A 72,089-nucleotide genomic window follows, 5' to 3' on the forward strand; every position below is an offset into this window, starting at 1 on the left:
CTCTGCCCCTACACAGATGGTAACGCGCCGCCGCAACCTTCGCTCTCTCTCTCCCACTACTCTCTCCTCTTCCATCCTATCATCTCTTCCCTCTGCTCAATCCTTCTCCCTCCAATCTCCTGATTCTGCCTCCTCAACCCTCCTCTCCTCCCTTTCTGCATCCTTTGACTCCCTGTGTCCCCTATCCTCCCGGCCGGCTCGGTCCTCCCCTCCAGCTCCGTGGCTTGATGACTCATTGCGAGCTCACAGAACAGAGCTCCGGGCAGCTGAGCGGAAATGGAAGAAAACTAAACTCCCTGCCGACCTGGCATCTTTTCACTCCCTCCTCTCTACATTTTCTTCATCTGTTTCTGCTGCTAAGGCCACTTTCTACCACTCTAAATTCCAAGCATCTGCCTCTAACCCTAGGAAGCTCTTTGCCACATTCTCCTCACTGCTGAATCCCCCCCCCCCCCCCCTCCTCCCTCTCTGTGGATGACTTTGTCAACCACTTTGAAAAGAAGGTTGACGACATCCGATCCTCGTTTGTTAAGTCTAATGACACTGCTGGTCCTGCTCACACTGCCCTACCCTATGCTTTGACTTCTTTCTCCCCTCTCTCTCCAGATAAAATCTTGCGACTAGTGACTGCAGGCCGCCCAACAACCTGCCCGCTTGACCCCATCCCCTCCTCTCTTCTCCAGACCATCTCCGGTGACCTTCTCCCCTACCTCACCTCGCTGATCAACTCATCCTTGACCGCTGGCCATGTCCCTTCCGTCTTCAAGAGAGCGAGAGTTGCACCCCTTCTCAAAAAACCAACACTCGATCCCACTGATGTCAACAACTACAGACCAGTATCCCTTCTTTCTTTTCTTTCCAAAACTATTGAGCGTGCCGTCTTTAGCCAACTCTCTTGCTATCTCTCTCAGAATGACCTTCTTGATCCAAACCAGTCAGGTTTCAGGACTGGTCATTCAACTGAGACTGCTCTTCTCTGTGTCACGGAGGCTCTCCGCACTGCTAAAGCTAACTCTCTCTCCTCTGCTCTTGTCCTTCTAGACCTGTCTGCTGCCTTTGATACAGTGAACCATCAGATCCTCCTCTCCACCCTCTCCGAGCTGGGCATCTCCGGCGCGGCTCACTCCTGGATTGCGTCCTACCTGACCGGTCGCTCCTACCAAGTGGCGTGGCGAGAAGCTGTCTCCGCACCACGTGCTCTCACCACTGGTGTCCCCCAGGGCTCAGTTCTAGGCCCTCTCCTTTTCTCCCTATACACCAAGTCACTTGGCTCTGTCATATCCTCACATGGCCTCTCCTATCATTGCTACGCTGACGATACACAACTAATCTTCTCCTTTCCTTCTGATAACCAGGTGGCGAATCGCATCTCTGCATGTCTGGCCGACATATCAGTATGGATGACGGATCACCACCTCAAGCTGAACCCTGGCAAGACTTTGCTGCTCTTCCTCCCGGGGAAGGACTGCCCGTTCCATGATCTCGCCATCACGGTTGACAACTCCGTTGTGTCCTCCTCCCAGAGTGCGAAGAGCCTTGGCGTGACCCTGGACAACACCCTGTCGTTCTCCGCTAACATCAAGGCGGTGACCCGATCCTGCAGGTTCATGCTCTACAACATTCAGAGAGTACGACCCTGCCTTACACAGGAAGCGGCACAGGTCCTAATCCAGGCACTTGTCATCTCCCGTCTGGATTACTGCAACTCGCTGTTGGCTGGGCTCCCTGCCTGTGCCATTAAACCCCTACAACTCATCCAGAATGCCGCAGCCCGTCTGGTGTTCAACCTTCCCAAGTTCTCTCACGTCACCCCCCTCCTCCGCACACTCCACTGGCTTCCAGTTGAAGCTCGCATCCGTTACAAGACCATGGTGCTTGCCTATGGAGCAGTGAGGGGAACGGCACCTCCGTACCTTCAGGCTCTGATCAGTCCCTACACCCAAACGAGGGCATTGCGTTCATCCACCTCTGGCCTGCTGGCTCCCCTTCCTCTGCGGAAGCATAGTTCCCGCTCAGCCCAGTCAAAACTGTTCGCTGCTCTGGCACCCCAATGGTGGAACAAGCTCCCTCACGACGCCAGGACAGCGGAGTCACTCACCACCTTCCGGAGACATTTGAAACCCCACCTCTTTAAGGAACACCTGGGATAGGATAAAGTAATCCTTCTACCCCCCCCCCCCCCCCCACCCCCCCAAAAAAAAAAAAAAAAAAAAAAAAAAGTATAATTGTAAAGTGGTTATCCCGCTGGCTATAGGGTGAATGAACCAATTTGTAGTCGCTCTGGATAAGAGCGTCTGCTAAATGACGTAAATGTGCCCTTGAGCAAGGCACTTAACCCTAATTGCTCCTGTAAGTCGCTCTGGATAAGAGCGTCTGCTAAATGACTAAAATGTAAATGTAATGTAATTTTATAAATCACTGCTAGGAAAATCCCCCCCATAGTATGCGCTCCAGCAGGTATATCTCACTGGTCATCCCCAAAGCCAACACCTCCTTTGGCCGCCATTCCTTCCAGTTCTCTGCTGCTAATGACTGAAACGAACTGCAAAAGTCTCTGAAGCTGGAGACACTTATCTCCCTCACTAACTTTAAGCATCAGTTGTCAGAGCAGCTTACCGATCACTGCACCTGTACACAGCCCATCTGTAATTAGCCCACCCAACTACCTCATCCCCATATTGTTATTTATTTTGCTCATTTGCACCCCAGTATCTATATTTACACATCATCTTCTGCACATCTATCATTCCAGTGTTAATACTAAATTGTAATTATTTTGCACTATGCGCTATTTATTGCCTTACCTCCATAACTTACTACATTTGCACACACTGTATATAGATTTTCTATTGTGTTATTGACTGTACGTTTTGTTTTACCCCATATGTAACTCTGTGTTGTTGTTTTCATCGCACTGCTTTGCTTTATCTTGGCCAAGTCGCAGTTGTAAATGAGTACTTGTTCTCAACTGGCTTACCTGGTTAAATAAAGGTTAAATAAAAAATATAAATAAAATTCACAGTGATTTCAAAGTCTAATAAGAGTAGTAGCCTTATACATAAACGGGGCTGTCAACAACAAGCCAGAAGTTCACATTTAAAAAACTGCCTCTGAAAAGGCCAACATTGGGAATAATATTTATAATATGCCATTTAGCAGACACTTTTATCCAAAGCGACTTACAGTCACGTATGCATACATTTTAACGTATGGGTGGTCCCGGGGATCGAACCCACTACCCTGGCGTTACAAGCGCCGTGCTCTACCAATTGAATTACAGAGGACCACAAAAACTATTTAGCATAAATAAGATAAATAATTATCCTATAAGTAAAAAAATTTAACCAAACTTTAATGAGACTTTTAATGACATAAATATAGGCTAAATGCCAGTGATGTTCGACAAATATAATGTAGGATAATTGATATTAACATCTAAACGCTTTATTCTGTTGACAGACTCAAGGCACAGTTCATTCAGATCAAATGGTCACACGAGTGGAGAGAAAGACCAGTGCCTGTTGTGCACAGCACACATCATCACCCACCTTGCAATCTGAGTGGAGGCAGTCAGCATTCACAATCCCATATTGCTCGTTGCATCTGTAGATCTCCCTTCTTTCAACATTTGTCACATGAAACCACTCACATGTGCAGTGCCAGTGTGCTTTTTAGAAAGGCGCGTTCCCTCAAATTGCATTTTGGAACATTCGAGCATAGCCTTCTATGTGTGCAGTGCTGCGCTTATGATGTGCAGAAATAATAGTTTGTTAACATTTTAAGCTAAACGTTCTGATCTGTTGCATCAGCCTCATTGCTTGAATTTTTGTTGTTGATGTAGCCTCCCGAGTGGCGCAGTGGTCTAAGGCTGGGAGACTAGTCATGGGAGACTAGTCATGATCGAGACAAAGATGAACGGAGCAAAGTACAGTAGCTGTGCCACTAGAGATCCTTGTTCGAATCCAGGCTCTGTCGTAGCCGGCCGCGACCAGGAGACCCATGGGGCGGCGCACTATTGGTCTTGGGTAGGGGAGGGAATGGCCGGCAGGGATGTAGCTCAGTTGGTAGAGCATGGCGTTTGCAATGCCAGGGTTGTGGGTTTGATTCCCACGGGGGGCCAGTATGAAAAATAATAATAATAACGTATGCACTAACTGTAAGTCGCTCTGGATAAGAGTGTCTGCTAAATTACTAAAATGTAGGCCTAGTTGTATGAATTTTTGATCTATCGTCCCAGAACTGTCCCAGAGTCTGTTTGAACCATTTCAGACATGTTTTTGTATAATCATGGGATGCCCTGGCTACAGTGCCTTCGGAAAGTATTCAGACCCCTTGACTTTCTCCACATTTTGTTACGTTACAGCCTTATTCTAAAATTGATTCAATTGTTTTTTCCCCCTCACCAATCTACACAAAATACCCCATAATGATAAAGCAAAAACAGGTGTTTAGAAATGTTTGGTAATTTATAAAAAAACAAAAACCGGAAATATCACATTTACATAAGTATTCAGACCCTTTACTCAGTACTTTGTTGAAGCACCTTTGGCAACGATTACAGCATTGAGTCTTCTTGGGTATGACGCTACAAGCTTGGCACACCTGTATTTGGGGAGTTTCTCCCATTCTTCTATGCAGATAGAGCCCAATGGGCTCCCGAGTGGTGCAGCGGTCTAAGGCACTGCATCTCAGTGCTTGAGGCGTCACTACAGACCCCCTGGTTCGATTCCAGGCTGTATCACAACCGGCCGTGATTGGGAGTCCCATAGGGTGGCGCACAATTGGCCCAGCGTCGTCCGGGTTTGGCCGGTGTAGGCCGTCATTGTAAATAAGAATTTGTTCTTAACTGACTTGCCTAGTTAAATAAAGGTAAAATAAAAATAAAAAAATATAAAAAAATACTCTCAAGCTATGTCAGGTTGGAAGGGGAGCGTCGCTGCACAGCTATTTTCAGGTCTCTCCAGAGATGTTCGATCGGGTTCAAGTCCGGGCTCTGGCTGGGCCACTCAAGGACATTCAGAGACTTGTCCCGAAGCCACCCCTGCATTGTCTTGGCTGCGTTGAACCTTCACCCCAGTCTGAGGTCCTGAGCGCTCTGGAGCAGGTTTTCATCAAGGATCTCTCTGTACTTTGCTCCGTTCATCTTTGCCTCGATCATGACTAGTCTCCCAGTCCCTGCCACTGAAAACCATCCCCACAACATGACGCTGCCACCACCATGCTTCACCGTAGGAATGGTGCCAGGTTTCCTCCAGACGTGACGCTTGGCATTCAGGCCAAAGAGTTCAATCTTGGTTTCATCAGACCAGAGAATCTTGTTTCTCATGGTCTGAGAGTCTTTAGGTGCCTTTTGGCAAACTCCAAGTGGGCTGTCATGTGCCTTTTTACTGAGGAGTGGCTTCCGTCTGGCCACTCTACAATAAAGGCCTGATTGGTGGAGTACTGCGGAGATGGTTGTCCTCCTGGAAGGTTCTCCCATCTCCACAGAGGAACTCTAGAGCTCTGTCAGAGTGACCATCGGGTTCTTTGTCACATCCCTGACCAAGGCCCGTCTCCCCTGATTGCTCAGTTTGGCCGGGCGGCCAGCTCTAGTAAGAGTCTTGGTGGTTCCAAACTTCTTCCATTTAAGAAGGATGTAGGCCACTGTGTTCTTGGGGACCTTCAACGCTGCAGACATTTTTTGGTACCCTTCCCCAGATCTGTGCCTCGACACAATCCTGTCTCGGAGCTCTATGGACAATTTGTTTGACCTCATGGCTTGGTTTTTGCTCTGACATGCACTGTCAACTTTGGGACCTTATATAGACAGGTGTGTGCCTTTCCAAATCATGTCCAATCAATTGAATTTACCACAGGTGGACTCCAATTAAGTTGTAGAAACATCTCAACGATGATCAATGGAAATAGGATGCACCTGAGCTCAATTTCGAGTTACATAGCAAAGGGTCTGAATACTTACATAAATAAGTTATTTCTGTTTTGTATTCTTAATAAATTTGCTAACATTTCTAAAAACCTGTTTTTGCTTTGTCATTAAGGGTTATTGTGTGTAGCTTGATGAGGGGAAAACAAATATTTATTCCATTTTAGAATAAGGCTGTAACATAACAAAATGTGGAAAAAGTCAAGGGGTCTGAATTCTTTCCGAATGCACTGTCTACCCTACTGGCTACTTTCACCACTAATTTCTGCTGATAATTTCCGACATTTGGTAGGCCAGCTTCTCTTCTGTCATAATTTGTTGACTTAGAAGAGTAGTGCTCAGCAGAAGAATGTCTTACGTCTATAGAATGAATGCATGAATCTAGTTAACACCGCTAACGTTGTCTGTTTCGTTTAGGGACCTGGAGAAAACGCAATAACTCAAAAAACAGTGGAAAGATTGGTCCTGTGTCATCAGACTGGTTTTAAGGAAATGAAAAGCTTAAAAAACGATTAAACACGTTTCTGATGAGACTTCAGTATTTTATGTGGTTGAAATACTGTCTGCTGCTTGCATAACGTTGTCAAATATAAGACATTACACACACTTTTGCATCTTCTCAAGAAATGCTGAAATAAATAAATCATATTTCTCCACTCAAGGCTAAATTAACATTTGTTGTATCATTTTACTGCAAGAAATGCATAATTCTGCAGGAGTTAATATTATATTATGCTACATGTGAGAGGTTATAGGCCTCCTGTCAGTGTCCATATTTCAATTCCTATTCCATTTAACCCATATTCTGTTTATTCAATGATACAGGGTCACTCGTGAATGGGATATCAAAGGTTCATGTAAACAGTTTATCCCGAATAAGACCTTAAGTGGGATATGAGCGAATTTCCGGAATACTGCGCGCATGTAAACGTGGTCAATGTTTGGTAGGACTGGGGCGGTCAGGATACAACGCGTGCTCCTCTCACTCACGTGACTCTGCTGCCTGCTGCAAGCGCTCTCTCTACACCAATGAGGGAGTTCGATTAATTCCACCCGGGCGCCTGTGGAAGTGTGTTTCGAATCGGCTGAAAGTTGATTGCATTCGATTTGGAACAGGGCTGCCTCCTGGGCGTGAGCCAGGGGCCCCGTTCAAAGCCCACCGCGAAGTCGGCTCAAAACAAAAGTGACGTAATTAAACACGTGTATTCGGCCTAATTACTAGGATTCAGTGTTTTCCCATGCAAAATGAATTCATTTTTTAAATAAAAACACTTTATATGCCTTCCCAATGAAAACTAGTTAGACATTTTATGGAAAATTTATGTATGTTTCTGGATGATGAACCATGCTGCCTTGTTGACAAAATGACCATGCGACTCAAAGATTCCTGTTCCAGTTGAAGCTCGCATCTGCTACAAGACCATGGTGCTTGCCTACGGAGCTGTGAGGGGAACGGCACCTCCGTACCTTCGGGCTCTGATCAGTCCCTACACCCAAACGAGGGCACTGCGTTCATCCACCTCTGGCCTGCTGGCTCCCCTACCTCTGCGGAAGCATAGTTCCCGCTCAGCCCAGTCAAAACTGTTCGCTGCTCTGGCACCCCAATGGTGGAACAAGCTCCCTCACGACGCCAGGACAGCGGAGTCACTCACCACCTTCCGGAGACATTTGAAACCCTACCTCTTTAAGGAATACCTGGGATAGGATAAAGTAATCCTTCTACACACGCTCAGCTCGTGCACAGGCAGCAGCAGGCCAGCCAAGCAGCACAACAACCTGGAGAGAGCTGGAGAAAGATGCCTAGCCCACACATCATTATTTTAGTTAAGTTGCTTGTTCAATAAGATAGCATATATACCTTGTTATTAGCTTGTACATATAACTGTTGATCAGTTAGGTAGCATGTTAACTAACTACCAATACATTGCTTAAAACTATAATTGTTCAGAATGTGTAGGTTTACTAGTTAATAAGAAAATAAATAAAATGTAATTGTTCAATAATGTGTAATGTGTTCAATAATTAAATGTGCTGTGTTTAAAAATAAAAATATCTGATCAAATAAAATGTGTTGTGTTTATATTACTTTTACAAATAAAAATATGTGATAATAGACAAACAAATCTAAACTAACAAACGTCAAATCATATTTGTCAACGAGATTGCCAGTAAATTTGAGTAACGTTATTGTGTATTCTACGTAATGACGCAGTTTTACGTTGTTGCGTAATGACGTCATCACGCAATGCCATCATAACATAATTTAGCAACTTTTAGCAACAAATCGACCTGCCTCTAGCAACTTCCCCTGAAAATGAGTTGGCAACACTGCTCCCGCCCCAGCACTCACTCAGGAACAGCCTGCATTACTGCTTGATAGTCAGCAGCAGCAGGTCACAGTGAAATTAATAGGCTAGATTGTTTATTTTTTTAAAGAGAAAAGCCATGGCGGCCACGGTGCAATTTAGAAGTAGCCCCAAAACCCGCAACCAGCGTGCAATACATTTTTAAACCTCGAGATCATTTTCAAAGTGGCCCAATTTTCTGGAAAACCGAGGACATGTCAATCCAGGTGTCAGGTGTGGGAAAAGTCCAATTTTAAGGGTATTCCTGAACACCATTTAGGGTCGTGCATAAAAGTGGGCATGCCATCAACATTAGTATGCCTAGTTCAAGGTGCAACTGGCCCCGTGCACTTTGAAGTGATCCAAATGGCAAATACATCTATACATTTTGAAACATATTAAACCAGAAAAAAATTTGAATATTTTATTTGGGACTTACTGAGTCTGCCTTTAAGCGTAAATCATAGTCCACAGACGTTAGGACACAATAGTCAGGTGTCCAGTCAGGTGTTCCATTGTGACATGACTCTGAGACCACCATCTGTGGGGGATGCACAGCCCGAACTTGCACCTCTCCACAATTCCCAACCAGCGAATCTCCAGTACCCATCCTCATACACCACACCCCCTCGTGCCTTATTGCTTAAATATCCACCTTTTGGACTATGATAAACCCTTTATAGTATTGTCATGCCATGTTTAACTTGGAGTAGGCAAAAGCACGAACAGATCTGGGAGGCAATTTTTGGGGTAGTAGTGTAGTTCATTTTAATTCCTATTCCATAGTGTTCAATAGTTAATTCAGTTACAGTTTTCCCCTCCCAACTCAGACCACTCCCAGACAGTCCTAGCAAAAATTATTATTTTTGTTTCTTTTTGACCATTTTAATTAAAAACAATCACAGTAATCTCCTTAATTGTTACCCAGAAATGATTTGATATTGAGATAAAAACGGTTTCATTGGACCTTTAACCTTAAGTCACTCTGGATAAGAAAGTCTAAAATGACTCAAATTTAAATGTCAAGTTTACTTGTCCACCCAAGTAGTAGCCCTATAGAAGCTTACAGTATTTATGTTTGTTCATTGCATAGTTGTTCACACGTGTGGATTTGTCCACAGCACATGTGAATGATCATGATCTTATGTGGGGTCAGGGTGGTCAATCCAAAGATCTTCCGTTTTTACACTGAAGTTATGAGTCTTCTCTGTCCACTATCCGGATGTTTTCAATGTATTGTTGTGGGAGGGGCTTCTATACATTTGGATGCTGATCGTTGTGGACAGGCGTGGGACACACGTCACTGGCAACCATTCAAACTAGTCTTGAGATCAACGTTGCAATGGAGATGTGATCGCTAGCGACAATGTCTGTCCTCGCTAAATTGTTGCCCTCAAACGTAACTAGAAGTTGTCTTCCATGTTTACAGTTTACATTTCCTAACAGATGCATTGGACAACATGCGCGAGATTACATGATTTTTTAGACTTGTAAAATTCGGTTGCTCATGATAGCGGATATTTGCGCTAAAGATGGTGCAACAAATGCATGAAGCAAGAAAGCTAACGGAAAAACTTTAGAGAGCGTTCGGACCAGGGACATTGAACTATGGAGAGCCCAATGTTTTCGAAGTACTCATGGCTTGATTTTCTTTTCTCGGTAGTCGGTGTGTGTACTTTCTTGTTTGACGTGGGATCCGACATTTGGGTCGCTACGGAGTTCTACTCGCGTGGGGATTTCTTCTGGTTCGGAGTGTTGATCGGCCTCATGGTCCTGTCTTCGGTCGTGGTCCAGATGTTTAGCTGGTTCTGGTTCAAATACGACCGGGAGCTGGAGGGTTTCGATGAGCAAACTGCCAAGAATGTCCTCTTGGGAGGCTGCATCAAACTTTCATTCCTGCTACATGTACTTCAGCTCGGATTTTTTTGCAGGTAGCTAACTTTTTATTTTGATCAGAGAAGTTAGTAAAATAAAGAAAAATAAATTGGTCATTTAGCAGAGGGGTTAAGTGCCTTGCTCAAGGACAGATTTTTCACCTAGTCGGCTTGGGGATTAGAACCAGCGACCTTTCAGTTACTGGTACAACGCTCTTAACCACTAAGCTACCTGCCGCCCCATAAACACTTGCATGCACGTGATTCTCATGTGGATGTTTGTCAACGACACCCTGTTTTATCACAGTGTACTAGACACTGTAGTCTAAAATATATCATCTAAACTGATTTAACATATTGGGAAATACATTGATTTATTCTATGGCTACAGTGTAGTTCATAATTTCTATGCACCATGAAACTGATGCGTGGGCATAACCTTTTTACAATTATTTGGTCATAATAATGTGGCCATATTATAATAATAACTATAATTTCCTCTGCAGGTTTTATGTAGCCTATGAAATGGATTTCCTAAGCCATCTTTCCAAATAAGAGAAATACATGTCAGGGAGTTCCCATTTGTCATGTTAATACTGAGGCTCACAGAGCAGCTCATGCACAGCTAATAACATTTGACTTGTGTAGAAACCATCAAGTGACCACCCTGTTTTGTCAGCTGTGTAGCCAAAGCCAGTGTGCTGTGTAGAAACCATCATGTGACCACCCTGTTTTGTCAGCTGTGTAGCCAAGGCCAGTGTGCTGTGTAGAAACCATCATGTGACCACCCTGTTTTGTCAGCTGTGTAGCCAAAGCCAGTGTGCTGTGTAGAAACCATCATGTGACCACCCTGTTTTGTCAGCTGTGTAGCCATAGCCAGTGTGCTGTGTAGAAACCATCATGTGACCACCCTGTTTTGTCAGCTGTGTAGCCAAGGCCAGTGTGCTGTGTAGAAACCATCATGTGACCACCCTGTTTTGTCAGCTGTGTAGCCAAGGCCAGTGTGCTGTGTAGAAACCATCATGTGACCACCCTGTTTTGTCAGCTGTGTAGCCAAGGCCAGTGTGCTGTGTAGAAACCATCATGTGACCACCCTGTTTTGTCAGCTGTGTAGCCATAGCCAGTGTGCTGTGTAGAAACCATCATGTGACCACCCTGTTTTGTCAGCTGTGTAGCCAAGGCCAGTGTGCTGTGTAGAAACCATCATGTGACCACCCTGTTTTGTCAGCTGTGTAGCCATAGCCAGTGTGCTGTGTAGAAACCATCATGTGACCACCCTGTTTTGTCAGCTGTGTAGCCAAGGCCAGTGTGCTGTGTAGAAACCATCATGTGACCACCCTGTTTTGTCAGCTGTGTAGCCATAGCCAGTGTGCTGTGTAGAAACCATCATGTGACCACCCTGTTTTGTCAGCTGTGTAGCCATAGCCAGTGTGCTGTGTAGAAACCATCATGTGACCACCCTGTTTTGTCAGCTGTGTAGCCAAGGCCAGTGTGCTGTGTAGAAACCATCACGTGACCACCCTGTTTTGTCAGCTGTGTAGCCATAGCCAGTGTGCTGTGTAGAAACCATCATGTGACCACCCTGTTTTGTCAGCTGTGTAGCCAAGGCCAGTGTGCTGTGTAGAAACCATCATGTGACCACCCTGTTTTGTCAGCTGTGTAGCCAAGGCCAGTGTGCTCTGTCTTGACAACCTCACTCCCTACCTACACAGATGATACGTTGCCAAGTGGAAGACATATTTTAGAATGAGGTAAATAGGCCTATGTCTACACCCTGTTCTCTGGCAATGACGGGTGTGTCTAATTGTTTATTGCTGCTTAGTAACACACAAGATGGGAATTAAAACTATTTAGGTCGTGGTATAAGGACCTTACAGTTTGGTCAACTTACTGCCCATCTACACAGATGATAAGTTAGCTAAGTGGAATACATTTTTGGAATGATGTCCATGTTCTATTGTCCTTGGCAGGTGTTTTCCTGTTGTTGATTGCTGCTCCTACTAACAGATAGTGTTTGTTCACAGACACATCTCAGCCATATGGCAGGGCTTCTGTGTGTGGTGGCGGAGGGAGCAGGGCTCGGGGTTCGCCGTGTACCTGACCCACGACCTGAGCATGCTGCGCCTCATCGAGACCTTCTGTGAGAGCGCACCGCAGCTCACCCTCATGACCCACATCATGCTGCACACCAACGAGGCCAGGACGGTACAGTGTGAGTTGCTGTCACCTCTACACCTGGGGGGGGGGTTCATCCCAAATGGCACCCTATTCCTTTTATAGTGCACTACTTTTGAGCAGGGCCCATAGGGTTCTGGTCTAAAGTAGTTGGACCAAATAGGGAATAGGGTACCATTTGGGACACTTCTCTGTTATTCTGGACACCAGACTGGAGTAGAATGCACCACTGATGCTGTACACCAAGGGTCCATAATTACATTCAGCAGCAGGCTGAGTTTTTTTCTTGAGCGGATGGTCGGGGCCGGGCCGGAACATATTTATGACTACATTTTACACTGCAAATGGACTGCAAGAAGCCCAAACAGATACAGGGAAATACGATCACATAGTATGGCATAATCACACACTATGCCTCTCAATGTGTGGGAATATTTGGGAACAGATTCCCTCAATAAAAATAACTTTAGATGAGTTCCTGGTGATTTTACGGTAATTTATGTCCAAAAGTATTTAAAAACACACAACAACAACAAAAAATTGCTCACAAAACTTGGGGGGGGGGGGGTTAAATAAAATCACCCATAGGCTGAATTTGGCCCTCAGGCCACCTATTGGGGAACCCTGCTATAGGTTATTGAGAAGTGTAAATACGTTCCTCATACCATCATTGTGGCCCTCAGTGAGTTTTTAGAATAGTTTACACAAGGTGTTAGTTACACATTGAGGTTACACACCATTTTCTCTCTATATCTCATTTAAATTGAGGACAGGCTTAACTGAATGACAACAGAGACAGAATACAATATGGAATTTGATTGAATAGTTTGGGGTAGGCCTTGTCTCAGAGGAATGCTGCTCAGAGCCATACGCTGATGACAGGTTGCTCTATGCTGGGCGGAACGGGGATCCGATGACGGGCCTTCCGTTGGAGGTGGAAGGTCGTTTGAAGACCGTTGCTGCTAAACAGCAAGTGGGAGACACAAGGTTTGAATTGACATAAATACTCCCCAAGATTCAAGCCCATTGGTTGAAGGAAAGGAAAGTGATTACGGGTGAGCCCATAGGTTAATCAGCAAACGTGGTGGAATTGCCTTAGTGTGCCATGCTCATAGGCTGAAGTTAATAGATAAAGGCCATTCCGCACGCTTGCTAATAGTAAAGGGGGAGGAAAGACATGACACTATGCTGATGAGGTAACATTATTACACTTCCATATATAGTTGGAAGTCGGAAGTTTACATACACTTAGGTTGGAGTCATTAAAACTTGTTTTTCAACCACTCCACAAATTTATTGTTAACAAACTATAGTTTTGGCAAGTCGGTTAGGACATCTACTTTGTGCATGACACAAGTAATTCTTCCAACAATTGTTTACAGACAGATTATTTCACTTATAATTCACTGTATCACAATTCCAGTGGGTCAGAAGTTTACACTAAGTTGACTGTGCCTTTAAACAGCTTGGAAAATTCCAGAAAATAATGTAATGGCTTTAGAAGCTTCTGATAGGCTAATTGACATAATTTGAGTGAATTGGAGGTGTACCTGTGGATGTATTTCAAGGCCTACCTTCAAACTCAGTGCCTCTTTGCTTGACATCATGGGAAAATCAAAAGAAATCAGCCAAGACCTCATAAAATAAAATTGTAGACCTCCACAAGTCTGGTTCATCCTCGGGAGCAATTTCCAAAAGCCTGAAGGTACCACGTTCATCTGTACAAACAATAGTACGCAAGTATAAACACCATGGGACCATGCAGCCGTCATACCGCTCAGGAAGGAGATGCGTTCTGTCTCCTGAAGAGAAACGTACTTTGGTGTGAAAAGTGCTAATCAATCCCAGAACAACAGCAAAGGACCTTGTGAAGATGCTGGAGGAAACAGGTACAAAAGTATCTATATCCACAGTAAAACAACTCCTATATCGATATAACCTGAAAGGCCGCTCCAAAACCGCCATAAAAAAGCCAGACTACGGTTTGCAACTGCACATGGGGACAAAGATCGTACTTTTTGGAGAAATGTCCTCTGGTCTGATGAAGCAAAAATAGAACTGTTTGGCCATATTGACCATTGTTATGTTTGGAGGTAAAAGGGGGGCTTGCAAGCCGAAGAACACCATCCCAACCGTGAAGCACGGGGGTGGCAGCATCATGCTGTGGGGGTGCTTTGCTGCAGGAGGGACTGGTGCACTTCACAAAATAGATGGCATCATGAGGAAGGAAAATGATGTGGATATATTGAAGCAACATCTCAAGACATCAGTCAGGAAGTTAAAGCTTGGTCGCAAATGGGTCTTCCAAATGGACAATGACCCCAAGCATACTTCCAAAGTTGTGGCAAAATGGTTTAAGGACAACAAAGTCAAGGTATTGGAGTGGCCATCACAAAGCCCTGACCTCAATCCCATATAACATTTGTGGGAAGAACTGAAAAAGCGTGTGCGAGCAAGGAGGCCTACAAACCTGACTCAGTTACACCAGCTCTTTCAGGAGGAATGGGCCAAAATTCACCCAACTTATTGTGGGAAGCTTGTGGAAGGCTACCTGAAACGTTTGACCCAAGTTAAACAATTTAAAGGCAATGCTACTAAATACTAATTGAGTGTATGTAAACTTCTGACCCACTGGAAATGTGATGAAAGAATAAATAAATAATTATCTTTACTATTATTCTGACATTTCACATTCTTAAAATAAAGTGGTGATCCTAACTGACCTAATACAGGGATTTTTTTACTCTGATGAAATGTCAGGAATTGTGGAAAAACTGAGTTTAAATGTATTTGGGTAAGGTGTATGTAAACTTCCGACTTCAACTGTACCTGCTATGCTTATGAGGTAACGTTATAATCATTACCATAAATATATTATATGCTAATGAGTGACCATTAGAATGACTACCCTATAAATACCGGCTATACTGATGAAGTAACATTATAATGACTACCCTATAAATACCGGCTATACTGATGAGGTAACATTATAATGACTACCCTATAAATACCGGCTATACTGATGAGGTAACATTATAATGACTACCCTATAAATACCGGCTATACTGATGAAGTAACATTATAATGACTACCCTATAAATACCGGCTATACTGATGAAGTAACATTATAATGACTACCCTATAAATACCGGCTATACTGATGAGGTAACATTATAATGACTACCCTATAAATACCGGCTATACTGATGAGGTAACATTAGAGACGGAAAATAATGAACGATGTGGAAGGTGCGTTCTACGACGCGCTAGCGGAGTCTAACTGACTTTCCACGGTGTTGCATTATTTTCCAGAGAACGGAAATAGAGCCCTGAGTTGATTATCCCTTTTATGCCATGGCTATAATTTAACACATTTACCTCTAGAAATGTGTTAAAATGCCGGTAGAAATGTGTTCAACATCCACTGAAGTAGCTAGCAAGTTTACTAGATAGCTACAGTGGTTGCCGTGGTAACCAAACAAACAGACTTGCTAGTTTAGCTACCAAAACCATCAGTCCTAGCCATATACCTTTTTCAATTCGACTTTTGCTTTCACAAGCAGCAAAAAAAAAAAAAAAGGAAATATTAACTATAGCCATTGAATTCTACCGTGTAAATATACTGTGAGTTATAGGGAAATAATGCACGCTCTAGAATACCCTTCCCTTCAAACCAATCAGAAAGGAGTATTCAACAATGCCATGGTATAATTAAGCAGAAAGGTACGATGGGGTGTGGTATATGGCCAATATACCACGGCTAAGGGCTGTTCTTACACACGACGAAACGCAGAGGGCCTGGATACAGCCCTTAGTGGGGGTATATTGGTCATATACCACAAACCTCCAAGGTGCCTTATTGCTATTATAAACTTGTTACCAACGTAATTAGAGAAGTAAAAATAAATGTTGTGTCTTACCCGTGGTATGATATACCACGGCTGTCAGCCAATCAGCATTCAGGTCTCAAACCACCCAGTTTAAAATACCTTATAAATACTTGCTATGCTGATGAGTGAGCTAGGGAGCAATGTAAATTATGAGTTTACTAAATGAATGAAAAGTGACGATCCATTCAGACCAGCCTTACTGATTGAACTTTCGTGACTACATTAGTCTCAAATTTCAGGATATGTTTTGTTCTGTGTGCTTAACTATTCCAAGCACCACAAAGTCATATTTGGCATATCAATTCTTTTTTTCATTGTTGTGATAGTTTCACATCTCATTTGTAGGTGTGAGTGTCGTGGCGTCAACTACTTCTATAGCCTGGATGGTGGTGGACTACCACCGCTCCCTGCGTTCCTTCCTCCCAGACAAGGCCAAGCAGGGCTGGGGCTCCGCCTTGGTCTACTTCCTGTGGAACCTGCTTCTCATCGCCCCGCGCGTGGCATCAGTCGCCCTCTTCGCCACAGTCCTGCCCTCCTACGTGGCCGCCCACTTCCTGCTTATCTGGCCAGTGCTGGTGTTCTGGGTGTGGTGTCAGGAGACGGACTTCATGGACAGCGCCGGCGGAGAATGGCTCTACCGGGCCACCGTAGGTCTCATCTGGTACTTCAGCTGGTTCAACGTGGCGGAGGGAGGGACCAGAGGGAGGAGCATCATCTATCACTCCTTCATGGCCACGGACGGAGGGATCCTGCTGGTCACATGGTGGTTCTACAGAGACCCGGTCCTGACGCAGTCCTACGCCCCCATCCTGCTGGCCACTCTGCCCCTCACCTACCTGATGGGAGTCCTGTTTAAAACCCTCTACTACTGCTGTTTTCACCCCACGCTGTGGAGGCCCCCCGTCAGGGAGGCAGTGGTAGGAGAGGAGCTGCCTGATGGTCAGGAGGTGGTGTTCAGAACCGTCACCCCCGAGGCTAGTAGTCCCCAGTTCCATAACAAGAGGATGGCAAGCCATGCCACTCACTTCTACTCCGAGGAGCAAACCAGGAAGCTCAGTAAGACGAACGGGCGCGAGGCCAACACTGTTGTCTGACTGGATGTGCTTGAACTAGACTCTTATTTACATGCGATTTATGTTTTTCATGCTGTATTTTTGTATAAATAAAGCGCTGCACAACTCATTGTAAACCAGACTTTATGTTACAATTAGCATATTCTGGGAAACAGTGATAAGCTCAGAGGTTTCGTTGCAAATGGCACCTTATTCCCTATATAGTGCACAACTTTTGTCCAGGGCCCATAGGGATCTGATTTAAAGTAGTGCACTATCTAGGGAATAGGGTGCCATTTGGGTCGGAGGTTACATTGATCGAAATTACAGTTGTTAGGAAACAGCTGCTGGGTCGTTCCACTAAATGAGTCCCTTTTGTGTAGTGTAAGTTGGTGAAAAAAAACTTGATTTCACCTAATTGTAATATTCTTTCATAAATAAAGAAATGACTTATAGTGACTGCCTATTAAGTGCCAAATAAAGTAACAGGGTTGACCGTAACAGGGTTGACCGTAACATGTTTGACTATTTCATCTTAAATCAGCCATAAATCCCCTTGTGACAGGGGGAATGGAAGCTTCGTGTGTACAACAGGGAGGGGTAATTGATTGCAAACTTCACAGAACTATCTAAATTGTTAAAACATTTCTAGCCTGTCAACCCTGTTACCAATAGATAGACGTGTTATACTTGACCTGCTCCGTTTTCCACCACAAAACACCAGAAAATGGCCAAAAAGAGTAGAACTAGCTCACCTGCATTTACACTATGATTTGACTATTAGATGTTCAATGTTTATTTTGAAACAAATATTTAAAAAGGAATCATATTAAAATGAGAGTTTAGTTCACGTAACAGGATTGACCTTAAAATGAGGACAGGTTGTTGTTGTTTTTTACCTTAAAATGAATCACTAATAACATTAAATAAATAATAGCAACAAAATCACTAGGGCTTTACAATAATGGTAAAAACTTGGAGAAATGTTAAAATCTTCCTAGAAGTGACTTTATGTTTTGTTTTACCCCATATGTAACTCTGTTGTTGTTTTTATCGCACTGCTTTGCTTTGTCTTGGCCAGGTCGCAGTTGTAAATGAGAACTTGTTCTCAACTGGCTTACCTGGTTAAATAAAGGTGAAAAAATAAAAAATTAAAATAAAAAGGGTGCACAGAGGGACATGTCAAAATGCTTTGGCACTTTAGCAAGTGTTAATTCATATTAAAACACACAGTTAATAGAATTTTCGATTTGGTCAATATTAAATGGCACTTCATTTAATATAACAGGCTTGTAAATTTCAATATTGGTGCACAAATTTCTACTTAAAATATTAAAGGGACGCAAAAAGGGACTCATTTCGTGAAACGACCCTGTCACCATTCATGCCGCCAAAGGTAATTTATGATGCCTGTTGTACGATATCAACTATGTTTTACCACCGTTGAACATGCTGCGAGGAAGTGTTTGCATGTTTAGAAGAATAAATAATGGGACTATTTTATCCGTTTGTATTATTGTGTGAATTTGGGAGGTTGTTACCTATCTACAGTGTTCTGAAAGTTATTTGACGTTTATTTACATTTCTCACTTTCCTGTTGTTACTGTTCTGCTCTTTTTTAACTCCCTTGTCTGTAACTGTGCAGACAGTGCAACCAATAATTACGGTGACGTTCACTCATCCAACAGCTTCATTTGTATTTGTTTGTATCAAATCTATGTAAGCTTACACTGTACGTACACGTGGAGGGAACTTTTAATACAGTTACTCTTTAATCGCACTGTATGTCTGGGTCCCAAATGGTACCCTATTCCCTATAGGTGGCACCCTATTCCTTCTATAGTGTACTACTTTTGACCAGGGCCCAATGTTCTGGACAATGTTCTTGATGTATAGCCATACCTGTGGCTTTGTGAAGTAATGTTCCTAGAATGTTAAGGTTTTCGGTATGTAACATTGGACACTGCAGAATGGAACTCGATATTCCATAGTTTAACTGTCATCTCATTCATTCTTGCACATGATTGTTGTCACACAATGTGTTGTGTGAACCTTTTCCCCTGAAGGTCAACACTTCAACCTTTCTCTTACCTCATCATTTAAAGAGCGTGTAATGCTGGCCTATTAAAATCCCAGGGTTATGTCTTATCTTTGGTTTATATCTGTGGTTTCAATATTATTTTCTTAAAAGGTCCTCAAGTGTACTTCCAAGGCATCACATATTGACATCGTCAGTACGTGAGTATAATATCATCTCATATGAGTAATGCTCGCATACACTACATTGCCAAAAGTATGTGGACACATGTGCTCGTCGAACATCTCATTCCAAAATCATGGGCATTAATATGGAGTTGGTCCCCCCTTTGCTGCTATAACAGCCTCCACTCCTGTGGGAAGGCTTTTCACTAGAAGTTTGAACATTGCTGCGGGGACTTGCTTCCATTCAGCCACAAGAGCATTAGTGAGGTCGGGCACTGATGTTGGGCGATTAGGCCTGGCTCACAGTCAGCGTTCCAATTCATCCTAAAGGTGTTCGATGAGGTTGAGGTCAGGGCTCTGTGCAGGCCAGTCAAATTCTTCCACACCGATCTCGACAAACCATTTCTGTATGGAGCTCGCTTTGTGCACGGGGGCATTGTAATGCTGAAACAGGAAAGGGCCTTCCCCGAACTGTTGCCACACAGTTGGAAGCACAGAATCATCTAGAATGTCATTGTATGCTGTAGATTTCCCTTCACTGGAACTAAGGGGCCTAGCCCAAACCACGAAAAACAGCCCCAGACCATTATTCTTCCTCCACCAAACTTTACAGTTGGCACTATGCATTGGGGCACGTAGCGTTCTCCTGGCATCCGCCAAACCCAGATCCTTCCATCGGATTGCCCGATGGTGAAGCGTGATTCATCACTCTAGAGATCGCGTTTCCACTGATCCAGAGTCCAAAGGCGGCGACCTTTACACCACTCCAGCCGACGCTTGGCATTGCGCATGGTGATCTTAGGCTTGTGTGCGACTGCTCGGCCATGGAAACCCATTTCATGGAGCTCCTGACGAACAGTTGCTTCCAGAGGCAGTTTCCACTTCACAATAACAGCACTTACAGTTAACCGGGGGCAGCTCTAGCAGGGCAGAAATTTGACGAATTGACTTGTTGGAAAGGTGGCATCCTCTGACGCTACCACGTTGAAAGTCATTGAGCTCTTCAGTAAGGCCATTCTACTACCAATGTTTGTCTATGGAGATTGCATGGCTGGGTGCTCGATTTTATACACCTGTCAACAACGGGTGTGGCTGAAATAGCCAAATCCACTAATTTGAAGGGGTGTCCACATACTTTTTGTATATATAGTGTATCTCTGTCTTCAAACGTGACGTAAGTTGAAGTGCACTATTTTGTACATGAGGACCCATAGATGGGTTGGTTGTTTAGCAACAAAACTGACGCGTGCGCAACTATGGGGCAAAACAGACGGGGCTTAGATTAACAACATGTAAACTATATTTAGTCTCCAAATGTTTATTGAAAACGTAAATACATTTGCACAATGAGCACTTGTTGTCTCTCAAATACAACGTTACAGTTGTTGTTTAGATAGCTAGCGAATTTTTGCCATATTAGCATTGACATGACATCAGTCAAAACACTTCAAAGCAAGACATGGTATCAAGAACAAGATGAAACTAACTGAAATGAGTCACTTACAATTCCCCACATGGCAGTTTCTTATCATTGTTGGTAGCTATCTGGCCTTCCAGAATCACAACAACTCATGGACTTCTTCCCCATTTGAAGCGTGCCCATCGTTTTTTTGTGACGTTGTCAGATAACCCATCTATAGTGACTTCAATAACTTTGTTAATTTGCTTTAATCTTTAATAGTATTGTTTACTATCTGATCAGGTTGTCTACAACTTGAAATACTCTGTCGTATGCAAATGTACATTACTGGCCCAATTAAAACCAACGGGCAGAATGTAGCGCTGTGCTACACATTACTGCTGGATTTCTTTAAACGCTAATAACGGGAGACTACCATAGGGATATATAGAGATCATTACTTGGAAATAACGCGTTTTTGCATGGACATTACCATTGAGGGTTTCCACCATTTTAAGGTAGTTAACTGGGTGGGGATTCCTATGGGTTGGGAGCGATCAGCCAATGATCAGAGCACTCTGTTCTTCTTCAAATTGGTTTGCCTAGTTTGTAAATGGCTTTAAGCCTAGTTTGACCGTCATCAAGTGGCCAAAATTAATTAATGACACGATTTGGTTCAAGACTCCAGCACTGCAGGTGGCGGTAAGTCACCAATATTAACTTTACACTTTTTTTTTCAAACGAAGAAGAAAATGGACTATTTTAAGATGGAGATAGCCTCAATGGCTCTGCCCATAATGGCACAGATACAATGTTGCTATCTCTATACATCTCTATGGAGATTACATGCACCTGCATATAAAAGCGAACTTGCTTGATACCAAAAAACCCCACAAGAATAAACCAGCAGATGGCGGGCATGTTCACCAGGACGCAACGTTTTGTAAAGTTCAGATATAAATATGCTATGTGGAACAAACATGCTTCTCTGACAGGTAGCATAAGGAATCAAGTCTGCTCTATTCGTGGCATTTCTATCTGCAACGTTTCGACTACTGAATGTGGCCCAGTTGATCTCTCATTGTTACCGCGTCTAGTGATTGGTCCCGTTCCCCTTGCTCAGACGTTGCACGCATCAACCAATGGTTTGCGTGCCACGTCATCGACTGACAGATTGCTATAATGCTGCGTTCACGTGTTAGTCGGAACTAGGAAACTCTGAAATGTCCAACTTGCTAACTGGTTGTAGTTAAACACCTGCCTTGTTCAACCTGTTTGCATGTCAGAGTTTCCTTGTTCCAATTAGTAAGTGAACGCGACATAACTTTTAGCAGACGCTCTTATCCAGAGCGACTTGCAGTTAGTGAGTGCACATGGGAAACGAACCCACAACCCTGGCGTTGCAAGCGCCATGCTCTACCAACTGAGCTACAGGGGACTACTAACATATGATGTGGTTAGCTGATACTGTATGTAAAATACCTATCCAGGCGTTGTAAGATCTGGGCGCGTTCCTCTGCCCAGGCGTTGCCTGACGCCTGCCAGATCTTACAACGCCTGGATATGTATTTTACGTATTAGCTAACCACATCATATGTTATAGCAATCTGTCAGTTGATGAAACAGTCGATGACGTGGCACACATCCATTGGTTGATGCATGCAACGTCTGATCAGGGGAAGGTGACCATTATGATACCAGACAGCTGCTTCTAGGATATCTACTGTCGCCCCCAATTCAATATTGACCTATCAGGAGCATCAGAAACCGTAAGGCTGATGAATGTAAAAATACTTATTAGGGATATAACAATACAGAAGTAGTAGGCCTATATTTCATTCAAACGTTTCACCTTTATTTGCAAAATAATATAATATATGCCATTTGAAATTACTATTTGACTACATTTTCATTTGATAAAACATATACATTATATAACTCAATCACGATTGACTTGATTTACATATTTCAAATATGGACAGGATATTTTATCCCTGATCTTGATGAGAAATGACCATGGACAAAAGGTGATCCATTTTGGCATTCCCTTTATTTACAAAAAATATGCCTCTAAAATAGGAAAGAACACGATTCTAAAGTCAAGAAATAACTGAAAGATTATGTTGGCAACTGCATGTTATGGCAAATACTAGATTGATCAATAGAGAGGAACAAATAGACCTACAGCGAAACAACGCGACCAAGTAGATGAAGACTCGACTAAAGTGAGTTTATGCCGCGTTCAAAACAACTGGGAACACAGAAATAAAACGAACTCCGACTGGGAAAAATCTATTTGAACGGTCATCCAACTTGGAATTCCAACTCGGGAACTCTGGCCTCTTTCTAGAGTAGAGCTCCGACTTTTCCGACCTGAAGATCACTGACGTCATGATTTCGTATTTTTACGAGTTCCCAGTTGTTTTGAACACGGCATTAGAGACATTACTAAAGGCCTTTGCATACTGTACATCGGATTCAGTCTTTTACGATTATCATGTCACACTGTGTGATGTTACCTAATTAAAATCTTGATATCAACCTGTCCAGATTGTACTATATACAGTGGGGAGAACAAGTATTTGATACACTGCCGATTTTGCAGGTTTTCCTACTTACAAAGCATGTAGAGGTCTGTAATTCTTATCATAGGTACACTTCAACTGTGAGAGACGGAATCTAAAACAAAAATCCAGAAAATCACATTGTATGATTTTTAAGTAATTAATTTGCATTTTATTGCATGACATAAGTATTTGATCACCTACCAACCAGTAAGAATTCCGGCTCTCACAGACCTGTTAGTTTTTCTTTAAGAAGCCCTCCTGTTCTCCACTCATTACCTGTATTAACTGCACCTGTTTGAACTCGTTACCTGTATAAAAGACACCTGTCCACACACTCAATCAAACAGACTACAACCTCTCCACAATGGCCAAGACCAAAGAGCTGTGTGAGGACATCAGGGATAAAATTGTAGACCTGCACAAGGCTGGGATGGGCTACAGGACAATAGGCAAGCAGCTTGGTGAGAAGGCAACAACTGTTGGCGCAATTATTAGAAAATGGAAGAAGTTCAAGATGACGGTCAATCACCCTCAGTCTGGGGCTCCATACAAGATCTCACCTCGTGTGGCATCAATGATCATGAGGAAGGTGAGGGATCAGCCCAGAACTACACGGCAGGACCTGGTCAGTGACCTGAAGAGAGCTTGGACCACAGTCTCAAAGAAAACCATTAGTAACACACTACGCCGTCATGGATTAAAATCCTGCAGCGCACGCAAGGTCCCCCTGCTCATGCCAGCACATGTCCAGGCCCATCTGAAGTTTGCCAATGACCATCTGGATGATCCAGAGGAGGAATGGGAGAAGGTCATGTGGTCTGATGAGACAAAAATAGAGCTTTTTGGTCTAAACTCCACTCGCCGTGTTTGGAGGAAGAAGAAGGATGAGTACAACCCCAAGAACACCATCCCAACCGTGAAGCATGGAGGTGGAAACATCATTCTTTGGGGTCGCTGCGGTAAAACGTTTATTTTGATTGGGTGCATTATATTTAGATTTTGTGCATTTATCAAAATCCCATCAGGTAGCCTGATTTCAGATGTCATGTAAATAAGATTATTAGGGAAATCGTTCTTCTTGCACAGCATGTAAATGTTTAAATCAAACTATTATATTAATCTGACTCAGGCAAAATTGCTATGGGAGATGGGGGGACATGTTCACCCCAATATTCATAACAGATCGATTTGTCCCCCACAATAATTTATTTAAAATCAACAACAAAAAATTGGGTTGGAGGCCACCAGATAGCAAATTAACATGTCATAAGCAATGGCAAAATGTGTAGAATTGCAGGAAATTAGCTTTAATGGTCGACTTTGGGCACGAAAAACGGTCCAACTCCTCCTCTTTCTCCATTTTCAACAGAAATGGTGTGTGTATTTTAAATATTCCCACAGAGTATCTTTAAAAAATGCCTTTCGTGAACTAACCCCCCCCCCCTTCAACGAATCAGCAAGTTGGTCATTTCCGAGTTTCCTAGTTCCGACTAGCATGTGAACACTGCATATGAACTTGGGCTTACAAATTCTTGAAAACCTTAATTTAGGGTTAGGCATAAGGTTAGCAGTGTGGTTAAGGTTAGGTTTTAAATCGGATTTTAAGAAGATACATTGTAGAAATGGGCAGGGTTTAGCCATAATTATGACAGATTGGTGGAGGGCTGCAACCTGGTCTCAGAGCATTTTGTATTATTCTGTACATAAATCAGAGACACTACATTTAGTACAATATGTTACGTTTGTTTATTAATTTGTGGATGTCACCCATTTCGTATGATATGTTACGAATTACAATTCTTATTATATGTTGCGAATGAGCAAAACGTACAATGTGTTATAAATGTGCAAAACGTATGATATGTTATGATCTCTAGCAAGGTGCCTAACGTTAGCTAGCTGACTAACGTTAGCTAGGGGTTAGGGGTTAAGTTTAGGAGTTAGGTTAAAGTTAGGGTTAGGGTTAGGGGAAGGGTTAGCTAAAATGGTTAGGGGAAGGGTTAGCTAACATGGTTAGGGGAAGGGTTAGCTAACATGCTAAGTAGTTGCAAAGTAGCTAAAAAGTAGTAAGTAGTTGAAAAGTTACTAAAATGCTAAAGATGTCCGTGATGAGATTCGAACTCGCAATCTCTGGGTTGCTAGACGTTCGCGTTATACGCCCAAGTTGTTGTGCTTATGGATTGTTTCATTATGCAGTGTAGCCTACTATCTATAGCTATATACAGTATTTAGCTGCTATTTATAAATAATAATATGGCATTTAGCAGACGCTTTTATCCAAAGCGACTGACAGTCATGCGTGCATACATTTTTGTGTATGGGTGGTCCCGGGGATCGAACCCACTACCCTGGCATTACAAGCGCCGTGCTCTACCAGCTGAGCTACAGAGGAACACCAAACGTTTTATATCACCTAACAATGAGGGAGAAAGTAGTTGGCTTGAGGATAAATTTAGCCACTATTTTATTGTTGAACTCTGAAGTCCTCCTGCGACATTGTCCATTGCGCTTCGCACAATTTAAATGTAGTCTTGAATGATGCATGCCAAGATACTGTACACCAGAGATAAGGGACTGTTGATATTGCAACCACACAACTCAAACACTGGTTCACCAGTATGAAGAAAATTGCAAACCACTTTTTTTGTTTTGTTTGAGCCCTCAAGAACTGTTGTCCACTAAAGACGATGATAATCTGTTTGCATCTGCCAATTTATTGGCTGTCCTGTATCCAGACGACCTGTCCAAGAGCTTCCTATTGTGGTGGATATTTTAATCAATAATGAGGAGAGACCAGGTCAATCACCAATCAGAATATTAGCTTTATTAAAAACGTGTCGATAAGGAAGCTGGTCACAATACCCACACCGAAGTGAATAGAGTGAGAGCTCAACGAACAGGAACTGCTGACGTCTTATATAGTGGACCTAAAAATGCTTAGTCATGGCTGGTTCCACCCCTCCCCGGCAGATCAGGAGCTACCTTGTTTTCTTCTTGTGGCTATGTGTATCGGGGTCATGGCGCACAAACAAGTGATAAAGTTAGCTCAGTTACAGGCCCATATCGCTACACAGCTGTGCCATTGGGAGATAGTAGAAGACAGGATGAACTGAAAAACGGTGGTCACTCTGTCTTGACCGTGTGACCAGGTTACTCAGAAGCAACGAGAAATTTGAAACAATACAGGTCTATCTATTCCTCATGTTTATCTCTATCCCGTGTCCTTGACTACACGCCCAGACCAGCTGCAGGGAGCTAGAGGGAACCATCCTTGTGAAAAGCACAGCATTGGTAGTTAAGAAATGTCTCTACTATTTTCCTGATGTTCCTAACGACAATCAAGCTGTTTTTACCATCCCTGTAACTGTGGCTTCAGAGAGATCGTTTTCTGAACTAAAACTCATAAAGAACTACCTAAGAACAAAGCATGCCGCGTGCACACAGGTTATTGCCGTAAGGTACACTGCTCAAAAAAATAAAGGGAACACTAAAATAACACATCCTAGATCTGAATGAATGAAATAATCTTATTAAATACTTTTTTTCTTTACATAGTTGAATGTGCTGACAACAAAATCACACAAAAATGATCAATGGAAATCAAATGTATCAACCCATGGAGGTCTGGATTTGGAGTCACCCTCAAAATTAAAGTGGAAAACCACACTACAGGCTGATCCAACTTTGATGTAATGTCCTTAAAACAAGTCAAAATGAAGCGCAGTAGTGTGTGTGGCCTCCACGTGCCTGTATGACCTCCCTACAACACCTGGGCATGTTCCTGATGAGGTGGCGGATGGTCTCCTGAGGGATCTCCTCCCAGACCTGGACTAAAGCATCCGCCAACTCCTGGACAGTCTGTGGTGCAACGTGGCGTTGGTGGATGGAGCGAGACATGATGTCCCAGATGTGCTCAATTGGATTCAGGTCTGGGGAACGGGCGGTCCATAGCATCAATGCCTTCCTCTTGCAGGAACTGCTGACACACTCCAGCCACATGAGGTCTAGCATTGTCTTGCATTAGGAGGAACCCAGGGCCAACCGCACCAGCATATGGTCTCACAAGGGGTCTGAGGATCTCATCTCGGTACCTAATGGCAGTCAGGCTACCTCTGGCGAGCACATGGAGGGCTGTGCGGCCCCCCAAAGAAATGCCACCCCACACCATGACTGACCCACCGCCAAACCGGTCATGCTGGAGGATGTTGCAGGCAGCAGAACGTTCTCCACGGCGTCTCCAGACTCTGTCACGTCTGTCACTTGCTCAGTGTGAACCTGCTTTCATCTGTGAAGAGCACAGGGCGCCAGTGGCGAATTTGCCAATCTTGGTGTTCTCTGGCAAATGCCAAACGTCCTGCACGGTGTTGGGCTGTAAGCACAACCCCCACCTGTGGACGTCGGGCCCTCATACCACCCTCATGGAGTCTGTTTCTGACCGTTTGAGCAGACACATGCACATTTGTGGCCTGCTGGAGGTCATTTTGCAGGGCTCTGGCAGTGCTCCTCCTGCTCCTCCTTGCACAAAGGCGGAGGTAGCAGTCCTGCTGCTGGGTTGTTGCCCTCCTACGGCCTCCTCCACGTCTCCTGATGTACTGGCCTGTCTCCTGGTAGCGCCTCCATGCTCTGGACACTACGCTGACAGACACAGCAAACCTTCTTGCCACAGCTCGCATTGATGTGCCATCCTGGATGAGCTGCACTACCTGAGCCACTTGTGTGGGTTGTAGACTCCCTCTCATGCTACCACTAGAGTGAAAGCACCGCCATCATTCAAAAGTGACCAAAACATCAGCCAGGAAGCATAGGAACGGAGAAGTGGTCTGTGGTCACCACCTGCGAAACCAGTCCTTTATTGTGGGTGTCTTGCTAATTACCTATAATATCCACCTGTTGTCTATTCCATTTGTACAACAGCATGTGAAATGTATTGTCAATCAGTGTTGCTTCCTAAGTGGACAGTTTGATTTCACAGAAGTGTGATTGACTTGGAGTTACATTGTGTTGTTTAAGTGTTCCCTTTATTTTTTTGAGCAGTGTACATTTTATATAGTCTTCACAATACATGCGCTGCATCACAACAAAAATAATCACGCTAGACATTAGCAACTTCTTCTGTGGTTTACTACTGGTACCACCAGTGGTGTAAAGTACTTCAGTAAAAAATAATTTAAAGTACTACTTAAGTAGTTGTTTGGGGTATCTGTACTTTACTTTATTATTTATATTTTTTACAACTTTTACTTTTACTTCACGACATTCCTAAAGTAAATGATGTACTTTTTACTCCATACATTTTCCCTGACACCCAAAAGTACTGGTTACATTTTGAATGCTTAGCAGGACAGAAAATGGTCCAATTCACGCACGTATCAAGAGGACAGCCCTTGTCATCCCTACTGCCTCTGATCTGGCGGACCCACTAAACACTAATGCTTCGTTTGTAAAAGATGTCTGAGTGTTGGAGTGTGCCCCTGGCTATCCGTAAATAAATAAAAACACGAAAATTGTTAGTAATTAGTAATTACATTTACTTTTGATACTTAAGTATATTTAAAACCAAATACTTTTAGACTTTTACTCAAGTAGTATTTTACTGGGTGACTTTCACTTTTACTTGAGTCATTTTCTATTTAGGTATCTTTACTTTTACTCAAGTATGACAATTGAATACTTTTTCCACCACTGGGTACCGCATGGCAAAGCAATGCACAAGTTGGAAAAATCCAACGATGTGACACACTGCATGCAGTGTCAAGCACTGCAACCTAGTCCTGAGATGAGTCGCAACAGTGTGAATTGCCTCCCAATGAAATGAATGGACTTCTGCCAGAACAGCCAATTTATGCTTGATCTGAAAATGTGGTCGGAGGCTTCGTATGGAGAGTGTGACGCAATCGCTGAGGCTCCGGAGGCATGCAGCGGCCAAGTCAAGCTCTGTACGGAATCGCTGTGCGACTCTCAAATGTTGTAACAATGCTGAGGGCTCCGTATAGCTCCGCATTGACATGATTGGTTGACCGTAGATGGGGGCGGTAAGTCCTGTATAAACACACACTCACTTTTTGACAACTTCCTTCACAATAGCTCTGCTCCGCTAAGCGCAAGAAGTATGAAAGCCCTGACGTCTCAGAGGCTGTATCGCAGTAAATCGGGTGACAGATTGACCATGCAGAGCCTTTAAGATCCACTCATTGCACTGGCGCCATTGTAGCCTTGACCACAGCATTTGTTCACCGATATCCCCTTACTTTCAATCAGTTAAATTATTTTCCCAGGCCTGAGGCACTTTGATCAGTCACATTCCTGAAGCCCAAGTAACAAACCCTTAGCTTCCTAGTACATATGGAAATTCAAAAGGTTTATGAACAGTAGGGAGGCGATGTACCGGTATAGAGTCAATGTGCGGGGGGCACCGGTTAGTCGAGGTAACTGAGGTAATATGTACATGAGGGTAGAGTTTAAGTGACTATGCATAAATAATGAACAGAGTAGCAGCAGCGTAAAATAGTCCTGGTAGCCATGATTAGCTGTTCAGGAGTCTTATGGCTTGGGGGTAGAAGCTGTTAAGAAGCCTTTTGGACCTAGACTTGGCGCTCTGGTACCGCTTGCCATGCGGTAGCAGAGAGAACAGTCTATGACTAAGGTAGCTGGAGTCTTTGACAATTTGTGGGGCCTTCCTCTGACACTGCCTGGTATAGAGGTCCTGGATGGCAGGAATCTTGGCCCCAGTGATGTTCTGAACATTATTATACACTGAACAAAAATATAAATGCAACATGCAACAATTTCAAAGATTTTACTGAGTTACAGTTCATATAAGGAAATCAGTGTGACCACCATTGGCTCGTGCAGCGTGACACATCTCATTTACATTACATTTACGTCATTTAGCAAACGCTCTTATCCAGAGCGACTTACAAATTGGTGCATTCACCTTGGGATAACCACTTTACAATGTTTTTTTAAAATTTATTCATTTTTTGGGTGGGGTGGGGTAAGGGGGGGGGTAGAAGGATTACTTTATCCTATCCCAGGTATTCCTTATAGAGGTGGGGTTTCAAGTGTCTCCGGAAGGTGGTCAGTGACTCCACTGTCCTGGTGTCGTGAGGGAGCTTGTTCCATCATTGGGGTGCCAGAGCAGCGAACAGTTTTGACTGGGCTTAGCGGGAACTGTGCTTCAGCAGAGGTAGGGGGGCCAGCAGGCCAGAGGTGGATGAACGCAATGCCCTCGTTTGGGTGTAGGGACTGATCAGAGCCTGAAGGTACGGAGGTGCCGTTCCCCTCACAGCTCCGTAGGCAAGCACCATGGTCTTGTAGCAGATGTGAGCTTCAACTGGAAGCCAGTGGAGTGTGCGGAGGAGCGGGGTGACGTGAGAGAACTTGGGAAGGTTGAACACCAGACGGGCTGCGACATTCTGGATGAGTTGTAGGCAGGGAGGGAGCCCAGCCAACAGCGAGTTGCAGTAATCCATAGAGTTCATCAGGCTGTTGATTGTGGCCTGTGGAATGTTGTCCCACTCCTCTTCAATGGCTGTGTGAAGTTGCTGGAACACGCTGTCATACACATTTACATTTTAGTAGACGCTCTTATCCAGAGCGACTTACAGTTAGTGACATTTTTTTTATTTTTATACTGGCCCCCCGTGGGAATCGAACCCACAACCCTGGCATTGCAAACGCCATGCTCTATCAACTGAGCTACATCCCTGCCGGCCATTCCCGGTCAAGACCCTGGTGAGGATGACGAGCACGCAGATGAGCTTCCCTGAGACGGTAGTTTGTGCAGAAATCCTTCGGTTGTGTAAACCCACAGCTGTCCGAGTAGCTGGTCTCAGACGATTCCTCAGGTGAAGAAGCCGGATGTGGAGGTCCTGGGCTGGCGTGGTTACATGTGGTCTGCGGTTGTGAGGCCAGTTGAATGTACTGGTGGACATTCCTGCAGTCATCATGCCAATTGCACACTCCCTCAAAATGTGAGACACCTGTGTTACTTCCCGTGGCTATGATAAGATTAGCTGTAATATGGAACATTTATCTCTGCCCCTTCTCTGGAAGAAGAAAAAAAAAGGGAGGACCTTGCTTGGACCTTGCGGGACCTTGCTTGGACCTTGCGGGGCCCCGTGAAACTGCGCTACACCACTGGGGTAGGTTTATTGGTGTGGTTTCAGTCACAGATTAAGCCCAATCCTGGACTAAAAGGCATTTTCAATGGAGTGTGGAGAATGAAACAGAGCCTGACATCTCTGTCTGTGGCTGCCATTGTCCTGTTGGTTGAACACCACAGCTCCTCCTCCCTACTCTCACGGTGCTATTCAATCAAAACTGCCTTCCGGATTTCGTGGAGGAGTCAAAACAACCTCCCTCCTCCTATGCAAACAAAGTTTGCCTGAATTCCAAATTTCGTTTGGTTTCATGACTGTAAATATGGTTCTGAGAGCAGGAATTAAAACTTAGACTGCAGTGGAAGAATGCTGTTGTTGTGTTTTACATATCCTGTAAATCAGGTTAATGGGTTTGATTGAATGTGTTCTGTATCGTTCATACTTCAAAACAAATGTTTGATTGCTCTCTATCCTGGGAAAGATCTCTCTCCTCCTTCATTTCAGTGGTATCATTTCAGAATGATAACTGGTATCAATAAAGGAGACATAAATAAATAAATAAATCCAAGAGTTTTTACCACCAGCAATATTACAAGTCCTAGTGGCGACAGGCTGCTTATCTAGAAAGGCCCATAGTAGGGTGTTCCGCCTCTCATTATTTAACTGCAAGTTAGCCTACCCTAAAACTTGGGCTCGTCCGGGATTTGAACCCGGGACCTCTCGCACCCTAAGCGAGAATCATACCCCTAGACCAACGAGCCTGTCTGTCTAGAGAAAAAGAGGTTTTTGAAATGAATTTCAATGCCACGCATGTCATGAAAACTTCGGTTATTCACTGGTACTGCACTGGCATATGATGGCGCTGAGAAGTACTGTTGTTGAATTTTGGGCGTTTTGACAATGGCCACGCAAATCTGTAGGTCAGGACTCAACTACAGGGAGATCAGAGCTGGGGAATTAGCTCAAATGGGAGAGTGCTCGCTTAGCATGTGAGAGGTAGCGCTACAAAGTCATAATTATGTCTAAACTCCGCCTATTTCTAAAATGTTTATTCTTAAAATCTGATTTTAACCTTAACTACACTGCACAACTTATGCCCTGACCTTAAATTAAGACCAAAACGCAAATTTTAGTTGTCATTAATTTTTACGAGAGAGACCATTTTGACTTTATGGCTGTGGTAACTAGTGACAACCATGAGAGCTTGAGTCCTACCAATTATATATATCCTACCCCAACATACATTGCACTTGAGTTAAAATGGATGATAATGTGTGTTATGAGAATATGAGTATCTGTCTCGTTGGTCTAGGAGCATGATTCTCTTATAGGGTGCGAGAAGTCCCGGGTTCAAATCCCGGACGAGCCCACGGGGGGCCAGTATGAAAAACAAAAACAAAAAAACAACAACAAAAAATATATGCACTCACTAACTGTAAGTCGCTCTGGAAAAGAGCGTCTGCTAAATGACTAAAATGTAAATATTGCATTCTCAATGATTGAATGTGTTCTGTATCGTTCATAGTTCAAAACAAATGTTTGATTGCTCTCTATCCTGGGAAAGATCTCTCTCCTCCATCATTTCAGAATGATAACTGGTATCAATAAAGGAGACATAAATAAATCCAAGAGTTTTTACCACCAGCAATATTACAAGTCCTAGTGGCGACAGGCTGCTTATCTAGAAAGGCCCATAGAACAGGTGGGCATATAGTAGGGTTTTCCGCCTCTCATTATTTAACTGCAAGTTAGCCTACCCTAAAACTTGGGCTCGTCCGGGATTTGAACCCAGGACCTCTCGCACCCTAAGCGAGAATCATACCCCTAGACCAACGAGCCTGTCTGTCCAGATAAAAAGAGGTTTTTGAAATTAATTTCAATGCCACACATGTCATAAAAACTTCGGTTATTCACTGGTACTGCACTGGCATATGGCGGCGCTGAGAAGTACTGCTGTTGAATTTTGGGCGTTTTGACAATGGCCACGCAAATCTGTAGGTCAGGACTCAACTACAGGGAGATCAGAGCTGGGGAATTAGCTCAAATGGGAGAGTGCTTGCTTAGCATGTGAGAGGTAGCACTACAAAGTCATAATTATGTCTAAACTCCGCCTATTTCTAAAATGTTTATTATTAAAATCTGATTTTAACCCTAACCTTAACTACAGAGAATATGAGCATCTGTCTCGTTGGTCTAGGAGCATGATTCTCTCTTAGGGTGCGAGAGGTCCCGGGTTCAAATCCCGGACGAGCCCAAAAAACAACAACAAAAAATATATGCACTCACTAACTGTAAGTCGCTCTGGATAAGAGCGTCTGCTAAATGACTAAAATGTAAATATTGCAGTCTCTATACTGTACTCTAGTAGGCCTGCTCTATCTATGATTATTGTACCTTGTCACTGCCACAGTTGACAACGATGTACAAATTCCAACCAGCAATCATTTGACCAAAACCTCCCACCACCTGAACAGTTTCTTCACCCGGGCTGTGGCCCTCACCATCTGGCCCATTGAGACTAAAGGACTATGCACTCCATGCTGCACACGATGTTTGTGTACAAGCCATCTCTGAACTGTACACAAAATAACTGCACTATACTGCATTGCACTCTGTCCATCTCTCTGCATTTAGATATATTCATACTGATACTGTAAATGTGTACATCCACTGTGTTTCAACCGTATACCCACTGTGTATCAACCGTATACCCACTGTACATTTGTATATCTGCTAATTATCTTACAGCTCTATCCTCACTCTACCTAGTTTTATATAATGTATGTCAACTTTGTTTAAACTCTGTCTCTAAATGTTGTCTAGCAGCAACATATCCCCAAGTAACATTCTGATTATATTGTCTATCACTAGTAGCACCATATCAAATCAAATCAAATCAAATTGTATTTGTCACATGCGCCGAATACAACAGGTGTAGTAGACCTTACAGTGAAATGCTTACTTACAAGCCCTTAACCAACAATGCAGTTAAGAAAAAAATATCTAAAAAAATATCTAAAAAATACAATATAAAATAATACGAAATAAAAGTTACAAATAATTAATGAGCAGCAGTAAAAATAACAATAGCGAGGCTATATACAGGGGATACCGGTACCAAGTCAATGTGCGGGGGCACCGGTTAGTCGAGGTAATTGGGGTAATATGTACATGTAGGTAGAGTTATGAAAGTGACTATGCATAGATAATAAACAGAGAGTAGCAGCAGCGTAAAATAGGGGTGGGGGGGGTCAGTGCAAATAGTCCAGGTAACCATTTGATTAGAAGCCTCTTGGACCTAGACTTGGTGCTCCGGTATCGCTTGCCGTGCAGTAGCAGAGAGAACAGTCTATGACTAGCTGTACCGGAGTGGTACTATTAGCCCACCGCCTAGCACGCTAGCAGATAACTAACGTAACTAGCTAGTTTACATATGGCCGTGGACCGACAAACCAAACTCAGAAAGACCCGAGGATTTTGAAGATAAATACAGCAACTATTCTGCGCTCGCCTTTCCAATGAGTTTGTCATAGTGGTGACATTGGCGCTTCCTAGCGCGCTACTAGTTGACTAGTCTGATTATCGGTAACATTCTGAGTATGTTGTCTATCACTAGCAGCACCATATCACCAAGTAACATTCTGAGTATGTGTACACGTACTTGGCGAATAAAGGTGATTCTGATTTGCACAAGCCTAGTGATATTGATTCAGATTCAGAATAATTGACTAAAGTTGTGTGGATGGAAGATACACTGTCTCATCATTCACTTCAGGTGTACATTCCCCCCACCAAAAAAAGTGCCATACATGTTTAACCAAAGGAATTATCATATAATTGTATAAATAAATATAAAGCGGTTCATACTGTATTTGACACCAACACATTCCTCTACAGTAGGTGGCGTGATGAGCATTCCGAACTGAAACATAATCCAACCACGCGAAGAAGAAATCCCTCACATGCGCGTGCGTGCGTACAGAGCAGAAAGGCGTAATTGCGTCGACCGGAAACTTTTACGTCCTTTCTGAAGCGGACTGCCATCATGGTGAGTTCGCCATGAAGCTTGTGAATTATGAAAAACGGATTAAATATAATATTCCTTATTGTTAAGCACCCTCAACTGATGTGTAAATGCATAGCGTATCACTATGTTCGCTTTATTAGCGTTTAGGCTTTTGATGAAAATGGTTTCGATGGGTTTTGGACATAAAACATTTCGATGTTCCGCCTGCTACAACGTGGTGAAGAACAGGCCGATAATCAGACTAGTCAACTAGTAGCGCGCTAGGAAGCGCCAATGTCACCACTATGACAAACTCATTAGAGAGGCGAACGCTGAATAGTTGCTGTATTTATCTTCAAAATCCTCGGGTCTTTCTTATTTTGAGTTTGTCGGTCCACGGCCATATGTAAACTAACTAGTTACGTTAGTTATCTGCTAGCGTGCTAGGCGGTGGGCTACTAGTATCACTCCGGTACAGCTTGCTAGCGTCTAGACTTCTCGGTCTTGGTGTTTCCCACAAACTAATAGCCATGCCACAATTGTAAATCACATTTGTAAAACGTGTAGCTAGCTAACCAAGATAACCCATCTAAATTTTGACAGTTTCGGGAGCGTTATAAGAAAGTAGCTAGCTAGAAGACCACCATTAAAGTGTTTTGTCTCTTTGCTGGCTCTCTACCTACCTAGCAAGTTAACAACCCTCATTTGTTGCAGGTGTTCAAGCGCTACGTTGAGATCGGCCGCGTTGCCTACATCTCTTTCGGGCCCCACGCAGGCAGCTTGGTGGCCATCGTCGATGTCATCGACCAAAACAGAGTAAGCATAGCATTGATGATATCCTGACTGAGGTCTCCCAACTCTCTTCCTTTTAAGTTACTGGTTGTGCAGGCTTGCTCCAACCCTGCAGTAACATGTCAGATTCACATAATCAACTAGTCACAGTCTTCTTTCTGGCCTGGAATTGGTTGACTGGTGTTGCTGCAGGGCTGGAACATAAGCCTGGAGTTGGGAGAGCAGGCTCTAAACCAGCACCTGTATCACCTACTCTGCTAGCGTTTATATTTCTGTTAGTCTTTTATCCACCAACCCTTCTCCAGAGTCCTGCTTCAAAGTATTGTCCAATGAGCTAATCAAAAACTCACCTTTGTGTGAGTGGTAGAGCCAGGTTGTTGACGTAATGTAAACTACCACATAGAGCAGTTAATTTAATAATGGTTCAACTCAGCATAGACATGTTTGATTAAACTGGCTGTGGTGTTTGTCTCAGGCACTGGTGGATGGACCCTGCACAGGGGTGAAGAGACAGTCAATGCCTTTCAAGTGCATGCAGCTCACTGACTACGTCATCAAAGTCCCACACAGGTGAGTGAGAGGACCTCAGGGGTGTATTCACTAGGAATCAAGCAGAAGCAAACTGAATGAAACAGGGAAGTACTTACCTAACTTTGTCCAATATGAACTTATTTGCTTTGCAAAATGTTTTGCTACGGTTTGCACAAATGAATACATTCCAGTCCTCTATCAAGATATTGATTGGTTCAGTCAGTTGTATTACAGCTGGTCTGGTACAAAAACGTGCACACACAAACACTTCAATGAACTGTTTGGCTGTTGCTTTTGCATTTTCCTGTGGTGGATTTTGAGTCACAGACCTACTGCAGGAGCCTCACAGAACACACGGCTACCTCTGGCTCTTTGCTCATTTCCATCCTCTGGGCCATAACCCTTCCTGTGTTGCAGTGCTCGTCAGAAGTTTGTGAAACGCGCCTGGGAGAAGGCCCAAGTCACAGAGAAGTGGGCAGAAAGCAACTGGGCCAAGAAGATCGAAGCCAGGCAAAAGGTACGGAGTGTTTTAGATTGCTTTTAGCTGCTAGTCAAAAGGAAACTCCTGATGGGGTCCACGTGTTTCTGGACTAGGGCTTCTATCTCCTTAGTAACCCTGGGGCTGTGTTTTCTAAATGGATGGGGGAGGGGGGAGATTGGTCTGCTTGTGGGTAACAGTTGGTTCCTCGAGGGTTGTGGCTAAACATTTTGTGAAATGGGACACAGGATAGTTCAATAGGCTTTAGGTGAATCACTGCCCACATCAACATTTTTGGCTTGCTATGCTACTGCAATGTTCCTGCAACTCCAGGGTGGTGGTCACAATGAACCATACGGAAGCAAATGGGCCAAAACGGGGAAGGACCTACCTGAATCTGTCCACTAAGCAAATATTCTTCATTTCTGTTGCAAAAATGTTTTGCTTAAGCGCTGCTAATGCCTACGTCTCCGCTGTAACTGTTGTGTCTCTGCAGAGGGCACAGATGTCCGACTTTGACCGCTTCAAGGTGATGAAGGCCAAAAGGATGGTAAGTGGAGAAAACGTTCAGATTATTCATTATTATATTGAATATTTTGGGTTTCACATGAGATGTACATTGACAAGATGTTGTATTTGAACCCCAGGACAACACATTAAGGGTTTTAATGTATGTGACAATAAAACCTAAAGGGAAATAAATCTTATTTGCATAGTGGTAAGTGATAAAATACTTGTCCCCAATGATTGACTGGTCACTGATTTTGCTGTTTGTGTCCACAGAGGAACAAGGTCATCAAGCATGAGGTGAAAAGGCTGCAGAAAGAGGCAGCGAAGAAGGCGTGATCTATCATTAATAAATCCTCTGGTTGAAATGTTCTCCTTCCTCTGGTCTTTTACTACTGCTCATCACCTGTCAATCACAGCATAGGTCTAGCTAAGAGTAAAGACACACATTTCTAGATCACGTTTCGAAACTGCACCTTTCCAAAATGTAACCCGGGTGTCGCTATAGCGTTGCACACACTGCGACTAGGAACTTTAAAGCAGCGTGTCTTTTTAATTTCTAGGCCTTTCTCCTAATCTACACGTTGAATCGCTTCGGTTTGTCGCAAACCAGCAGGTGATTGCTAATTTACTGCAGCCATCCGCTGCCACTTGTCTTTGCAGTGTCTGTTTGAAGGTACATCTGGCTCATGTTTCAGACGGGTGAAATGTTGGAATATATATATTTTTTTAAACCATGAAAAGAGCAAGTGAACCACTGATATTATGATTGTATAATCTGCATTGCAGAGCAGCAGGCAGTTTGTGCTCCTGAAACCTCTGACGACTAGTACAGGTCACAATCACAGTAACTGGCTCGGGGTGACGTAAGCGCTGACTGATATATTTCTTTAGTGTAATGGCTCACTTGAATTAACACAAATAATTAACAAATCACTACTTTATTTTTTTCTTGGCATTATGGTCATGTACATGTTCAGTGTAACTAATTCAATTGAGCGTGTCAGTTTCAAATGGTAACTGGTGGAAACTGGCATCCTGTATCAGATAACTGAATGTGACGCAGCTGCTATGCTATTCTCTTTTAATGCAGTAGGTGGTGAAAGATTGAGAAACTGCCAAATAAGCTCAAATTTGCTTTTCTAAAGCCTTGTTCATGGCAGTTAAGTGACTCATCCTATTTGCTTACGTGATTCCAATCTTTTTTTGCTGCCATCTGAACAGCCAAAAAGCACATGGAATCCGATATTTCGCACACCTGTCGTTACTATGACAACTAGCGTAGCCATGTCAGTGAATGACTGCTTATGAATAAACACATCCGATTTTGTCACTTGTAATGTGCCGTTTGGACAATCGGTATTCAAAAACTGATTTGAAAAAGCTAAACTGATTTGCGCATTAAGGCCTGCTGTGGCAGCAAGGCTTAGTGATCAAAGCTGTTCACACATTCTAAGGCGGGGTAGACGCACCTCATCAAACATTTGATAAATATTTTACAGTTTAGTCATTTAGCAGACGCTCTTATCCAGAGCGACTTCCAATTAGTGAGTGCATACATTTTTCATACTGGCCCCCCCGTGGGAATCGAACCCACAACCCTGGCGTTGCAAGCGCCATGCTCTACCAACTGAGCTACAGGAGGGCCAATATAGATTTGTGTTTGCAATCTAGAATGAATGCACGAAGGGGATAGTATATTGTAAGTAGCACTACCCTGCTGTGTGTGGCTGACTCAGTTTATTTTGGCCTTCCTCCACCTTCAACAGGCATGTCTAGATGGAAAGGGAGAGAAGTGGTCTTGCTGGGTTTGTGTGGCGCTTCTCTCACTGTAGTCAGGGTGGGACCAAATAGAACAATCTGAGATACTGCCAGACTCAGGATAATAAGAGATGGGAGTGAGAACAACTCTGTTTCTATCTAACAGAAGATGAGATTGGGTACTTTATGACACTAGATGGAGGGATCCGTTGGCAGTGTCTCGCTACAATGTTACAAATCTGGGGTACACTTCACTCAATGTCTTCAAATGCCCAATTTTTTTTTTTTGTCAATTTATGGTGGAAAAACCAACTCACTTTGGATGTATTTGTTAGGGATAGGCATTTGAAAATACAAAAATGCCATTTCAGAATGATGGGGGGGACATGTCCCCAGTGAAAGTTGCACCCCTGGTAGTAGGTGCCAGGTGCACCGGTTTGAGTGTGTCAAGAACTGGAACGCTGCTGGGTTTTTCAAGCTCAACCATTTCCCATGTGTATCAAGAATGATCCACCACCCAAAGGATATCCAGCCAACTTGACACAACGTTGCGTTGGAGTCAAGTGGGCCAGCATCCCTGTGGAACACTTTCGACACCTTGTATAGTCCATGCCCTGACAAATTGAAGCTGTTCTGAGTGCAACTCAATATTAGGAAGGTGATCCTAATATTTTGTACCCTCAGTCAATAAAAAAGCAAGTGCCATTTAAGATTAATTTATTGAATCTGTAATATCAACTGGTTATATTATATTGTGGAACACAATCTTTAAAAAGGCAGTAACCTCAGCAGTGGAGCTTGCTTGTAGAAGCCTGTGGCTGTACAATGGCATAGCCTTGTTTTGTTAATTTAGCCTGTTCTTTGGTATTTTCTAAATGGATGAAAAATTCCACATTGAACACTGCATGGTGATGAATTACCGCCACCACACATTTATTTGGTGAGTAGGCATATGCTTAATAATTCTGATGAAAATATCCTCTTTGTCTTTATCAAACTAATGTTTTTGCGTATTTTCAGTGTGGAACCTGTCTATGTTTAGGGGGGGGGGGGGGGTTATAGCCTAGGCTAATCAATTCTAAATGGCACTAGCGGTTCGGAAAGTAGAGCCCTTTTGGTGTGCAGACAGATCGGGTTCAAACCACGGTTCACAGTCAGGACATTTAACTTAACTAGCTTTAGGACGCTGCTGAATGTCTCTCCCTGGCCAAGCAGGCCCCACTTACTGATATGTCAATGAAGGTAACAGTCAGTTATTAGCCCTGCCTGGCCTGGTTTAATTCAGCCTAACAGCCACTGGACACTAATAGGGCAGAGGAAGGGAAAGGGGGATACCTAGTCAGTTGTACAACCGAATGAATTTAACTGAAATGTGTCGTCCGCATTTAACCCAACCCCTCTGAATCATAAGAGGTGCCGGGGCTGCCTTAATCGATATCCACGTCATCGGCGCCCGGGGAACAGTGGGTTAACTGCCTTGCTCAGGGGCAGAACGAGATAGCTCGGGGATTCGATCCAGCAACCGTGTTAGGTATTATCATTGTCCCTTCTAGGTCAGGTCGTTATTGTAAAAGAGAATGTGTTCTCAATGACTTACCTGGTTAGATAAAGGCAACAAAAATTATTTAAAATGTGAAAGTCAGACCAACAGGGCATTACCATGGCAGACGGAGAGATGTGCCACCAATACCTATTTCCTGTAATTGAAGGTAGACTCAGCGAAATGTTGCCACGAGCAGCACCGGAGATATTGAGATGCAACACTTCGCTCACACACAGTATCTGCGCATGTTCACGGGTTCGCTTCACGCTGTGTACAACGTGGTAGCCACAGGACCAAAACAGTGGAGAAGTTGAGGCACGTGCGTCAACGCGCTTAATTCTTGCGGAAATTGACCCACTATGCTGTTTTACTTTCTGCATCTACGTCATATAGCTGAGTCTACCCTTTAAACAGAGATCTGACTGATTCACTGTAAGAGTTGAATAATTACTAGAGAGCTAATCAAGTATTCTCTAATCATGGTCCTGGAGAGGAACATAAAGTTATTGCAACAACACCTCGTTTTCACCAAAGGTCATTCGACAACATCTGTTATAGTCTTTAGAATAGAGAGAGCAGAAGAACGTGTTTGGGGGGAGGAGGAGGAGAACAGAACAAGGAGTGTCCCACTAAGACACTATAAAGACCAACCAACAGGGGAGGATCCTCTTTCCCATCATGGTTCTGACACTATAAAACAGGGGCGGATCCTCTTTTACCATCATGGTTCTGACACAGTGACGATGAGGAATGGGATGTTGGGAGTGAAGATGTTGAACGAATGACACTTCCTCCCTGCTCTTTCTCTCAATGCATGCGCTGTATTTTCTTTCTCCCGAGTGGCGCGGCGTTCTAAGGCACTGCATCTAGCGTCACTGCAGACCCCCTGGTTCGATTCCAGCCTGTATGGTGATTGGGAGTCCCATAGGGCGGCGCACAATTGGCCCAGCGTCGTCCGGGTTTGGCCGGTGTAGGTCGTCATTGTAAATAAGAATTAGTTCTTAACTGACTTGCCTAGTTAAATAAAACAAACGTTATTTCTCTGCACGCACTGGAATAAATCAACTCGTCAATGATGACCTTGTTTTGGGCTAGTAGTTTGGCATCCTGTGGTTATTAATAGCAGAGATGTGTGCTGGAGTATTTATTCTTAGCAGAGATAGGTCAAATATAAGTGTGTTGTAAAGTACTTAAGTAAAAATACTTTAAACTACCACTTTAGTAGTTTTTAGGGGGGAATCTGTACTTTAATTTATTGATATTTTTGATAACTTTTTACTCCATACATTTTCCCTGACACCCAAAGGTACTCCTTACATTTTGAATCCTTAGCAGGACAGGAAAATGGTTATCAAAAGAACATCCCTAAAGAACATCTAAACACACATACTTCGTTTGTAAATTGTCTGAGTGTTGGAGTGTGCCCCTGGCTATCAGTAAATACATTTAAAAAAGGAAATTGTGCCATCTGGTTTGCTTAATTTATTTTTGGCAGGGTAATATAAGAAATTTGAAATTATTTATACTTTTACTTTGGATACTTAAGTATATTTTAGCAATTACATTTACATTTGATACTTAAGTATATTTAAAACAAAATACTTTTACTCAAGTAGTGTATTACTGGCTGACTTTCACTTTTACTTTCTATTAAGGTATCTTTACTTTTACTCAAGTATGGCAATTGGGTACCTTTTCCACCACTGTTAACCTTTTCCACCACTGTTAACCTTTTCCACCACTGTTAACCTTTTCCACCACTGTTAACCTTTTCCACCACTGTTAACCTTTTCCACCACTGTTAACCTTTTCCACCACTGTTAACCTTTTCCACCACTGTTAACCTTTTCCACCACTGTTAACCTTTTCCACCACTGTTAACCTTTTCCACCACTGTTAACCTTTTCCACCACTGTTAACCTTTTCCACCACTGTTAACCTTTTCCACCACTGTTAACCTTTTCCACCACTGTTAACCTTTTCCACCACTGTTAACCTTTTCCACCACTGTTAACCTTTTCCACCACTGTTAACCTTTTCCACCACTGTTAACCTTTTCCACCACTGTTAACCTTTTCCACCACTGTTAACCTTTTCCACCACTGTTAACCTTTTCCACCACTGTTAACCTTTTCCACCACTGTTAACCTTTTCCACCACTGTTAACCTTTTCCACCACTGTTAACCTTTTCCACCACTGTTAACCTTTTCCACCACTGTTAACCTTTTCCACCACTGTTAACCTTTTCCACCACTGTTAACCTTTTCCACCACTGTTAACCTTTTCCACCACTGTTAACCTTTTCCACCACTGTTAACCTTTTCCACCACTGTTAACCTTTTCCACCACTGTTAACCTTTTCCACCACTGTTAAAAAACATAAATAAATATGGTGTGGTTAATGTGTTTTGATGTTTGCTCGTTTACGCACTTCTGACGTCAAAGATGAATAGGACCGGCGCGCTTCCATGCAGAGAGGTAGAGAGAGAGAATGGTCCGTTCCTTGGGACGTCCGTACCCCATTGAAATTGAAATGTTAAATGGTTAGGGTAAAAGGTAGGAGTTCTGGTTTAGGAAAGAGATATCCCAAGGTTCCCGGATAGTACTAACCGAAATAATTGTTGCCAAAAGAAAAGGGTAAACAATGAAGAACAAACACCATTGTAAATACAACCCATATTTATGTTTATTTATTTTCCCATTTGTACTTTAACTATTTACACATTGTTACAACACTGTATATAGACAGAATATGACATTTGAAATGTCTTTATTCTTTTGGAACTTCTGAGTAATGTTTACTGTTAATGTTTATTGTTTATTTCACTTTTGTTTATTATCTATTTCATTTGCTTTGGCAATGTTAACATACGTTTCCCATGATAATAAAGCCCTTTGAATTTAATTTAATTGCTGGCTATATGTGATTCACAAGGAGGCTTCGAAATAGCCGCAGTTATTTGCAGTGCTAAATCTAAACTAAACCTAGTGCCATTGGCAATGCTGAAGGCTGACTGGTGTTATCAGAGCACATTTTATAGACTTGTAGTCTATAGCAGACGGTCGCTCCTCAAGGCAGTCTGAGTTACCTAACGAATGAACGCAGCGGAGGGTCAGGAATACATTGCGACTCACCTTGAAATCTACGGTAAATAAGCAAGCAGTGCGGTAAGTAAACTAAATACAATGACCGTCCACTCACGGGTAGCGTTTATAGGCTATAGGATCTTATGTAGTCATTTGCATTTAGTGGTGACCTCATGTTTGTATGGGCCGACGAAGCCTAGACGCCTACACTGTAGGCTAATATAATGATACCTTACTTTTGTGTATCAACACGGCACTTGTCCACCTCGCCATTGAAAAGCCATGGCTTTCTTTGTGTGGGTAAAAAAATATATAGGTTCTCTATATAGTTTCGACAGCATGTCAGATTTTGGATGAGGAAGGGGTTGACACACAGGCTCTGTCCTGTGTTAACATGATCTGTTCCCGTAAATGTCCAGACCCCTTGGCAGAGTGGTACACGATAGTCTACAGGAACGCCAGCTACTGTCTCCAAAATATAGTCACATCTCAATTACTAAGTATTCCAAAAATAGTATGGTTCTGCAGTTGTTGATTGTAATAATAATGCTATAATGCAGTTATTAGGCTATATATTTGCTGACATTGTGGAGAGTGATTGAAGTGTCTATTGGAAATATAGACCTTGACCCTTGATAGTACAGAGTGTCAGTTCTGCTGACAGAGTAACTACTGGTACAGTTATACAGCACCCTGGCCTACTGTCTGCCCTACTGTCTGCCCTACTGCCTGTCTTCCCTACTGCCTGTCTGCCCTACTGCCTGCCTGTCCTACTGCCTGCCTGTCCTACTGCCTGTCTGCCCTACTGCCTGTCCTACTGCCTGTCTGCCCTACTGCCTGTCCTACTGTCTGTCTGCCCTACTGTCTGTCCTACTGCCTGCCTGCCGTACTGCCTACCAGCCCTACTGCTTGACCTACTGCCTGCCTGCCTGTCCTACTGCCTGCCTGTCCTACTGCCTTCCCTACTGCCTGCCTGTCCTACTGCCTGTCCTACTGCCTGTCCTACTGCCTCCCTGCCCTACTGCCTGCCTGCCTGCCTGCCTGCCCTACTACCTGCCTGACTGCCTGCCTGCCGTACTGCCTGCCTGCCCTACTGCCTGACCTATTGCCTGCCTGTCTGATTGGAATGTGTCCTCAAGTTGACATCCCAATAGTCTGAAATGGCTTCCTTCCTTCCTTTCCTTGCCTCCTCTGAGTGTGAAATCAAAATGGTGAAAACCCACTGGGAATACAGTGCATTAGGAAAGTATTCAGACCCCTTTTTCCACATTTTGTTACGTTACAGCCTTATTCTAAAATGGATTCAATAGTTTTTCCCCCTCATCAATCTACACACAATACCCCATAATGACAAAGCAAAAACAGGCGTTTAGAAATATTTGCAAATTTATTTAAAAAAACAACTTTACATAAGTATTCAGACCCTTTACTCAGTACTTTGTTGAAGCACCTTTGGCAGCGATTACAGCAGGGGTGTCAAACTCATTTTAGCTCAGGGGCCACATGGAGGAAAATCTATTCCCAAGTGGGCCGGACCGGAAAAATCATGGTATATATAACTTAAAAACAACAACTTCAGATTGTTTTCTTTGTTTTAATACGATCAACATACAACATAAAGCTGGAGCCTGAGGACAGTGTGTCCAAAATAGTACAAGCACAACATCACTATTAATCATAAAACACGTCAAGTTTATTTGAAAATTCTAAAGAAAAAGAACACACAAACACACAATGCCTCAGTGATTAACAGAACTGTTTCACAGATCACAGAACTATATCAGGGTGTCATTTCTCAGGCAGAAATGTAGATACAAATAATGAAATCCTGTTCCCCAAACAAGTGCAAGAACCACAGAGTCAAGAATGGGTTAAATATACAAATAAAATAAAATCAATTAAAAACAATAGCACATCAACATAAAAACATATAAACATAAAGCTGGAGCCTGAGGACAGTGTCCAAAAGCACAACATCACTATTAATCATAAAACACCTCAAGTTATTTGAAAGTTCTGAGGAGAAAGAACACACAAACACACAATGCCTCAGTGATTCACAGAAGTATATCACAGATCACAGAACTATATCAGGGTGTCATTTCTCAGGCGGAAATGTAGATAAAAATAATGAAATCCTGTTCCCCAAACAAGTGCAAGAACCACCGAGTCAAGAATAGGTTAAATATACAAATAAAATAAAATCAATTAAAAACAATAGCACATCAACATAAAAACATATAAACATAAATCTGAAAGCATTGCTCAAACTCCCGTAACAGTCCCGTTATTTTATCTTTGAACCGCTTCATGTCTGCCACATGTTGGGTCGCGCACACATTTTTCAGACAGGGGAAGTGAGCTGCATCACCACCGGCAAGTTGCGTCTCCCACAATGACAGCTTCAACTTGAAAGAACGTATGCTGTCATAATACTGCGTGACAACTTTGTTGCGCCCTTGCAGCTGTTTGTTCAAGTTATTCAGGAGGTCTGTAACATCCACCATAAATGCAAGGTCCTGCATCCATTCTGCGGAATGAAATTCTAACACTGGTTTGCCCTTTTCTTCCATGAACTGTTCAATTTCTTCTCGTAAATCAAAGAAACGCCTCAGCACAGCACCTCGGCTTAACCATCTTACCTCAGTGTGGTATGGCAGGCCATAGATGTGGTCTTTCTCTCTGAGAAGGCTGTCAAACTGACGGTGATTCAGGCTTCTGGATCGGATGAAATTAACAGTTTGGATGACCACCTTCATGACGTTATCCATCTTTAATGACTTGCAACACAAAGCCTCCTGGTGCAAAATACAGTGAAAAGTCAAAAAATCACGTCCTCCATTTGCAGATTGCACTTTCTCTCTGAACTTTGTCACAACGCCTGCTTTTTTCCCGATCATTGAGGGCGCACCATCTGTAGCCAGGCTGACAGCGCGGGACCAGTCCACTCCGACCCTGTCCAGCTCGCCGACGAGTGCGGTAAAAATATCAGCTGCTGTCGTTGTATCTGTCATCGGCACCAACTCCACGAACTCCTTGGTGACGGTCAATGTGTCATCAACTCCGCGGATGAAAATGGCCAGTTGTGCAACATCTGTAATGTCCGTGCTTTCATCAATTGCAACCGAAAACGCAATAAATGACTTTACTTTTTGCTTCAATTGGCTGTCCAAATCCACTGAAAGATCGGAAATCCTGTCTGCAACTGTGTTTCTTGTCAGGCTGATATTTGCAAAAGCCTGCCGCTTTTCAGGGCACACAATCTCCGCTGCCTTCATCATGCATGTTTTTACAAATTCACCCTCACTAAATGGTTTTGAAGCCACTGCGATTTCATTAGCAATGAGGTAGCTAGCTTTCACTGCAGCGTCACTGATGTCTCGGCTGTGAGTAAACACAGACTGCTGTTTCTTCAGACCCGCCAACAGTTCATTCACCTTCTCTCATCTCCGCTGTCCTTGAAAGTTGTCATATTTGTCGGCATGAAGACTCACATAGTGGCGACGAAGGTTATATTCTTTCAGCACTGCAACATGCTCTGAACACACCAAACATACAGCTTTCCCATTCAATTCCGTGAAGAAATAGGATTACCATTTTTCTTGGAACACTCTGCACTCTGCGTCCACTTTTCTCTTTTTTGACAGAGACATATTGGGGCAATGAGGGTGCCAAAGCACATAATGTTAAAAGTAGAAGCCGTAATAAATATCGCGGGCAAAACAAAGTAGCTCATTGGCTGCACGTGCTTGACCTACTTGCTCTGCCCCGGTATAAACAGTTTGCTTGCTTAACACAATTGCTATTGCGCCATCCAGTGGACGCAATTGGAAAGGCAGTTTATTTTATTGAAAAATTGCAGCACATTTTTATACTTTACAAAATTATTATTATTATTATTATTATTATTATTTTATTTTTTTCTAAATCATCTCGCGGGCCGGATTAAACCCGTTTGCGGGCCTGATCCGGCCCGCGGGCCGGACGTTTGACACCCCTGGATTACAGCCTCGAGTCTTCTTGGGTATGACGCTACAAGCTTGGCACGCCTGTATTTGGGGAGTTTCTCCCATTCTGCTCTGCAGATCCTCTCAAACTCTGTCAGGTTGGATGGCTGCACAGCTATTTTCAGGTCTCTCCAGAGATGTTTGATCGGGTTCAAGTCCGGGCTCTGGCTGGGCCACTCAAGGACATTCAGAGACTTGTCCCGAAGCCACTCCTGCGTTGTCTTGGCTGTGGGCTTAGGGTCGTTGTCCTGTTGGAAGGTGAACCTTCACCCCAGTCTAAGGTCCTGAGCGCTCTGGAGCAGGATCTCTCTGTACTTTGCTCCATTCATCTTTCCCTTGATCCTGACTAGTCTCCCAGTCGATGCCACTGAATAACATCCCCACAGCATGATGCTGCCACCACCATGCTTCACCGTAGGGATGGTGGCAGGTTTCCTCCAGACGTGACGTTTGGCATTCAGGCCAAAGAGTTCAATCTTGGTTTCATCAGACCAGAGAATCTTGTTTCTCATGGTCTGTGAGTCCTTTAGGTGCCTTTTGGCAAACTCCAAGCGGGCTGTCATGTGCCTTTTACTGAGGAGTGGCTTCCGTCTGGCCACTCTACCATAAAGGCCTGATTGGTGGAGTGCTGCAGAGATGGTTGTCCTTCTGGGTGGTTCTCAGAGGAACTCTGGAGCACTGTCAGAGTGACCATCAGGTTCTTGGTCACATCCCTGACCAAGGCCCTTCTCCCCCGATTGCTCAGTTTTGCCGGGCGGCCAGCTCTAGGAAGAGTCTTGGTGGTTCCAAACTTCTTCCATTTAAGAATGATGGAGGCCACTGTGTTCTTGGGGACCTTCAATGCTGCAGAAATGTTTTGGTACCCTTCCCCAGATCTGTACCTCGACACAATCCTGTCTCGGAGCTCTAGGGACAATTCCTTCAACCTCATGGCTTGGTTTTGCTCTGACATGCACTGTCAACTGTGGGACCTTATATAGACAGGTGTGTGCCTTTCCAAATCATGTCCAATCAATAGAATTTACCACAGGTGGACTCCAATCAAGTTGTAGAAACATCTCAAAGATGATCAATGGAAACAGGATGCACCTGAGCTCAATTTTGAGTCTCACAGCAAAGGGTCTGACTACTTATGTAAATAAATAAACATTTCTAAAAACCTGTTTTCACTTTGTCATTATGGGGTATTGTGTGTAGATTGATGAGGAAACATTTTTATTTAATCAATTTTAGAATAAGACTGTAACATAACAAAATGTGGAAAAAGTCAAGGTGTCTGAATACTTTCCGAATGCACTGTACGCACACACACACACACACACACACACACACACACACACACACACACACACACACACACACACACACACACACACACACACACACACACACACACACACACACACACACCTGTAGAGTGACCTGTATAGTCACCTCTTAGGAATGTTCTTGGAACCAGATTCCAGTAAGGAGCGTTAGGCCTACCTGTCAGATTCCAGTAAGGAGCGTTAGGCCTACCTGTCAGATTCCAGTAAGGAGCGTTAGGCCTACCTGTCAGATTCCAGTAAGGAGCGTTAGGCCTACCTGTCAGATTCCAGTAAGGAGCGTTAGGCCTACCTGTCAGATTCCAGTAAGGAGCGTTAGGCCTACCTGTCAGATTCCAGTAAGGAGCGTTAAGCCTACCTGTCAGATTCCAGTAAGGAGCGTTAGGCCTACCTGTCAGATTCCAGTAAGGAGCGTTAGGCCTACCTGTCAGATTCCAGTAAGGAGCGTTAGGCCTACCTGTCAGATTCCAGTAAGGAGCGTTAGGCCTACCTGTCAGATTCCAGTAAGGAGCGTTAAGCCTACCTGTCAGATTCCAGTAAGGAGCGTTAGGCCTACCTGTCAGATTCCAGTAAGGAGCGTTAGGCCTACCTGTCAGATTCCAGTAAGGAGCGTTAGGCCTACCTGTCAGACTCCAGTAAGGAGCGTTAGGCCTACCTGTCAGATTCCAGTAAGGAGCGTTAAGCCTACCTGTCAGATTCCAGTAAGGAGCGTTAGGCCTACCTGTCAGATTCCAGTAAGGAGCGTTAGGCCTACCTGTCAGATTCCAGTAAGGAGCGTTAGGCCTACCTGTCAGATTCCAGTAAGGAGCGTTAGGCCTACCTGTCAGATTCCAGTAAGGAGCGTTAGGCCTACCTGTCAGATTCCAGTAAGGAGCGTTAGGCCTACCTGTCAGATTCCAGTAAGGAGCGTTAGGCCTACCTGTCAGATTCCAGTAAGGAGCGTTAGGCCTACCTGTCAGATTCCAGTAAGGAGCGTTAGGCCTACCTGTCAGATTCCAGTAAGGAGCGTTAGGCCTACCTGTCAGATTCCAGTAAGGAGCGTTAGGCCTACCTGTCAGATTCCAGTAAGGAGCGTTAGGCCTACCTGTCAGATTCCAGTAAGGAGCGTTATGCCTACCTGTCAGATTCCAGTAAGGAGCGTTAGGCCTACCTGTCAGATTCCAGTAAGGAGCGTTAGGCCTACCTGTCAGATTCCAGTAAGCAGCGTTAGGCCTACCTGTCAGATTCCATTAAGGAGCGTTAGGCCTACCTGTCAGATTCCAGTAAGGAGCGTTAGGCCTACCTGTCAGATTCCAGTAAGGAGCGTTAGGCCTACCTGTCAGATTCCAGTAAGGAGCGTTAGGCCTACCTGTCAGATTCCAGTAAGGAGCGTTAGGCCTACCTGTCAGATTCCAGTAAGGAGCGTTAGGCCTACCTGTCAGATTCCAGTAAGGAGCGTTAGGCCTACCTGTCAGATTCCAGTAAGGAGCGTTAGGCCTACCTGTCAGATTCCAGTAAGGAGCGTTAGGCCTACCTGTCAGATTCCAGTAAGGAGCGTTAGGCCTACCTGTCAGATTCCAGTAAGGAGCGTTAGGCCTACCTGTCAGATTCCAGTAAGGAGCGTTAGGCCTACCTGTCAGATTCCAGTAAGGAGCGTTAGGCCTACCTGTCAGATTCCAGTAAGGAGCGTTAGGCCTACCTGTCAGATTTCAGTAAGGAGCGTTAGGCCTACCTGTCAGATTCCAGTAAGGAGCGTTAGGCCTACCTGTCAGATTCCAGTAAGGAGCGTTAGGCCTACCTGTCAGATTCCAGTAAGGAGCGTTAGGCCTACCTGTCAGATTCCAGTAAGGAGCGTTAGGCCTACCTGTCAGATTCCAGTAAGGAGCGTTAGGCCTACCTGTCAGATTCCAGTAAGGAGCGTTAGGCCTACCTGTCAGATTCCAGTAAGGAGCGTTAGGCCTACCTGTCAGATTCCAGTAAGGAGCGTTAGGCCTACCTGTCAGATTCCAGTAAGGAGCGTTAGGCCTACCTGTCAGATTCCAGTAAGGAGCGTTAGGCCTACCTGTCAGATTCCAGTAAGGAGCGTTAGGCCTACCTGTCAGATTCCAGTAAGGAGCGTTAGGCCTACCTGTCAGATTCCAGTAAGGAGCGTTAGGCCTACCTGTCAGATTCCAGTAAGGAGCGTTAAGCCTACCTGTCAGATTCCAGTAAGGAGCGTTAGGCCTACCTGTCAGATTCCAGTAAGGAGCGTTAGGCCTACCTGTCAGATTCCAGTAAGGAGCGTTAGGCCTACCTGTCAGATTCCAGTAAGGAGCGTTAGGCCTACCTGTCAGATTCCAGTAAGGAGCGTTAGGCCTACCTGTCAGATTCCAGTAAGGAGCGTTAGGCCTACCTGTCAGATTCCAGTAAGGAGCGTTAGGCCTACCTGTCAGATTCCATTAAGGAGCGTTAGGCCTACCTGTCAGATTCCAGTAAGGAGCGTTAGGCCTACCTGTCAGATTCCAGTAAGGAGCGTTAGGCCTACCTGTCAGATTCCAGTAAGGAGCGTTAGGCCTACCTGTCAGATTCCAGTAAGGAGCGTTAGGCCTACCTGTCAGATTCCAGTAAGGAGCGTTAGGCCTACCTGTCAGATTCCAGTAAGGAGCGTTAGGCCTACCTGTCAGATTCCAGTAAGGAGCGTTAGGCCTACCTGTCAGATTCCAGTAAGGAGCGTTAGGCCTACCTGTCAGATTCCAGTAAGGAGCGTTAGGCCTACCTGTCAGATTCCAGTAAGGAGCGTTAAGCCTACCTGTCAGATTCCAGTAAGGAGCGTTAGGCCTACCTGTCAGATTCCAGTAAGGAGCGTTAGGCCTACCTGTCAGATTCCAGTAAGGAGCGTTAGGCCTACCTGTCAGATTCCAGTAAGGAGCGTTAGGCCTACCTGTCAGATTCCAGTAAGGAGCGTTAGGCCTACCTGTCAGATTCCAGTAAGGAGCGTTAGGCCTACCTGTCAGATTCCATTAAGGAGCGTTAGGCCTACCTGTCAGATTCCAGTAAGGAGCGTTAGGCCTACCTGTCAGATTCCAGTAAGGAGCGTTAGGCCTACCTGTCAGATTCCAGTAAGGAGCGTTAGGCCTACCTGTCAGATTCCAGTAAGGAGCGTTAGGCCTACCTGTCAGATTCCAGTAAGGAGCGTTAGGCCTACCTGTCAGATTCCAGTAAGGAGCGTTAGGCCTACGTGTCTGAAGTATTCTGTAATCAGACAGGTGTGTGTAATCCCTCTCTACGGTGTTGGACTGGTTCCTGTGTGTAAAGATTGTCAAAACGTTCTACCTCTTTTTCTCCCCTTCCTCCCTCCCTCCCCCCCTCCCTCCCTCCCTCCCTCCCTCCCTCCCTCCCTCCCTCCCTCCCCCCCTCCCTCCCTCCCTCCCTCCCCCCCTCCCTCCCTCCCTCCCTCCCTCCCTCCCTCCCTCACAGGGCTGTAACGCAGACTGCACCATTGGTTCCAGTTCACTAACAGAAGACTGATCTAAAATCAGAATCTAAAGCTAACTTCATCCGACATCAGTAGAGGTCTCCCATAGGCACATATCTAAGATCAGCTCAATCACCCCACTATCCCGACTTTCACCATTAGAGGGTAAAATGCAAAACTGACCTTAGATCAGCGTATCAGACCGAGTTCATCCCAGTCCCCAGCAGTCATGGCCGGGTTCAAGAGGGGTCACGATGGGAAGATCGCCGGGCTGTACGACCTGGACAAGACGTTGGGACGAGGACACTTTGCTGTGGTCAAACTAGCACGCCATGTCTTCACTGGAGAAAAGGTAGATAGCTAAGTCTGTCAATAGTTAATTGGTTGATTAATATAAAGTAATTGTTTTGCAATCATTCTGTAATTATTATTGCATATAAAGGTGACACTTAGTTAAAGACATGTTCCGGAACAACTAGTAAGTATTTTTTAAACCTCACGCTTTGGGCTGGATGTGTCAATGTGTAGCCTAGTTCATACATGTATAATCTATCAGCAGAATTACTCTTACCTCCATTAGCCACAAAGTCCCTAGTTTGAAAGCGACTCTTTTCTGGAAGCTGTGCGGCGCCATTTCCCCACATGTGGGCCAGCCCCCTAGCAATTTGAGTTTCAGCCAATGAGCTTCAGCCCCTCGCCGTTTGAGTGACAGCTAGCAAGATGCACCCACAGCAGAGTGAGAGAGAGAGCAATGACGTGGTGCACATATCTGCACATATGTGACGTAGTACGCAATTTCCGGGGACCACTTTTGGCTAGTGAGCGCTACTTTCAGAACTACTGCCTAAAAAGTATTCAAAAGTACTGGAAATCTCTTTATGTTCAGACTGGACCATGGAGCTTCTGATGATGATGTTGTTGATAATTTTGTTGATGATGATGATCAGTGGTGTAAAGTACTTAGAGTAAAAAAACGTTAAAGTACTACTTAAGTCGTTTTTTGGGGGTATCTGTACTTTACTATTTATATCTTAAACATTCCTGAAAAATATAATGTAGTTTTTACAGCATATATTTTCTCTGACACCCAAAGTACATGTTGAATGCTTAGCATAAGAGAATTTGAAATTATTTATACTTTTACTTTTGATACTTAGGTATATTTTAGCAAATTACATTTACTTTTAATACTTAATTAAGTACACTACCAGTCAAAACTTTTAGAACACCTACTCATTCAAGGGTTTTTCTTTATTTTTAATATTTTTTACATTGTAGAATAATAGTGAAGACATCAAAACTATGAAATAACACATATGGAATCATGTAGTGACCAAAAAAGTGTTAAAACAAATCTAAATATATTTTATATTTGAGATTCTTCAAATAGCCACCCTTTGCCTTGATGACAGCTTTGCACACTCTTGGCATTACTATTCCAGGTAGCTGTGAAGGTGATAGATAAATCCAGGTTGGACCCGGTGGCCAGAGCTCACCTGTTCCAGGAGGTCAGGTGTATGAAGCTGGTGCAACACCCCAATGTGGTGCGTCTGTACGAGGTCATCGATACGCAGACCAAGCTCTACCTCATCCTGGAGCTGGGTGATGGAGGAGACATGTACGACTGCATCATGAAGCACGACGGAGGACTCACAGAGGAGGTATGTGGTGGGTGTGGGAGTGTGTGTGTGGTGGTGGGGGAGTGGGTGGGTGTTGTTGGGGGAGATGGTGGGTGTTGTTGGGGGAGATGGTGGGTGTTGTTTGGGGAGATGGTGGGTGTTGTTGGGGGAGATGGTGGGTGTTGTTGGGGGAGATGGTGGGTGTTGTTGGGGGAGATGGTGGGTGTTGTTGGGGGAGTGTGTGTGTGTTGTTGGGGGAGTGTGTGTGTGTGTGTGTGTGTGTGTGTGTGTGTGTGTGTGTGTGTGTTCATGCTTACATTTATATTTGTGTTTGATCAAAGAGACCTACAGCAGCCTTCTAAATATCCTACCAAATGTTATGACCAGAATACTAAAGCTGAACATTTGTTCTCTCCTCTCCTTCTCCCTCCAGGTGGCGAAGCGTTATTTTGCCCAGATTGTCCAATGCCATCTCCTACTGCCACCGGCTACACGTGGTGCACCGCGACCTCAAGCCGGAGAATGTGGTGTTCTTCGAGAAGCAGGGCCTGGTCAAGCTCACTGACTTTGGCTTCAGCAACAAGTTCCAGCCAGGAGAGAACCTGACCACATCCTGTGGCTCTCTGGCCTACCACATCCTGTGGCTCTCTGGCCTACCACATCCTGTGGCTCTCTGGCCTACCACATCCTGTGGCTCTCTGGCCTACCACATCCTGTTGCTCTCTGGCCTACCACATCCTGTTGCTCTCTGGCCTGCCACATCCTGTGGCTCTCTGGCCTGCTCAGCACCAGAGATTCTGCCGGTAGATTAATATGATGCGCCTTCCGTGGGTGAGTGTCTCCCAGATAACTACTGACGTTCCCACAACTTTAGAGAACGTTCCCTTAAAGAGTCTCATTCATTACCTAACGTTTTCATAGGAATCTTTCAGTGACATGCAAGGACTGTTTCCATGAGACCATTCCCTTATTGTCAAACAGAACTTACACAGAACATAGCAACCTTGTTGCTATAGCAACCATGTAAGATATTAATATTCTACACGTGCTTCCTGGGAACGTTTCAAGAACATTCATGTGTCCAGTTTTCTGAAGGTTAGAATAATATTCCATCGTTGTCCCAGCAAACTTACGCAGAACTTACATTCAATTAGTCCGGGTCATGGACTCTACAAGGTGTCGAAAGCGTTCCACAGGGATGCTGGCCCATGTTGACTCCAATGCTTCCCACTGTTGTGTCAAGTTGTCTGGATGTCCTTCGGGTGGTGGACCGTTCTTTATTTAAATTAAGATTTTATTTGATATTTTATCAACAGTACATACACATATAAACGATGACATCATACAAACAACTACATCAGTTTTTTTTAAATCTTGGTTCCAATAGTTTATATTGTTTTCTAAGAGATTGTCAGTTGGATAGGCTCTCTGCAAGGTTTGGTATGTCTTACCTATCATATGAATATCCTTTTCTGACTCAAATAGGATTCCCTCCAGATTGCTCTTATGTCCAAAAGATTTCAAATCGAAATTCTGCGATATAAAACATTTAAGTTGGATGTATTTGAAAATATCTACATTGGTCAATCCAAAATTGCTTTTTAAAGCAGTCATGGAAATACATCTATTTCCTGTTACCAAGTCAATTAAGGTGTCTATGCCTTTAGTTTTCCATGTGGGCCAATTTATCAATGAACTCTGAAAAGCTCTCCAAGTATTTGTTCCATAAGGTTGTGTTTCTAGGGAGTGATATTGGTTCTTGTAGAAAACGTTTCATTTTCTTCCATATTGTTATTCATGTTCTTAGCTTTATCTTTTGAAAACAGACACGTAAAAATATTCTGGGGATGAGCGTGTGCGTCTTCAACATGGACCCATTGTTCCTCCTTAGTGCATTTAACTACAGCGTATATGTCACAAGTAAAAGCCCTGAGTAGCGAGTTGATACAATTCCATGTGTCACGATCGCTGACAGATGAAGCGGACCGAGGCGCAGCGTGATAAGCGTACATACTTTATTGCGTACACAACACGAACCAAAACAATAAATCAAACGATACGTGAAGTCCTAGGTTATACACAAAACCTTAGGGAACAAGATCCCACAAAACTAACATGCCAAAAGGCTGCCTAAGTATGGTACCCAATCAGAGACAATGAGCTACTGCTGTCTCTGATTGGGAACCACCCTGGCCAACATAGATATAAACGATCTAGAACGAAACACATAGAAAAACTAAACAATGAAAATCCACACCCTGGCTCAACATTTAAGAGTCCCCAGAGCCAGGGCGTGACACCATGTCTGGAAGGTTCAACACTCTCAGACAGGAAAATGTAAAACGTTCCTTTTTATTCTGTTTTATTTTTTATTTCTTTTTTTTATATAAAGTATTTTATGACTTTTTTAAAGAATGTCTTCGGTGGGGTAATTGGTATTACTGAAAATAAATACCATTCTTGATACACATGGGAAACTGTTGAGCGTGAAAAACCCAGCAGCGTTGCAGTTCTTGACACAAACCGGTGCGCCTGGCACCTACTGCCATACCCCGTTCAAAGGCACGTAAATCTTTCTTCTTGCCCATTCACCCTTCTTGCCCATTCACCCTCTGAATGGCACACATACACAAACCATGTCTCAATTGTCTCAAGGCTTATAAATCCTTCTTTAACCTGTCTCCTCCCACTGACTGAAGTGGATTTAACAAGTGACATCAATAAGGGATCGTAGCTTTCACCTGGATTCACCTGGTCAATCTATGTCATGGAAAGAGCAGGTGTCCTTAATGTTTAGTACACTCAGTGTATAGTTGTCTAGTGTTGGTGGGGCATATAACCCTGTCTTAATGTCACTCCTGATTCACTATGATCAGCAAAATGTTTTTTTTCTTGAGTGTACTTACTTCAACAGAGCTGAGATTTACTTCAGAGCGCATTCACCCTGTTGCTTACAACTATCAAGTTGTTTCAGATCTACGCAAGTGAACAGGGGTTGCTTCTGGAAACGGCCCAATAACATATGTTCCTGAGAATGTGAGAGTAGTGTGACTTCACTAGCGGGTCTTGAACCCAGGCCACCAGCACCAACGACGAACACCCTAACCACTGTCCCAAGAAGGGATATCTCTATGACATGTGCTTATTGAGCCAGTATAGTTAGGCCCTGTCCAGAGGCAAACCCGAATCCAGGGTTTCTCAAACTCGGTCTTCAGGACCCCAAGGGGGTGCACATTTTGGTTTTTGCCCTAGCACTACACAGCTGATTTAAATAATCAGCTGTGAATCAGCTGTGTAAAAAAAAAAACGTGCACCCCATTGGGATCCCGAGGACCGAGTTTGGGAAACGCTGCCCTAACCCCTTCTCCCTAGGCACTTGCATAGATCTGAAACAACTGGATAGGTGTAAGGCTGTAAGCAACAGGGTGAATGCACTTAGAAGTAAATCTCAGCTCTGTTAAAAGTACACTCAAGAAAAACTATTTTATTGATTCAGGAGTACCATTAAAACAGGGTAAAACGCCCCACCAACATTAGACCACCATACAGAAAGCCCTAGAATTGCTGAAATAAGTCAATCAATTCAATGATGAGAGAATAGTCAGATTAACTGAGACAGACATGGTGGTGTAGCAGAAAACTCGGAATGTCGTGAACCATGAGGTTGTGAGTTCTAATCTCAGGTGAGGACATGCTACATAATAATTACTGTATAAATGAACATGCATATTGTAGTCATGTATGTCAAAATATGTCAGCTGTGTGTGTGTCCCTAACCTTGCCAACAGACAAAGAGCTGTGATTGGATCAGTGGTTCACCAATCAGGGCCTTGATGGGCTCGGCAACAGTAACAAGGCATGATGTTTAATGAAACAATTATTTTTTCGGAGAACATTTCTTTGGGACCATCAAGTGACGACTGATACACAGGAATGTTCCAGCAACGTTCCCATGAAACGTGTCTAGAACATTAATACATTATATTCTGAGAACATGGCAACCATGTTCTGTGTATATTTGGTGGAACGTTGATGGAATATTCTCCTAACCCTAAACAAACTGGACACTAATGTTTTTTGCAACGTCCCATAAAACGTGTCTAGAACATTGTTGCATATTCTGAGAACATTGTAACCACGTTCTCATAACTTTAACACCAAAACATGCTAAAAAGGTTCTCAGAAGGTTTTTGCTAACATAGATAGAATGGTCTCCTAACTAACGGAAAACTGGACACTCAAACATTACAAAAACGTTCTCTCTCCCTAGAATTGTTAGCTGGGCTGTTGGTGGGACTGTGTGTGTGCTGGGGGGAGGGTATATTTTGTATGTGGGTGGGTGGGGTGGGGGGGGGGGTGGGGGGTATGGGATCTGTGTGTGCTGGGGGTGGGGCGTGTGTGTGTGAAGGGTCTGATTTCAGACTGGCTTATTGTGATTTATCAACAGTGGCAGGTTGTTATCTTTACTTCAGATTTGTGATGTTTTCTCTCATTCTCTTCATCTCTCTCACACTCTTTATGCCTGTGTCTGTCTGTTTCTCTTCATAGTCCAGTGTGTGTTCTTAAAGTTTTTTATTTTTTTATAAGATCACTTTTTTTATTGGTCCAACTGAAATGTGACTTCCACTTTTAACCCAACCCCTCACATACAGGTTTTGGAGTGGGGGCTGCCCCCCAGGGAGTTGTTGTGGGGGGTTAAGTGCCTTGCTCAAGGGCACAACAGCAGGCAATGTCATCTAGGATTTAATACCAGCAACCCTGTGGTTGCCAGCTCACTTCCCACCAGATTCTTCCCCATTGGACCCGGATTCGAACTGGCAACCGTCCGGTTTCTGGCTCTCCTCTCTATCCACTAGGCTACCTGCCACCCCTAATGGGAACAGTACATACCTGTACAGACCTCCATCTGTCCCAGGTGAACAGGCAGTTTCTCTATAGACCAAGCTAATAATGACCCTTATAGTTGGCACTTGGCAGCAGGGTGGGGGTCAATTCCATTTCAATTCGTCAATACAGTCATGAGGAAGTAAACTAAAATTCAAATTCTAACTGTTTTCTCATTGAAAAGCATTGAGCATTTTTTTTCAGTTTAAGTATAAATTTCAGTTTATTTCCTGAATTGAAATGGAACTGAGCCCAACCCTGCTTGGCAGACACACTGGCACACTTTCCCAGCTACTAATGACAGAGATGGTCGAGAGGTTAGCACCTTAGCTAATGACAGAGATGGTCGAGAGGTTAGCACCTTAGCTAATGACAGAGATGGTCGAGAGGTTAGCACCTTAGCTAATGACAGAGATGGTCGAGAGGTTAGCACCTTAGCTAATGACAGAGATGGTCGAGAGGTTAGCACCTTAGCTAATGACAGAGATGGTCGAGAGGTTAGCACCTTAGCTAATGACAGAGATGGTCGAGAGGTTAGCGCCTTAGCTAATGACAGAGATGGTCGAGAGGTTAGCGCCTTAGCTAATGACAGAGATGGTCGAGAGGTTAGCGTCTTAGCTGGTAATAATATGCCTCTCTGTATCTCTTTATGTTCTGATGGGGGAAGAGGTAGATAGCTCCCAAATCAATACTGAAAAAAAATATAAACACAACAATTTCAAAGATTTTGCTTGAGTTACAGTTCATATAAGGAAATCAGTCAATTGAAAGAAATTAATTAGGCCCTAATCTATGGATTTCACATGACTGGGCAGGGGCGCAGCCATGGGTGGGCTTGGTAGGGCATAGGCCCACCCACTTGGAAGCCAGGTCCACCCACTGTAGAGCCAGGCCCAGTAAATCAGAATGAGTTTTACCCAACAAAAAGGCTTTATTACAGACAGAAATACTCCTCAGCACACATTTTATAGTGGCCTTTAATTGTCCCTAGCACAAGGTGCACCTGTGTAATGATCATTCTGTTTAATCAGCTTCTTGATATGCCACACCTGTCAGGTGGATGGATTATCTTGACAAATGATAAAATGCTCACTAGCAGGGATGTAAACTAATTTGTGTACAGAATTTGAGATAAATAAGTATTTTGTGTGTATGGAACAATTCTGCAATCTTTTATTTCAGCTCATGAAACATGGGACCAGCACTTTACATTACAGTTGCGTTTATATTTTTCTTATTTTTGAGTGTGAGAGAGAGGAGAGGATCCTCTATTGCAGGGCTAGAGTTAAGACACAACCTGGTCCCCATAACAATCTCCTCCTCTCTCTTGGTCTCTCCTCCTCTCTCTTGGTCTCTCCTCCTATCTCTTGGTCTCTCCTCCTCTCTCTTGGTCTCTCCTCCTCTCTCTTGGTCTCTCCTCCTCGCTCTCGGTCTCTCCTCCTCTCTCTCGGTCTCTCCTCCTCTCTCTCGGTCTCTCCTCCTCTCTCTTGGTCTCTCCTCCTCTCTCTTGGTCTCTCCTCCTCTCTCTCACCCTCTCCTCCTATCTCTTGGTCTCTCCTCCTCTCTCTTGGTCTCTCCTCCTCTCTCTTGGTCTCTCCTCCTATCTCTTGGTCTCTCCTCCTCTCTCTCGGTCTCTCCTCCTCTCTCTTGGTCTCTCCTCCTATCTCTTGGTCTCTCCTCCTCTCTCTTGGTCTCTCCTCCTCTCTCTCGGTCTCTCCTCCTCTCTCTCGGTCTCTCCTCCTCTCTCTCGGTCTCTCCTCCTCTCTCTCGGTCTCTCCTCCTCTCTCTTGGTCTCTCCTCCTCTCTCTCGGTCTCTCCTCCTCTCTCTTGGTCTATCCTCCTCTCTCTTGGTCTATCCTCCTCTCTCTTGGTCTCTCCTCCTCTCTCTCGGTCTCTCCTCCTCTCTCTTGGTCTCTCCTCCTATCTCTTGGTCTCTCATCCTCTCTCTCACACTCTCATCCTCTCTCCTTCTTTCTTTTTCATTTTATTTATATTACTTTTTTATTTAGTCACCCTGTGAGGTGCTAGGAGAAACACATTATGGTGTAGAAACCAATTTAATTGTGTATTGATATTATATTGAAGAAAAGGATGGCTGTTATGGGTAGCAGGTTGTATCTTACCTCTAGCCCTGCAGTAGAGGATGATTGTTATGGGTAGCAGGTTGTTATGGGGAGCAGGTTGTTATGGGGACCAGGTTGTTATGGGGAGTGGGTTGTATCTTACCTCTAGCCCTGCAGTAGAGGATGATTGTTATGGGTAGCAGGTTGTTATGGGGAGCAGGTTGTTATGGGGACCAGCTTGTTATGGGGACCAGGTTGTTATGGGGAGTGGGTTGTATCTTAGCCCTAGCCCTGCAGTAGAGGATGGTTGTTATGGGGACCAGGTTGTAATGGGTACCAGGTTGTTATGGGGAGCAGGTTGTATCTTACCTCTAGCCCTGCAGTAGAGGATGGTTGTTATGTGGACCAGGTTGTTATGGAGAGCAGGTTGTTATGGGGAGCAGGTCTCGCTCTCTCTCGCTATCATGCTCTCTCTCCATCTCTCGCTCCCCCTCTCCCTCCCTCTCTGTCATTAGGTGGTAATGATCATTAATAATCATAGTGACTGTCCTTTCATTAGAAGGTAATGATCATTAATAATCATAGTGACTGTCCTTTCATTAGAAGGTAATGATCATTAATAATCATAGTGACTGTCCTTTCAGTAGGCGGTAATGATCATTAATAGTCATAGTGACTGTCCTTTCATTAGAAGGTAATGATCATTAATAGTCATAGTGACTGTCCTGTCATTAGGCGGTAATGATCATTAATAGTTATAGTGACTGTCCTGTCATTAGGTGGTAATGATCATTAATAGTCATAGTGACTGTCCTTTCATTAGAAGGTAATGATCATTAATAGTCATAGTGACTGTCCTGTCATTAGGCGGTAATGATCATTAATAGTTATAGTGACTGTCCTGTCATTAGGTGGTAATTTTAATTTTAACTTTTTATTTAACCTTTATTTAACTAGACAAGTCAGTTAATAACACATTCTTATTTACAATGACGGCCTACACCGGTGATATGAGGTTATTACAGTGTAATGATGTCATGTCATAGTATCGTGGGGACCAGGTTAGAGTTACTAGATAAGTGGTTTGGTGCCACGGAGTCTACATTCCGTTATGTCAAAGGAGATTACTGATGTTTAGGAGAGCATGATTGATGGACAGGATATACTGACTTGGGTAATAACATCAAAGAATGGGAGTGCCCATGATGATTACCAGATGTTTGTGGAGAGACTTGTAACAGAGTGTATATATAGAGAGAGTGGATCTTTGTTCTGGAGTGAGGGAGATGATAGAGGCAAAGCTCCCTTCTTCTGTCATAACTAACCATGGTACATATTAAATACTAATACGAACTCCCCATCAAAAGTAAGTACATCCTTACATTCGTAATCACTTGATACCCTAGAAACTCATCATAACAACCGGCCAAACCCGGACGACGCTGGGCCGATTGTGCGCCGCCCTATGGGACTCCCAATCACGGCCGGTTGTGATACAGCCTGGAATCGAACCAGGGGGTCTGTAGTGACACCTCAAGCACTGAGATGCAGTGCCTTAGACCGCTGCACCACTCGGGAGTAATTATCATTAATTGTTATAGTGACTGTCCTGTCATTAGGCAGTAATGATCATTAATAGTTATAGTGACTGTCCTTTCATTAGGTGGTAATGATCATTAATAGTTATAGTGACTGTCCTTTCATTAGGTGGTAATGATCATTAATAGTTATAGTGACTGTCCTTTCATTAGGTGGTAATGATCATTGATAGTTATAGTGACTGTCCTGTCATTAGGTCGTAATGATCATTGATGGTTATAGTGACTGTCCTGTCATTAGGTGGTAATGATCATTAATAGTTATAGTGACTGTCCTTTCATTAGGTGATAATGATCATTGATAGTTATAGTGACTGTCCTTTCATTAGGCGGTAATGATCATTAATAGTTATAGTGACTGTCCTGTCATTAGGTAGTAAGGATCATTAATAGTTATAGTGACTGTCCTTTCATTAGGTGGTAATGATCATTAATAGTTATAGTGACTGTCCTTTCATACCCTCTATCTCTGTCCTCTCGCAATACTATGCCAGCTGGTGCAACGCTAAATAGCTTCCCCACTGTCATCATCAGTTTATTTGTCATTAGCAGCCCTCTGAGCGCCTGCTCTGCAGCTGGTGTTGCGTTAAATTGATTCCCCTCCCCTGTCACCTCTGTTTGACTCACAGTAGTCATCGCTGTTGGGTTCTTATCTACTTGTCTGAGTGTGTGCGTGTCTTAGTGTGCATGTTTGCATGTGTTGAGGGTAGCTAGTACAATACAATACAACTTTATTAATCCCAGAGGTGCAATTCATTCAGGGCTGACAGGGTGCTTCAAATAGGACAAACACACCCATACAGACAGTATAAAATATAAAATATAAACACTTAAGGCATTATTAAAAGTGCATGGTGCAATTTAAGAAATGAAAAGTCATGGTAGCCACAGTTCTTAATTAATTTCAGGACTAAACTATCTCTAGAATAGTCCCTAGATCTTCCCCTCTGCTCTCCTCCTTAATGGTCCTGTTAACCAGGCGGATGTCCTCGGGCACAAACGAGACCCTACGCCTATTGGTGGAGCACTTGAGACAGTGCAGGCGGCGTCCAATGGGGAGCAGTTTGAACTGTGGGTTGAGGGGACATGGGTGATGTCATAGGCCTTCCTCCTGGCCTGCTGCTCAAAGAATAAGGCCGGATTTCTGAGAGGCACGCCGGTGATCTTAGAGCAGGTGTTCACAATGGCTTGGAGGCGGTTCCTATTCTTGACAGAGAGGGATGTGAACCAGCATTTGAAAGAGAAACACAGAACGCTCTCGATGAAAGAACTGTAAAAGGTTTGCAACACTGAATTCTCTCTCTCTCTCTCTCTCTCTCTCTCTCTCTCTCTCTCTCTCTCTCTCTCTCTCTCTCTCTCTCTCTCTCTCTCTCTCTCTCTCTCTCTCTCTCTCTCTCTCTCTCTCTCTCTCTCTCTCTCTCTCTCTCTCTCTCTCTCTCTCTCTCTCTCTCTCTCTCTCTCTCTCGTCAGAGCAGTATAACCACATCACTGCTACAAACTTCCTGCTGGCAGAGACGATACTGAGGGAGAGACAGGAGAGAGCAGAACTACCACACATGGTCCAGCCCCAGCCACAAGGCCCAGTTCAGGTGTGCGCGCACACACACAGCACTGAGCCCAAGGGAACGAGAGAGTGGGAGAGAGAGTAGGGGAGAGAGGGAGGTAGGTAGGGGAGGGAAGCTTTCACAGTAAATAAACAAGTAGGGGGAGGAGGGAGGGAGAGATGTTACTCAGTGCTTCCTATCCCAGTATCCCAGTGTGCTATGTGTTAGGATGATGATAGGATGATGATTGGATGATGTTAGGATGATGATAGGATGATGTTAGGTCCGAGCTATGAGCTTAAATGGGACATTCTGTCATTTATTATTCCACATTGAACAAACTAAACGAATAAAAAATGAATGAAACAAATCAGAGAGAAAAGTTATACCAACCTTTCACTGTGTGATGAAACCTCTCTGCTCTCTCTGCTTAACCCTCTCCAGGCAGTCGTGGCCCACCAGAGTGGACATGCACCAGGACATGGGAGGTTTTCTGGGGGGTACCCCCATCTCCCACCCAGGGGGCCCCCAGTCCCCCGCCCGCAGTGCTGAGAGCCTGGTCCACCACGGACCCAGATCCAAAACAGCCCTACTGGAGCTCAACCAAAGACGGTTGGGCAATAACACACACACACTCTGACCCTCCAGGATGACAACACACACAGCACGCACACACACCCTTCAGCACTCCCTCCTGTCGGTTCATCTAGAGAGCACCGGGACAGGTGCCTCCGGCCTCCAGTCAAGCCCCACTCCAATCCCCTCAGGCTGGGCTCCCTGGCCTCGCCCACCCCCTCTAAACCACGGAGCCCCAGCCTCTTCAGTCTGGATGAGGAGGAGGAAAAAGGTGGAGGCTTCTTCTCCCTTGGCTCTCCCTGCTCAGGTGGTGCTCCATCACAACTTCGCCTCATCTTCATCCTCCTCCTCTGTCACTAACAGACTGACATCTCGTAAGAGCGCACCTGTCCTCAACCAGATAGAAGAAGAAGAAGAAGAAGAAGAAGAAGAAGAAGAAGAAGAAGGGGGGGGGGGTCGACAGGCAGCCCGGAAAAGGTTTCTCTCCTGGTGGGGCCATCACCCCAAGGGACCCACCACCTCCACCTCCAGCACCACCCTCTCGATTCTCTCTCCGACCCCCAGTTCGAGGCCCCGTCAGGCTCGGTCACGCTGAGGCTGAGTGAGCTAGATCTGGCCAGGGAGCACCACCGGAACCTGAAGAACAGAGTGCTACAGATGCCTCTCTATGACAAGACTATGTCAGTCAAAGAGGGACTGCTCTGTTCTGCTAAACCTCACAGCTGCTGCCAAGTCATATAGACCAACCTCGCCTCGCCTCGCCTCTCCTCTGCACGGCGCTCCTTTTGTCATCCTCTTCTCCTGAGCTGGAACAACCAACAGCTCCCTTACTTGATGTTGCGCAATGACAATCTTTAGTTTTGACATGTTTTTAGACAATCACGTTTCTGTTCTCTTAATGTTTTAACTGAAAATTGTTGGGGACAAACTGTCAGAATAAAATGAGAAGTTTATTTAAATGATGGTATCATATTAACCATCAGTTGAAGTACAATATGTTACAACTACAGTATGTGCTGCTATCTTCTCTTTATAGTGTCTGTCTTGTTTAGTCTTGGACACAACACACACACACAAACACACAAGAACACACATATACACACACAAACACAAACACACATATACACACACAAACACAAACACACACTCAACATTGTCTTAGCTCCCTGTTCGTGACTGTAAATACAGTGGGGAGAACAAGTATTTGATACACTGCCGATTTTGCAGGTTTTCCTACTTACAAAGCTTGTAGAGGTCTGTAATTTTTATCATATGTACACTTCAACTGTGAGAGACGGAATCTAAAACAGAAAATCCAGAAAATCACATTGTATGATTTTTAAGTAATTAATTTGCATTTTATTGCATGACATAAGTATTTGATCACCTACCAACCAGTAAGAATTCCGGCTCTCACAGACCTGTTCGTTTTTCTTTAAGAAGCCCTCCTGTTCTCCACTCATTACCTGTATTAACTGCACATGTTTGAACTCATTACCTGTATAAAAGACACCTGTCCACACACTCAATCAAACAGACTCCAACCTCTCCACAATGGCCAAGACCAGAGAGCTGTGTAAGGAGATCAGGCTGGGATGGGCTACAGGACAATAGGCAAGCAGCTTGGTGAGAAGGCAACAACTGTTGGCGCAATTATTAGAAAATGGAAGAAGTTCAAGATGACGGTCAATCACCCTCGGTCTGGGGCTCCATGCAAGATCTCACCTCGTGGGGCATCAATGATCATGAGGAAGGTGAGGGATCAGTCCAGAACTACACAGCAGGACCTGGTCAATGACCTGAAGAGAGCTGGGACCACAGTCTCAAAGAAAACCATTAGTAACACTCTACGCCGTCATGGATTAAAATCCTGCAGCGCACGCAAGGTCCCCCTGCTCAAGCCAGCGCATGTCCAGGCCCGTCTGAAGTTTGCCAATGACCATCTGGATGATCCAGAGGAGGAATGGGAGAAGCTTTTTGGTCTAAACTCCACTTGCCGTGTTTGGAGGAAGAAGAAGAATGAGTGCAACCCCAAGAACACCATCCCAACCATGAAGCATGGAGGTGGAAACATCATTCTTTGGGGATGCTTTTCTGCAAAGGGGACAGGATGACTGCACCGTATTGAGGGGAGGATGGATGGGGCCATGTATCACGAGATCTTGGCCAACAACCTCCTTCCCTCAGTAAGAGCATTGAAGATGGGTCGTGGCTGGGTCTTCCAGCATGACAACGACCCGAAACACACAGCCAGGGTAACTAAGGTGTGGCTCCGTAAGAAGCATCTCAAGGTCCTGGAGTGGCCTAGCCATTCTCCAGACCTGAACCCAATAGAAAATCTTTGGAGGGAGCTGAATGTCCGTATTGCCCAGCGACAGCCCCGAAACCTGAAGGATCTGGAGAAGGTCTGTATGGAGGAGTGGGCCAAAATCCCTGCTGCAGTGTGTGCAAACCTGGTCAAGACCTACAGGAAACGTATGATCTCTGTAATTGCAAACAAAGGTTTCTGTACCAAATATTAAGTTCTGCTTTTCTGATGTATCAAATACTTATGTCATGCAATAAAATGCAAATTAATTACTTAAAAATCATACAATGTGATTTTCTGGATTTTGTTTTAGATTCCGTCTCTCACAGTTGAAGTGTACCTATGATAAAAATTACAGACCTCTACATGCTTTGTAAGTAGGAAAACTTGCAAAATCGTCAGTGTATCAAATACTTGTTCTCCCCACTGTATGTGTAAATTCAAATTAGCACTTTAGTAGCACTGCACTTGTATTGGTAGTGTTGAGTTCTAGTCAGACCCTGACCACTAGATCCAACAGTGTTGAGTGTTGCCACTGGCTGCACGGAGTATTAGATCGTAGGTAGGTAGTTAGCTGTAGTTAGGTATTGTATTTATTATAGGTTAGTAATGTTGTTATTGTAGGTTTCCGTAGGTAATTGTAGGTTAGTATCGAAGCACGAGGCTAGCTAGCTAGCGGGTAGCTACTGGTAACGATTAGCAACGCTGGAGAGCTGGTTCCAATGTTAATGTAGTGCTAGCCAACGTTTAATTTTTTGCTTAACCATGTATTAGATCGTAGGTAGGTAGTTAGCCGTAGTTAGGTATTGTATTTATTATAGGTTAGTAATGTTGTTATTGTAGGTTTCCGTAGGTAATTGTAGGTTAGTATCGAAGCACGAGGCTAGCTAGCTAGCGGGTAGCTACTGGTAACGATTAGCAACGCTGGAGAGCTGGTTCCAATGTTAATGTGCTGCTAGCCAACATTTAATTTTTTGCTGCGTTATGCGTTATGAAAGGAACTAGACACGGACTTGAATTATCTGTTTAGTGTGCTAACACACTCTTGGCAGTTTGTTGTAACCAAGTATTGATGCTAAATTGTGTGTTAATGGATGCTAGCTTGCAAGTTAGCTACGGCGTCATAGCTAGGCATCGTGGGTTGTTGTGTGTAGTTACTGTGTCTTGGCAGTGCCGGCTGTAGCACGAAGCGAGCTACCTAGCCGTTTTTTCGAACAGAGTCAGAGTCAACACAATAGCCATTGTGTGCCGGGTGTAGCACGAAGCTAGCTAGCTAGCCGTTCTTCAAACAAAGTCAACACAGTGGCCATTGCTAGCTACCCAACACGACCAGCTAACTGTACGGTAGTAGCTAAATACAATATACTTGTCCTAGCTAGCCAACGTCTAATCATTGCTGCGTCATGAAAGGAACTTGACACAGACACGAATGATCTGTTTAGTGTGTTATCACACTATTGGTGGTTTGTTGTGACCAAGTGTTGGTGCTAAACGGTGTGTTATTGTTATTGGATGCTAGCTTGCTAGTTAGCTATGGTGTCATAGTTGGCTAGCTGAATAAAGTGGGTTGAGTCTATTCCTTTAAACATTGAACCGCTGTGGTTCACAACAATTCTGATTTCTAAAGGCGGAAGTTGGGAGAGTTTTTGTTCGGGTGGTTCAGTGAAACAATTTTAGTTTCTGAGGTAGAAGTTTTTGGTGAGGGAGGCCCTGCTCTCTCCGCTCCCAGATGCTTAGCTCATTTCATTCTGATCTCCTCTGCATTTTTGTAGCCATTTGCTACAGCCTGTCAACTATGCCTCTGCCTATCCCTGTTCTCTCCTCTCTGCACAGGCTACACAAACGCACCACACCGCGTGGCTGCTGCCTCTCTAACCTGGTGGTCCCTGCACGCACCACCCACGTGGAGTTCCAGGTCGCAGGCAGCCTCTGGAACTGCCGTTCTGCTGCCAACAAAGCTGACTTCATCCCAGCCTATGCCAACCTCCAGTCCCTCGACTTCCTGGCGCTGACGGAAACATGGATCACCACTGAAAACACTGCTACTCCTACTGCTCTCTCCTCGTCTGACCATGTGTTCTCGCATACCCCGAGAGCATCTGGTCAGAGGGGTGGTGGTACAGGAATCCTCATCTCTCCCAAGTGGACATTCTCAATTTTTCCCCTAACCCATCTGTCTATCTCCTCATTTGAATTCCATGCTGTCACAGTCACTAGCCCATTTAAGCTTAATATCCTTGTCATCTATCGCCCTCCAGGTTCCCTTGGAGAGTTCATCAATGAGCTTGACGCCTTGATAAGTTCCTTCCCTGAGGATGGCTCACCCCTCACAGTTTTGGGGGATTTCAACCTCCCTATGTCCACATTTGACTCATTTCTCTCTGCCTCCTTCTTTCCACTCCTCTCCTCTTTTGACCTCACCCTCTCACCGTCCCCCCCTACTCACAAGGCAGGCAATACGCTTGACCTCATCTTCACTAGATGCTGCTCCTCTACTAATCTCACTGCAACTCCCCTCCATGTCTCCGACCACTACTTTGTTTCCTTTTCTCTCTCGCTCTCCTCCCACACTACTCACTCTGCCCCTACACAGATGGTAATGCGCCGCCGCAACCTTCGCTCTCTCTCTCCCACTACTCTCTCCTCTTCCATCCTATCATCTCTTCCCTCTGCTCAATCCTTCTCCCTCCAATCTCCTGATTCTGACTCCTCAACCCTCCTCTCCTCCCTTTCTGCATCCTTTGACTCTCTGTGTCCCCTATCCTCCCGGCCGGCTCGGTCCTCCCCTCCAGCTCCGTGGCTTGATGACTCATTGCGAGCTCACAGAACAGAGCTCCGGGCAGCGGAGCGGAAATGGAAGAAAACTAAACTCCCTGCCGACCTGGCATCTTTTCACTCCCTCCTCTCTACATTTTCTTCATCTGTTTCTGCTGCTAAGGCCACCTTCTACCACTCTAAATTCCAAGCATCTGCCTCTAACCCTAGGAAGCTCTTTGCCACATTTTCCTCCCTCCTGAATCCCCCCCCCCCCCCCCCCCCTCTCTCTCTGTGGATGACTTCGTCAACCACTTTGAAAAGAAGGTTGACGACATCCGATCCTCGTTTGTTAAGTCTAATGACACTGCTGGTCCTGCTCACACTGCCCTACCCTATGCTTTGACTTCTTTCTCCCCTCTCTCTCCAGATAAAATCCTGCGACTTGTGACTCATCCTTGACCGCTGGCCATGTCCCTTCCGTCTTCAAGAGAGCGAGAGTTGCTCCCCTTCTCAAAAAACCAACACTCGACCCCACTGATGTCAACAACTACAGACCAGTATCCCTTCTTTCTTTTCTTTCCAAAACTATTGAGCGTGCCGTCTTTAGCCAACTCTCTTGCTATCTCTCTCAGAATGACCTTCTTGATCCAAACCAATCAGGTTTCAGGACTGGTCATTCAACTGAGACTGCTCTTCTCTGTGTCACGGAGACTCTCCGCACTGCTAAAGCTAACTCTCTCTCCTCTGCTCTTGTCCTTCTAGACCTGTCTGCTGCCTTTGATACTGTGAACCATCAGATCCTCCTCTCCACCCTCTCCGAGCTGGGCATCTCCGGCGCGGCTCACTCCTGGATTGAGTCCTACCTGACCGGTCGCTCCTACCAAGTGGCGTGGCGAGAAGCTGTCTCCGCACCACGTGCTCTCACCACTGGTGTCCCCCAGGGCTCAGTTCTAGGCCCTCTCCTTTTCTCCCTATACACCAAGTCACTTGGCTCTGTCATATCCTCACATGGCCTTTCCTATCATTGCTACGCTGACGATACACAACTAATCTTCTCCTTTCCCCCTTCTGATAACCAGGTGGCGAATCGCATCTCTGCATGTCTGGCAGACATATCAGTATGGATGACGGATCACCACCTCAAGCTGAACCCTGGCAAGACGGAGCTGCTCTTCCTCCCGGGGAAGGACTGCCCGTTCCATGATCTCGCCATCACGGTTGGCAACTCCGCTGTGTCCTCCTCCCAGAGTGCGAAGAGCCTAGGCGTGACCCTGGACAACACCCTGTCGTTCTCCGCCAACATCAAGGCGGTGACCCGCTCCTGCAGGTTCATGCTCTACAACATTCGGAGAGTACGACCCTGCCTTACACAGGAAGCGGCACAGGTCCTAATCCAGGCACTTGTCATCTCCCGTCTGGACTACTGCAACTCGCTGTTGGCTGGCCTCCCTGCCTGTGCCATTAAACCCCTACAACTCATCCAGAATGCCGCAGCCCGTCTGGTGTTCAACCTTCCCAAGTTCTCTCACGTCACCCCCCTCCTCCGCACACTCCACTGGCTTCCAGTTGAAGCTCGCATCCGCTACAAGACCATGGTGCTTGCCTATGGAGCAGTGAGGGGAACGGCACCTCTGTACCTTCAGGCTCTGATCAGTCCCTACACCCAAACGAGGGCATTGCGTTCATCCACCTCTGGCCTGCTGGCTCCCCTTCCTCTGCGGAAGCATAGCTCCCGCTCAG

At 44.4% G+C, this 72,089-nt stretch overlaps 2 protein-coding genes and 1 pseudogene across 3 annotated transcripts; all 3 read left to right on the forward strand.

The window, feature by feature from the left end:
- Positions 1-9,876: 9,876 nt before the first annotated feature.
- LOC311120720 (XK-related protein 8-like) lies at positions 9,877-17,301 on the forward strand (the record flags this gene model as incomplete). The annotated part of the gene is made up of 3 exons (XM_084195298.1): positions 9,877-10,199; positions 12,167-12,354; positions 16,553-17,301. The coding sequence occupies 3 exons, from the start codon at positions 9,877-9,879 to the stop codon at positions 17,299-17,301; spliced, it is 1,260 nt and encodes a 419-aa protein (XP_084051424.1).
- Positions 17,302-29,284: 11,983 nt separating this feature from the next.
- On the forward strand, positions 29,285-38,215 carry LOC311120722 (large ribosomal subunit protein eL14-like; the record flags this gene model as incomplete). Its single annotated transcript, XM_084195300.1, has 6 exons — positions 29,285-29,353; positions 36,223-36,351; positions 36,803-36,897; positions 37,276-37,375; positions 37,833-37,886; positions 38,120-38,215. 6 exons carry the CDS (start codon positions 29,285-29,287, stop codon positions 38,180-38,182), a joined length of 510 nt encoding a protein of 169 aa, XP_084051426.1. The 3' UTR covers positions 38,183-38,215.
- Positions 38,216-53,096: 14,881 nt separating this feature from the next.
- Positions 53,097-66,025, forward strand: LOC311120723 (SNF-related serine/threonine-protein kinase-like; annotated as a pseudogene). Its single transcript, XR_014615914.1, has 7 exons — positions 53,097-53,352; positions 54,443-54,661; positions 55,053-55,422; positions 64,144-64,254; positions 64,640-64,753; positions 65,153-65,747; positions 65,849-66,025. The product of XR_014615914.1 is annotated as an SNF-related serine/threonine-protein kinase-like (transcript).
- Positions 66,026-72,089: the final 6,064 nt, after the last annotated feature.

The sequence above is a fragment of the Coregonus lavaretus genome (assembly GCF_964263955.1).
Source record: "Coregonus lavaretus genome assembly, contig: HAP1_SCAFFOLD_563, whole genome shotgun sequence".
Classification (NCBI taxonomy): Eukaryota; Metazoa; Chordata; class Actinopteri; order Salmoniformes; family Salmonidae; genus Coregonus; species Coregonus lavaretus.